Below are 72,089 nucleotides of genomic sequence, written 5' to 3'. Positions count from 1 at the left end.
AAAACAAGTATTCATTTCCAAATCGTAAAATGTTGTGATTGTCTCCATTTTTTATTTCGAAAAGGAACTTGTTGATAACTGTCGCTTGAAAAGTAATTCAAATTTGTGCATCAACTTTCTTTTTATCATTTACATACTAAGAAAGTCGAAAACAAATACATGCATGTACATTTGCATTTAGACAGTCTGATTGGTTTGCTTTAGGAAAGTGCATTTAGAGTGTGCTCTTTGCTCTTTGTGAAAGAATTTTGTCTTTCTTTCCTTAGTAGCTAGGATTTTCATTGCACAAAGAAGATAAAAAGATTGTTTATCATCTTAGATTGCATTTTAAGAATTATACTATATCTCGCGGTGAACCTGAAAGGCAAACTTCATAAACAAGATCAACTATAAAATAAATTCAATGAATCTAACAACGCTTTGGAACCTAACGCACAACATTTAGAAGTCTAGGCTAGAGACGTATTCCAGTGTCGTAAAGCCTGGTAACTGTTGTTCTCACTGATGGTTGGGTGATTCCTCCACTTTGAGACGATAAGTGCCAGTACGGACTTGTGCTCCCACGTACCGTCGAGTATATTTTGGGAGACCACAATAGGCTTAATCCTTTATCCATAGGAAGCCGTGTCCGCCGCCCTATCGATCGCAATGCACTGAACACAGCATTCGGGAAGATTGACTGCCATACCGTAAAAATTATTTTGCAGTTTTGTGATTGGTTTGGTAATCCCTCTACCTAGATTTCCAGAGTAGTCCCTTTCGTTCCTTTTCAGACTCCTTAACGGAAAAGGTCCATCTGAGCACTTGTCACTTCAGGCTCATTAAAAATCGAAGGCGACTAGAGTCATCTTTTGTTTTTTCTCGACTCTTTAAAAGTGAAAAAACAAGTTGTGTCAAAGCGTCTAAAATTTATTTTAAACGAAATAATCATCACCTTTTCCTAATTTGATCTTAGGTTGAGAAAATGGAACCCACCAACCAAGGAATTCCCCTTGGAGGAAATCCTAGTCCCTTCTGCTCTTGGGGAGATGTTGGTGCACCCCATATGGCCACATTGTTGCTTCCAGGATTGACAATCGGCTTGCCCGTATGGCTCTTCTCAACCTCTGTCGTTCAGAACACCGCAATTCCTGAACAATCGAGTCAGCAACTAGATGAGTCCAGAGTTACCCACCAACCTTCTACTTCCTCCAATTCTTCCTCTCCTCCTTCTTCTTCGCTTGATGGGGTTGGTAAAGCCAAAAATCAAGTACCTGAGAAGAAGAAGGAAAAGAAGAAGAAAGAGAAGAAGAAGAAGGAGCCAAAAGCGAAAGGGGGCAACCAAGCGTCGTCTAGCGAAAATCCACACACTGCACCGACCAAGCCTAAATCGCCATGTGTCATTTGCAAAGGAGACCACTATCATAGAGATTGTCCTTGCATCCCTCGGATCTTAAGGGACTGGTCTCCTCGTTTGCACAACCCGGTGTCGTCAACCTCTGATGATCATGTTGAAAACACACCGTCGACTAGTGAAAGTGAAGCCCCAAGACAAAAAGGAAAATATAGATTTCCTTGTAAGCTGTGCGAAGGCGACCATGCCGTCCACCATTGTCCCTTCTTAGACGAGGCTAAAATAGTTTTGGACGATCGTCCGGTTTCACCGTTACGACTTCCTCCTGGATATAAAAAACTCTTGCCAAGTCCGTCACTAGTTGAAAAACCGGCTGACCCGCCCAGATGGTTGGCTGAAGCATCTATCATTAAAGACAAATCATCTGAACCCATACCAGATGAAAGTCAAAAGGTCGAGGCGCAGTTGACCTGGTCTTGCCTTTAGAGGTTCCATCTTCAGATGATACAGTCGCTGAAGAGAACAAGGATGACCGTCCAAATTCTTTTCGTAAGCACAGACTCCGATGAACATGGGGGAAATTTACCCATTCCTTTACCGCAGGAAGGAAGTTCGTCAGAGTCATACCCGGCCGTCTATTCGGTCCCACCTCCAAGCAACCTAGTTGTCTCCTTTGACTGGAACCAACTAGGTAGACCCCGCTTACCGGCTAGTGTACCATTCCGAATCATCGTTCAAATATATAGAATGGTTATGGTCGGTACCATCATAGATGAAGGGGCTTCTGTGAGTATCCTTTCCTCGACTACTTGGAAAGCGCTTGGTTCGCTATCGCTTTTGCCTGAAATGAGAAATCTAATAGGCTTTGACAAAGGAACCAGTCGACTATTAGGGATCCTTCCCAATGTGCCCATAACATTGAGGGGGAAAACTGTTCAAATGAACGTAATGGTAGTTCAAGGACCCTTGGATTATAATCTACTCCTTGGACGAGACTATATTTATTGCATGGGAGCGATTGTCTCCTCACTCTTTAGAGTAATGTGTTTTCCACACGAAGGAAGAGTGGTCAAGCTCGTAGACCAGCTTTCATTTCCCGGATCACATAGAGCAAATAGTCATATGCCATCCCTGAATGGTCTTTTCACACAAGGAATGTCTCATCAATCTCCAGTCCGTCCGCCTGATGAGCGTGAGTGATTCGAGGGACATGACTGAAACCCAGGGGGCATGCACCCTGGTCTGCCTCGGCAGGAAAACTTTGGGTATAGGGTAGGTTTCCGCGAGAGAATATGACTAGTCTATACTCCCGTCTGTGACTGGAAGAGGGGGTTATTCCGGAATAAGATTCTCTTGTCAAAGTTATGTGGGTTGGCAGGCATTGCCACTCACCTTTGTTTATTTTCGATAAACATCGCCGAAGAAGTGTTTTGTTTATGCCGTGAATATAACAATCTTTGGTAACCTGTAAGAGGTAGACCTCTCTCGGAAAAACAAATGTTTTGACGAAAGGAAGAAGGGGTAACCTTGAAATTCTGTTTTATACCTGGGGGCATGCAAGCGAAGAGCGACTATTTATTTTTTAAATTTGTAGGTCCTCTAACCCTTTAAACTCGTAGGATTGGTCGTTTCCTAACTTGCATAAAGAAAGGATGTGGGGAAAAACTCTAAAAGTTGCCGTTTTTATATATGAGACATTCTTATTATACGACTGGATTAATCGAATAGTTTTAGCGCATAGTTCAAGCTCGTTAAAAAATAAACATAAGCCATGAGCAAATGTTTCTCCCCACGTTTAAGCTCATTAAAAAATGAACTATTTCCCGGTAAATAACCATCGTGAATGTAGTATTTCAGCCTTTAAAAGCCTTGGTCGTGTTCTCATCATCACCTCCACTCTGTATTGGCCGATCATTCACCTCCATTTGATTGTTTACCCCTTTTTGAGGAACAGCTGCGAAGAGTGATCTCACTAGCCATCCTTGTAACACTGCCGTGATTGGAAAATTCCAAACCTTACCTGGAATCAGCTGCTACCCATTTTTATCACTCGTTCCTCAAAAGACGAGTCTCCTTTAAGCTGTTTTCAACTAACTCGTAAAATATGAAAAGATTGCCGAGCCATTGGCCTCTCCAACTCATTAAAGGGACTGGAAGTGCTATCCCTCCTCTAAATTTTAATCTTTTTGGACCCGAGGGATTATTACACAAAAATATTGAGTGCTTGTTTTGTTCGGCTCATTAAAAGGATCGAAAATTCATCCCTTCTGTATTGTTTTATACTTTTTTCAGACTTAAGGGATTAGATGACAAAAAAGGAATTTTGGAGTTTTCTTTACGTTCCTTTTTAGACTCTCTAAAATTGAAAAGGATCGAGTTATCTTTATTGTTAAACTCTTTAAAATTTAATAGCGACAAACTTGTCTATAGACGAGAACGAGTTTCACTATCGCTAGGCTCGTTAAAACATAACGATGGGTTTGCCCGAAGGGAAAATTATAGAACAAGCATATGTTATCCTCCTCAAGCTTGACAAAAATAAAGAGGTACTGGTCAGCAATGACTGGGGAAAAATTGGGAAGAAAACTTGAAGAAACTTTGTTGGTAGCAAATCGCTCTTGAACATAACACTTTCACTCCGCATCCAAGTCGGGTTGGGTTGTTTCATTCACCGGCCACATCACCATGGTCCCATCACACCATCCACATTTGGGGTTAATGCTACCAATCCATCACGTCAGTGTCGCTGATATGTTCAAGAGAAGTCATTCAGAGAATTCACCTGTGTCTCACCCGCTACAATACATTTATACTCCATTCTTTCATGACCGCCACCCTGAACCTTATATCACCAGATCGTTTTCACCTCCATTAAAATAATTTGCTCCGTTCCGTGTCATTGATGTGGGATTCATTAAGGCCCTCCTATGATGGATCGCTTCTTGTCGACATCAACTCATTATCCAAGAAGTTGATCTAGGAACAGCCCATTCAGTACTTTGGAGCTTGCATGCCTCAATGGCAAGTTTCTCCCTTCCGGCGACAGGTTTACATCAATGACCTTCGACCGAAAGATTTTGCGTGGTGTTCGACGCCAAGTCCTTTATTCACACCACGTGAATTGTACTGCAGTACCTTGAGGGTCATTATCATTATCGGTGATTCCTCTCGCGCCTGTTAATAGCTTACATCATTGGCTGGTAATCAGGCGATGTCTTTCCATGTTCGACTCTAGAACATCTCTCACATGGATTGACTTGTACTTCGAGTGAAGATTGAAGACCCCGGATCTAGTTTCATCCATCCGGGCTGCGATATATATTCAAGGAAATAAAGACATCAAATGTACATCATTGCTGCACAAATAATCATCCAATCAAAGGGATGATGGCTCTATCAAAATCATCAGTCTACACTCAGACGATTGTCTGTTGTACATGAAAATGAATTTATAAAGCTGAGCATGGGAATGCCTGCCTCAGCTAGATCATGAAAATATTATGAAGATAATGTATTGTATTGTATCTTATTACAGGTCTCCTCCTAGCTTGAAAGAACTTCGGATCCTCGTAATAAAGCATTTCACCCGACATCAAAAGATTAACGACCTCATGCTTTAGGGGGAAACTGTTATAGACATTTTTGGGCACTACAACCCCAATCATGAAATGTCCATAAACCAAGGGCTCCTAAGTCCCTAAAAGTGTTGTTCTAACCCCTAAAGGAACAAGGTCAACTGATTACAGCTTCTCCCAGAAGTTCTCCATGAAAAACTGCTCAGAATTGGTCAAAACAGGATCATTTCAGCTGCTCCATAGGAAAAGTGCATTGCATCTCACCTAAATACACTGTGTGGGTGCATTACATTTCAAAAATCCCTTCTATGGCGTGCGATGGGCGAGAAGTGACAAATGGCAGTGTCATTTCGTGAGGTGGAGAGGCATGGGAACTTCCAGAAACTTCTCCTGTGGCACTTGCCTCTCTGAATTCGATCAAAGATGAGTAAGAGATCATCAATCTCCAAGTGGAAGCAAGAACTATCAGAGGGAAGACACTAATCAAATCACAAGCTGACTCATCTCCCTTACAGATATCTATATATGGATCCCTCATCCCAGAGATCCGGAGGCTAGAATTTTGCATATTGTAAGGAATTGTTGTTGGTTTCTTGAGACAAACATAAGATTGTTGGGTGATCTAAGCTTTGTATGAGGTGAAGAGGGGCTTCCTTGCTGAGAGGATGATGCTGGGTCTGAACAACTGGTTGCAACTCCCCTTGGCTCTTTCTTGTTTATCAATAAAAGCTATTCAAGTTTTCCTCCATACTCTTGTGTAATTTATGCTTGCTGCATTTGTATGGTCAATTTACATTTGATCCTAGATTGTTTATGATTATAGATCCATGTTCTTGTATAGTGCTATGCTATTGTGATCTTACAGGTACTATGTGAAGCCGGGCGTGCAAGGGAACAAGTAGCGAAAGGTATCAAGAAATAGAGGAATCGAACTAGGAGATTAGCGCAAGACAGAGGTTGGTCTTATTTGTTCTTCTCTCATCTATACTTCATAAAGGAAAAATGAAAGTAGCTTTACTTTGTTTGTTTCTAAGGCAGCTATCACACCTTAGTGAGATAAGCAGTTCTGAGTAGACACTTTTCCTTGTAACAGTATGCAAGTCACTAAAGGATGCCACAACACTCTAGAAAAGAGAACTACAATAAAATTTTAATCTCTTTATGTGTCTCATGGGTTATGTCATGCATTTTTGTGAGATCAACCTCCTCTTGTGTTACCTCGTTGAAACTTTCCACTCCTCAAAGTGTCATCCTCGTAACTCTCTTACTACATCCCATCCCTTCTCCTTCCTACACATAGTTCTGGCCCCAATGTTAGCATCCACTGCATTCTTCTACCTCTTCTCCTTCCCTTTTCCTCATTCCATCACCTAGTTCTCCCCACTTCCCCTTGTGCACAAACGACTTAGCTGCTCATGTTATCAAATTCCAAGGGTTGAACTAAATGGTCATATAACAACATATTAATAAGTAATGATATTGACCTTATGAACATGCCTCTCAGTCCCTTAAAAAATTTCTGCTCCATTATAGTATATGACATTGTCGCTTCCATTGCAAATTCAACAATGTATCCTTCCAACACACTTTCAAACTAGAAATAAACAACATGAGAGGTTTTATTTCCCACCACTTGGATTTGGCATAAGTCCTTTGGTGTCCACTTCCTTGGCCCATCATGGAGATATGTTGGGTTATTTTCCATTAACTATTGGATTGAATATGTTAGAATATCTGGGAACTCCACAAAGAAAACATCATGGAAATTAGTATACATGTATTTGTGTAACCATTTCTCCATGCTCTACTTCCTATTATCAATTTCGTTTGTTCCAAACTCGTGCTCCTTCCTTTTAAGCCACATGGTAATCTCCTTTTGGGTTGGATTCCATGGCTTCCACATTCCTACAAGACAAACCTGTCACACAACCATCCTAGTCTCGACAACATAACCATTTGTTGGCACACAGGATTCTGAAAAATGTCGGATTTATTATGCAGTCGCCAAGAAAACCCGCTCAACATCGGCCCTTTCGGAAACACCCATGAAGTGGTTGAAGTCTCACTTGAGATGTTAATGGGTGATTGTCGGAACCAGGTTTTTGTGGTTTGACAAGACTGTCTATGACCTATGACACTAGACTCCCACTGAAAGGAACTTTACCATCACTCTAATACTGCACAATGTGCACTATTTTAAGCCCCTCGACTCACCAAGAAGAACACCAATCACAACCGACAAATCGCAGGAGGTCACAAGAAGTTACAATTCCAACCATCAAATGTTATATTAACACTTATCCAAAATTAATTCCTTTTATAGACAACCAACATTATTTATTAACCTTAACCCCATTATAAACATCTAGACCATTAAACATAGTCATGAGTATTCAAAAATATTGTAAACCCCTTTAACATAAATTCATCTAGTATGCATAAACAACATTATACAATCAAACATCAATATGAAACATAGGGGGAAACTCATCCATCCATTGGGTTATATTAGCATAAATGAAAAAGCTTATATGTGTTGAGTTACATTCATCGAAAAAACAGGCTCACCAACCTTTCAATTATATTCCATGCAGAAACATGAATAAAACTCATAATGTAAAACCCATACATGGAGATATGCATGAATATTACAATCAGTTTGTTCAATAGCTACAAACTCTGACATACACACCTATGAATAAAGACATACAAACTCAGACATCACATAACCAAGAACAGATTCCACACTTATACTTTCTCCTTCATTTTCTCACCCATCTCGCATTCTATCTTCAACACCTCGTATTATCCTTGCCTGAAATCCCTTCAAATCTTCTCTCTGATGGATTTCTCCAGCTGTCTTGCGAACCATTGGGATATTTCCTAATCCCATCCATGAGCTGACACATGTGTAATAATGGTCCTTCAAAATATCTTCCCTCCAAACTACTCCACTCCACCCTTTCTCCTTCTCCTACAAAATATATCTAACCCCCTACCTGCCACGAAATCCTTTGTCGGCTTCATCCTACTACAAAATCCAAATTGTCAATATTTCCTTGTATGCACCTTCATCAGGCACCATTATCTCCTTCCTACGCAACGTCCACTTACACCACACCTTACCTCCTACACCATCCCTATCCTGCATGCGATCGATATTTTATGTGCTCCTTAATCCCCATATGTAGCTCCATAGTTAACAAAATTAAACATAAAAAAAAAATGGACTCCAACAGAGTGATACTAGGTTAATTTGAAATATACAAAAATGTTTTTCATAGGAATTTGAAATGAACAATCTTGGAGAATTTCATTACTATTTAGGCCTTAAATTTTGGAGAGATAATGGTCACACAAAGTAAATACAAACATGAATTAATGAGGAGATTCAACATGAATGTATGTAAAGCAATATCTACAACACTAGAACATAATGTTAAACTTGTGAATGATGAAGAAACAAAAGAAGTGAATAACACATTGTATAGAGACTTGGTGGGGAGTTTGAATTAATTAACTACAACTATGCCACATATTGCATATTCAGTTAGCATAATTAGCAAGTTCATGGCTAAGCCACATGAAAGCCACTAGAAAGCAATCAAGAGAGTCTTTGATATTTGAAGGAGACTGAAAATTTTGGTATTGAGTATATTAATGATTTGAATGTTGATTTGACGTGTTATTCATATTCTGATTGGGTAAGAAATCTAAATGACTATCATGGAGAAATAAGAAACAACCCATTGCTTCTTTGTCTTCCACTAAAGTTGAGTACAAGGTGTTATACAATGCAACTTGTGAAGGGATTTGGCTAAGAAGAATTCTTGAAGACATGGGAGAAAAATATGAAGGAGTAACAATCATCAAGTGTGACAACCAGAGCTCTATCAAAGTGTCAAACAACTGAGTCTGTCATTCAACATCAAAGAACATTGACACACAACATCATTTTGCATGTAGTCAAAAGAAATAAATTTGATATATTGTAATAAAAATGATAATGTGGCACACATATTTACTAAAGTTTTAGAAAAACATAATTTTATGCTATATAGAGACAAGTTGGGTGTGGTAAATATTGGAGACTTGGAGATAATAAAGAAATTAATGTTCTAGATTTGTGTGAGTTTGTAGCTGAGTTAGAGTATCTCTAGGTTTTTATGTCTATGTAATGCTTATTTGTTTAAGTCAGTACCTCACATTGAACCTAAAAAAGTTCGTAGCTAAGTTAGAATATCTCTATATTTTTATGTCTATGTAATGCTTATTTGTTTAAGTCAGTACCTCACGTTCAACCTGAAAAACTGAAGGCAACAAAATGTTTAGTGTAAACTATAGAAGCAGAAATGAGAACATAAAAGTGAAGAGACATATTTAGCCACTTCACTAAAAATTTCATATTGCACCAAAATAACTATATATTGCAGTAAAATAACTAATATAAAAAATTTATTACACCAAAATAACTATATATTACACCCACATAAGTGGCATAAAAATATATATGCTATACCAAGATAAGTAGCATAATAAAATATATGTAACATATGATTTGATAATTACCATATCCAATAGACATAACATGCATATCACTAAAAATAACTCCATATGCGGCTAAGGTAATTCTATATGTATGTAAGGTAATTCCCATACTAAAGTTTAGCACGTCACTTGATGGGGATATTAGGCATATTCAATATAGGGATTTAGTAGAATATGCTAATTACCAAAGTGATATACTATTTATCTCAATGGAACATGAAAAATATAAACATGATCTGCAAATTATCTCTATCAAAATTTGGGAATTGTCTCCCATCAACCATGAAAATTACCTTGGTTAGCAACCATGGTTGCTTAGGTACTCAAAGCGTTACCATGGTTGCTTAGGTACTCAAAGCACTTCAAGGCATCACTTTTTGTTCTCAAAGCACATTGATATTATAATCATTGATATTAAGTTTTGTTGGCCATCAATGTTTACATTGCTATTTTTATGTTTGATTTCAGGTTTAGCTTTATGAGTATATTATTAGATTATTGTACCAAAAGGTGTTATGTGGGCTCTATTTAAAAATTAATCTAATTATTAGTAAGTATAAACACAATATAAATTTAAAATATAAACACTCAAAAAAGATGTATGGTAAATAAATATAAATATAAATAAACTAGAGGTATAGTAAATAAATAAATATAAACGTTGGGTTAGCATGCGAACCAACCATTAACATCTCTCCTAGGCAGCAATGATGTTGTAAGAACTAACAATCTAGATACTGCACGTGTGCAGAGAAGCTTTAGTGTGGAAACGAAGCCTGTACAATACAGACAATTCGCTTATTTCTTTTTAATTTTAATTTAATTCTAATAAAGACTAGCATTTGCACCAAATGTTGCAAAAGAAATGTCGTAAGGCATAAATTGAGGAACAATAGCAAAATGTGAATGGTCATTGAAAGTAAGGATTTATAGAAAAGATTGAAAGCAAGGGTGGAAGATTGAGTTACATTTGCAGCTATATCCTTAAGTTACTTGTGAGTATTCCGAATATGGATATTTTGTAAATAAAAATAGTCTCATGTATCCATTATCCATGTAGTTGCTATGGTTTATGTGAACATGTTATGGTCTATTATTTTAAGGTTTATTGTTTTTAATTTTAAAACAAGTTTGAGGGATACAAGATTGCAAAACATATGATATTTTTCTTCATTTATGCTATTTTTCCATATGCTACCTATTTATAGTGTTGCTTTTGCTTTTTGACATCTGGGGAAATTGAGGAATAATCATGACATGTGGAAGGTTATTGAAAATAATAATTAATAAACAAGATTGCATGTAAAGGTGGAATATAAAGTTAAATGATTTACATTAGGTGAAATTTACAGAGAGTATAATGTTTGTAACAAAGATTGCCTCTTGATCATCAAAGATGCTTTTTAAGTTTAAATAAAAAATTACAAGTAGTAGATTGTAATGGAAGAGGTGAAAAGAAAATATAACATTGTGAATAAAATCATGGTTGTCATTCCATATTTGAAATTTCATCAAAACTTGTTGGAGACATCAGAGACTTGAAGAAGTAATGAACCTGCAAATGTATATTTCATTCAAATTATGTAGAAGTATTATTAGTATTTCAAATATGTAAATTAGTTTATGGAAAAGGAAAAAATAAACAAATTTGTATGAATTCTTGAGGAATTTTAATAGTAGAATAGTTTCTGCATCTTCACCCTCTTCCATGTCTCAACCCACATCTAATGTAGTGTACAATCCACTATCAAATATGTAAATATGTAGGGAAAAAGAAATAATAAACGAAATTTTATGAGTCCTTGAGGAAATTAAAATAGTAGAAGAGTTTATGCATCTTCAACCTTAGCCACCCCTTCCATGATGATGGCACTATGTCTCAACTCACATCTGATGTAGTGTACAATCCACTAACCATAATACATGCAACTGATTCAAGATTTGAATTCGCATTCTAAACCAAATAAAAATATTTCACGACTAAATCTACCAAGCAAGGAGGTGGTAGAGCCAAACCATTTGGTATAGGAAAATACTTGGTGATGAAAAAGGATAAAAACATCTTGGTGCTTGGAAGTAACCATTGCATTGGGGAACCAAAAGACGAGGAGAAAAGGCAACTAAGAGAATCTAAAAGTAATGCACTTTTACGCATGTAAGGTCTTACGGTGCAAGTACCATGGTCTTTTGTCTACTTTGCGTTGTCACTAGATGCAATGTAAACATAGTAAACACAAACCATTTGGTTATTATCATTTCAACCGTTCATCTTATGACTTTGTTTCCTTTTAGTGGGTAAATATGCATTCGAGCAAAATCCTGATAAGTTAGTAACCCTCAGTGGAGACGCTCGGTTTGATGGGCTTATATGCATTATGATTATTATCACAAACCCTTCACTGATGAAGGGAAAGAAATAGTTGAAGAAAACTAATGACAAACATACAACTTTATTTTTGCTTATATGCATGTATATATTTTTGAACAGTGACTATATGATGTTACATATTTTTTGATAGGCCATGGGCTTCACTGTGACCAGTTATAACTTATATATATATATATATATATATATATGCACTTGGTGAGGATGGTCTGCGCCCTTAGAGCAAGGAACAATTTTTGGCTACTACAATATGTAATTTTCATCATCTTTTTTTCCTTTTTGGAAAAATATATATAAACCACCTGTAAATTTTCATTGTTTAAGTTTCATTTTCATCTTTATATAAAATGGATTCAACGTGTTCAAAATTTACTTTTTTTAAACTATTTTATTTATATATAAGTTAATATAAGATTATGTTATTTCATATTTCCTATGGACATCTAAATTTTTACCACTTCTCCTTAGTATGAACACTATTATTGATATTTTATAATACTTTTAATTAAACAAACCAAACACACATATCTCAAATACCCAATTTCAACAGTCAACGATTTGATTTTGACAAAAAAATCAAAGTATACAAGATATACAAAAACTGGGAGTTTCAGTCGATTGAAAACTGTAATCTTTTTTTTTAAAAGCTTCGAACCTTCACAACCTAGTGTGGAAGATGATTGCATGATACTCAAACTTTTATCCTCTGCGATTAATCACTTCGATAATCTCAAATACCCAGTTTCAAAATCCAGCTATTTGCTTTTCACACAAAATCAAGATACTCAACCAAGAAAAAAAATAATTGTTGATGATGGTTTTTTTCTAAAGTTGTTTATTTAACTTATAGTGGTCCTTTTGTTAAGCCACTGCACTATGAGAGAGATCGATATGCCATTAAAAGCATCCCAAATTTTCATATGGATTCATTCACACCCTCTCGGGAATTTTAAAGATTTTATGATTGGGGAGCAAAGCTGTGAACCCCTGAATAAACCCTTCAACAATGCACAGGAGACTAGCATCCAATTAAACTCACATGCTCCACCCCACTCACTTATTGTACCCTGATTTCAACCTTGCTCTGTCAATTAGACAACACACAATACATAGAACTACACAAGCAACAAAAGCAATAAAATTAGACCATGGCTGCACCGAAGCTTGAAGATATCAGCGATCGTCCAAAACAACAACTACATGGGCTGGATTACTGCATCGACTCCAATCCACCGTGGCGTTTATCTCTTCTACTTTGTTTTCTCCTCTTTCTACCTAAAGAAATGTTTAGGTAAGTCGAGAGTATTTTTCTGTGCTCTGTTTTTGGGATAGGCCTCTCAGTTTCTAGCAGTGCAAGAATCAATGCTTTTTTTATAGTCAGTATGCTTGCTTCCAATGGCTTAAAATAGACTTGGGAAAATAGTTATCTGTTGAAGACCATAAAGAGTTCATAAATATCATTAAAAACACAATTAAAAAACAACTAATTAAATAGTAATTGAATATAAATTATTACTGGAAAAAATTACAAAACTGACTTTTACCATATCTAAACCAAAAATACTAATAATAGTGGTTTACATGGAGTTGAACTTCCCTGAACTATAAATAAAATAGGTTAACACATTATTACAAATATGGTTAAACTAGAAAACACATTATTACAAATATAGTAAAACGATAATAAATAACAATACCAATAGCAAACTGTCCAATGTAAAACATCTTCGAGGAGAGGCTCCACTATCATGCTCTTTAACACAAATAAAATCAATATCGTTCATGAGATTCAAATTTCTGGAAAGTCTTGTCACCTCCCAATTTCAACAACACGGTTTCCTTCAATGACACGTATTTCTGCTCTAGATTCTGCTCCTTTCAAACCCTCCAGTTTTGCTAAAAACTTCTTCTACTTTTCTTCCTCCCCCACCCTGCACTGTGGTATTTGGATTTCCATGGTTTGGATGGCAAGAGCTGTCTCAGGTAGCCAGTATATCACAGCCATTTCTCTATCATTTAAATAATGTAGAAACACATTTAATGTCCAAACATTGAACAGAGGGAAATCTTGACATGATGGGTTGGGAGCTCCCACAAACTAAAACCAGTCACAGAGTTTTAGAGGATGGAAAGCCCTTCAATCTCTTTCCTCTTTTTTCCTTTTTACACAGATTTCAATCTGATGGTTTCTCCACTGAATTAACTGAGAGCGTGTAAATAATTGGACCATGATGAACTTGACATAATACTACACAGATTTCAATCTGATGGTTTCTCCACTGACAAAGAAACATTTCTCCATGTTAAATTTCCAAATAGGAATCAAGTGCTACACTATGGTAGTGAACAAATCTCCCACTAATTGTTTTAGGCCGCACGACCATTTCTCACTTTAATACAAAATAAATTTAGTAGAAAAACTCTTGGATGGGGTCTATTAAGAAACCCTAATCGTACATGGGTCGGAACCCCAATTCAGACCTAGAGAAAGACAATCAAAGCTTCAAGGACAGGAACCTGACAACCATAAGATAATGGGACCGCATACCCAAAATTTCGTGCCTAGAGTTGTAAGCGGTCAAACCTAACAATCCATAGAAGAAAAAACAAAGATTAGCAGAATTCATGGCTGGGTAGGGCAGCATAAAGCCCTAAATAAATAACAAAAGTGAAAGGAACAAGTTGGGAAATTCAATTTGCTAGCCAATGGATTTTCCCAATCTGCAAAAGGAGAATTCATGTTCTTGGAATCAACTTACTGTAAAGAAGTATAGTAACCCTCACAAGGAAGTAGCGTATTATCCTTGTGCAACTGTACATAAGTCTGTAAATAAAACCTTTGCATTACTGTAGTTCAAAATAAAATAACCTATATCAACCAAATACCTAAATGAATAAGGGACATAGAAACAAATTACCTTTGCTATTAGCTGGTTTTACAAAACTAAATGACACATCTCTCATAGCTGCAGAGTAAAGCCACCTCTGGAAGATGGGAGAAGCTACATGGCAGAAGACAGAGGTAGTTATAACCCCACTAATGGCAATCTGTAATTAAGAGAAACGAATCTCTGTGTAAATTCTATTATAACCCCACTAACGGCAATCTGTAATTTTGTACTAAGTAAACATCGACATATGACAAATTTTTACATAAATACAGCTCTTGTTCAACAAGATCACTGGGTTTAGCTGATATTTCTATGTTGTGTATTTCTATGTTGTGTTCAATGGGATCTTTGAGATTGTTGGGAATCTTTTCCGTGGGTTATGGAAGTAGAGGCACTCAGCCAAGTGCGTGGTTTCACAGACTGTTGCGAGTCAATTTTTGATGTTGTGTTACCAATAGCAAACTGTCCAATGTAAAACATCTTCGAGGAGAGGCTCCACTATCATGCACTTTAATGCAAATAAAATCAATACCATTCATGAGATTCCAATTTCTGGAAAGTCTTGTCACCTCCCAATTTCAACAACAGAGTTTCCTTCAATGACGCATATTTCTTCTCTAGATTCTGCTCCTTTCAAACCCTCCAGTTCTGCTAAAAGTTGCTTGTACTTTTCTTCCCCCCACCCCGCACTGTGGTATTTGGATTTCCATGGTTTGGAGGGCAAGAGCTTTCTCAAGCAACCAGTATATCACAGCCATTTCTCTATCATTTAATTAATGTAGAAACACATTTACTGTCCAAACATTGAACAGAGGGAAATCTTGACATGATGGGTTGGGAGCTCCCACAAACTAAAACCAGTCATAGAGTTTTAGAGGATGGAAAGCCCTTCAATCTCTTTCCTCTTTTTTCTTTTTTACACAGATTTCAATCTCATGGTTTCTCCACTGAATTAATTGAAAGCGTGTAAATAATTGGACCATGATGAACTTGATAGAATACTACACAGATTTCAATCTGATGGTTTCTCCACTGGCAAAGAAACATTTCTCCATGTTAAATTTCCAAATAGGAATCAAGTGCTACACTATGGTAGTGAACAAATCTCCCACTAAGTGTTTCAGGCTTCTCATTTTAATACAAAATAAATTTAGTAGAAAGACTCTTGGCTGGGGTCTATTAAGAAACCCTAATGCTACATGGGTTGGAACCCCAATTCAGACCTAGAGAAAGAAAATCAAAGCGTCAAAGGACAGGAACCTGGCAGCCATAAGATAATGGGACCGCATACCCAAAATTCCGTGCCTAGAGTTTTAAGCGGTCAAACTTAACAATCCATAGAAAAAAAAACAAAGATTAGCAGAATTCATGGCTGGGTACGGCAACATAAAGCCCTAAATAAATAACAAAAGTTAAAGTAATGAGTTGGGAAATTCAATTCGCTGGCCAATGGATTTTCCCAATCTGCAAAAGGAGAATTCGTGTTCTGGGAAGGGCAGCATAAAGCCCTAAATAAATAACAAAAGTTAAAGTAACGAGTTGGGAAATTCAATTCGCTGGCCAATGGATTTTCCCAATCTGCAAAAGGAGAATTCGTGTTCTTGGAATCAACTTACTGTAAGGAAATACTGTTGAAAATGTAATTTCAACGCAGCCGTACTGCGCTCTCCAAAACCGCCAGATTGAAAACCACAAAACCGCCCAGAGCACATCGCACCACCTTCCCATGAAAAGTTGTTTCCGTATATTGGCCTCCGATGCGTTTTGGTGCAGGCACGTGGCTCTCGCCTGACGTCAGCATCTCTGACATATCGGGAGGTAAAGCTCAGCAACAAGGTGGCTTCCGATATCATTCTCCACCGTTGGATTTGCTTCTTCATCCTCCACCGTCGATCTCCGAAGCTGCATACGACCCGCATCAAATCAATAGTTTGCGTGGCGTGTGAGGATTCCCGTTGACCGCCGTAGAAGAGAATTAATGGAGCTGGTGGTTGTTCGTATTTTTTTTTGGTGGAGGCTCTTTAATAAGGTGATGGGCTCATACGTGGTATACCTTTTTGTTTTGGTGTACACGTTATGTTTTTTATGGCATTCATATTAAAAAAATGGGTTAACGTTTTGGAGCGTGAAATGAGCTCGCAGCAGAGGAGCAAGATATTTTTTTGTGTTGGCCATCGAAAAAAAAGGGAAGGAGCAGCGAATGCACAGTTGTGCATAAAGAAAAATGGTGGAGCTCATGCATTTTTTTTGAGTTGACATTGTATTGTGTGAGAGTGAAAATGTATGCACAGCAGTGCATAAAAATCAGTTGCTCATTGTAATGAAGAGCGCGTAGTGTGAGGATAATGCACAACAGTGCTATCCGTAAAGAAAAACAGTGAGCACATGTGTTTTAAGTAAGTTTTTTTTATGTATTGGATTTGCATGGAAATGCAAAAGAAAAGAGCGCTCAAGTATTTCTGAAATAGTAAATGTAATGTAAAGTTTACTGCATATGTAGATTTATTTTACAGCAGTAAGTGTAAAAATGGTTTTTCACAGCAGTGAATGTAAAAATGGGTTTTACAGCAGTAAACCCAGCACAGTGAACTCTCAGGTGGAGAGAAAAGACAGAGTTTTGTTTTTGATGGGTGAAAGTAATTTTTGTAAATCCCTCTGAGTGAAAGAGGATGAAGTTTGTATGAGGCTTTATATTTTAATTAATAGAAATGTTTTATGGCTGTGTAATACTCTGTTCTGAGTAATTTTATTTAAAAGCTTCCCTGTGCATAAAGATCCTGAGACAGAGGAAACAGAGCATTGTCTCTGTGTTGGTTGTTTAGTTGGTTTTGGTATTTCCCATTGAAAAATATCCAACAGTGGTATCAGAGCTAGTCCAGGCTCTTTGAAGACTCAAAGAAGCTGAAGGAAGGTGTTGTTGTAGCAGTCAAGCTTCTCCAGCAGTGTGAAGCCACAGCCAAAAGAGTTAAGGTATTCTTCAAAGCTTTCCTTTATGTTACTGTTAAAGGAACAGTCAGTGATTTAAAAAAAACACACAGTCAAGTAATTTGGAGTATAGTTAAGAATGGCAAGGTCAAAGAAGAAAGCCTCCAGGCCTGTTAAAAATGTGTCTCCCTCCTCTACTAAAATAGAAGGCAATCCATTAGAATACATTCTATTTGGAGTTCCAAAGTTTGATGGAAACTTTGATGTATGGGAAATAAAGATGAGGGATTTTCTAATGTTTGAGGGGATTGAAGTCTGGGAGTCAGTGATTGATGACAGCAATATGGATAAAGAATCCATGGAGTATGATGCACAAGCAGCAAAGACTATCTTGAATGGACTCCCTGATTCTGTGAAGAGGAATCTAGGGAAATATTCATCAGCAAAGGATATTTGGGACAGACTGCATGACCTTCATGCAAAGGGAGCACTGACCATGACAATGAGTCAAGAAGAACCCATCATAGAAGCTGAGAATGAAAAGCTTGACCTCATCAAGCTTCAAGTAAAAGAAAGGGATGAAGAGCTTGCCAAGCTCAAGAAGGAGCTTGATCAATGCAAGAGGAAACATCATGAAGAAGTCATATCCATGACAAATCAGCTGAATGAAGCAAAGAAGCAAGCAGATGTCTTGACAAGTGAACTTGAACAAAGACACAAGAGAGTGAACAAACTTGTAGAAGAGATTGGACAGTACAAGGTAGAGGTCTCCTCCCTTAAGTCTGAACTACAAGAAGCCAGGAAGCAGGCACAAGGAGCTGAAAAGAAAATGAAGAGCAGTCAAGCAAAAGATGAAGAAATCTCCAAAATGAAGACAGATATTATCTCCTTCAAAATAGTAGCAGCTGAAGCTACTCGTAGCAAGGAAGAAACTGAGGGACAACTAGCAAAGAAAAGTAATGAATGTGAAAAGTTAGAAGAAGAGATTGTCCTCCTCAGGAAGAAGGTTGAAGGGATGAACAAGATCATGAAGAGCTCTCAAGCTTTGGATGACATGCTCAGCTATCACAGATCTCCATTTGATAAATCAGGACTTGGGTATGTAGGTGAACCCTCAAACAAGGATGAGGATGCTTTAAGCAAAGGAGATGTGAAGAAGCCAGAAAGAGATGGTGATGCTCCTAGTTCCAGCAAAGGCAAGGAGAAAAATGAAGGGTGCAATAGAAGAAATCCTGCTCCAAGCAGAAAACCAGCTCCAAGAAGAAATGTAGTTGATGTCAAAGAGGCAAGAGGCAATGGTGATCATCAAAGGATCTCAAGGCAGCAAGGCTTCAGAAGTACATCAAGGAAACCTCCATCTCCCAGGTACCAAAGTTCATTTTATGGTTATTGTTATGCTTGCTCAAACTTTGGTCATATGGCAAAAGATTGTAGAGCATTTCATGGAGATAAATGTAGTGGGCTTCGACAACCTCCAAGAAACAATTTTAGAAGAAATCATGAAATGTCATTCATGAAAAATGTAGAATGTTTCAAGTGTCATAACATTGGGCATATGGCACGAGATTGTAACTTAACATGGGATCTTACACAAGCTAGACCCATGCAAAAGAAGAAAGTTACACAAGTATGGAGAAGAAAAGAAATACAGTGTGAAAGCGCCTTAAGCAATGCAGCTGATCTAAGTTTGTTTTGAGAAAACTTGCCAAAAGAAGACAAGCATACATTAAAGGGGAGCCTGTAACTTTTTGTTTGCTGAACTGTATTAACAGTCATTTGTTGATGGAGGATGTATTGCAGCGCAGCAGTTGCAAATGAAATCTTTGTTAATCCCTCTAAAGGGTAATATGCAGCAGTGATGAAATCAGCAATGTTTTTGCTTTGTGTTTATGCAATATGCACAGAAATGCATAAAGAAGAAAAGATGGTAGCGCTGAAATGTAAAGAGCAGCAGCGAGATAAGAGAAAAATGCAAAGCATGGAGACCCTCATAGCAGTGGGAAGACAGAACATAAAACAGCAGTTTGGAAATTTTTTTTGGAGCACATGGATTAGAATGAACAGCAGTTTTGAAGTTTTGCATGGCAATGGAAGGTAGTTTCCTTCTATGTAATGTGAGAGAATATACTCACAGCAGAATGAGTGTAATGCACAGCAGATGAAATGTTTTGTATTGGGAATGAAAATGAAAAGCAGTGAGAAGAAAATGAGAAGAAGGCAAAACGCAGCAGAGTGTAAATGCCCAGTGGCTGAGAATGCAATGAAATTTTTGTTACACAGCAGTAAAAAAAATGTAATGTTTTTTTTGCAATGCAGCATGCAAAGAAATGCATAAAGAAAAACAGGGACAACAGATTTTTAATGCACACTGGATGTATAAGAATGTGTGTGGCAGCAGAAAGCCAAAGGAATTGCACAGTAGTGCATTGTGTAAAAAAAATGAAGACTAAGATTGTGTGAAGCAAGAGTGCATGAGAAAAGGCAGCAGCCTATGTTATTTTGTGGAGAATGAAGTGCCAAGAGTATGGGCACACAGCAGTATGATGAAACAAAAGGCAGCGACAGTGCAAATTGCAGAGGCAATGCAACAGCAAGAAGTTATGGACAGCAGCATGATGGCAAGAAGGAGAAGCACACAGCAATGCAAATGTGAAAAATGCAACAGCAAGAAGTTTTGAACAGCAGCACATGCAAAAGAAATTTTCCTTACAGCAATAAAGGTAAATGTAATGAATTTGTTGTTCATTGAATTAATATGCAATATATGCAACAACAGTGAGTGTAAGAAATGTTTACACACAGCAGTGTAAATTTGTAAATTGGGACAGTGTAATTGTTCCAAGAAAGACAGAGTATTTTGTCTTTGAAAAGTACAGAAGCAGTGCAAGTGTAGACACAGCAGTGTGGGATAGACACAGTAAAGAAGATGGCACAACGGTGCAGCAAAGAATATGCATCAGCATAAGAGAACATTGTAATGAGTTTGCACACACAGCAGTGCAATGATTGTTTGTTTTTGAAACTGCATGTAAAGCAGTGTCTGTTTGTAATCCCTCTATTAAAGAGGAAGGTGCTTTTCAGCACAGTGTCATGGTGAATCCCTCAGTCAAGAGGAAGATGCTTTTTAGCATAGTGTGGTAAATCCCTCTATCAAGAGGATGATGCTTTTCAGCATAGTCACAGGTGAATCCCTCTGTCATGAGGAAGGTGCTCTTAAGCACAGTTTCAAGTTAATCCCTCTATTAAGAGGAAGACAACTTTGTTGTTTGTGGAACTGCATCAGAAGCAGTTGGTGAATCCCTCTATGTGAGGAAGATGTCTTTGTAACAGCAGTGTTGGTGAATCCCTCGATGTGAGGAAGTGTTTGGGTATGTTTGAACGCCCAGCAGTTGAAATTAAAGGGGAGTGTTGAAAATGTAATTTCAACGCAGCCGTACTGCGCTCTCCAAAACCGCCAGATTGAAAACCACAAAACCGCCCAGAGCACATCGCACCGCCTTCCCATGAAAAGTTGTTTCCGTATATTGGCCTCCGATGCGTTTTGGTGCAGGCACGTGGCTCTCGCCTGACGTCAGCATCTCTGACATATCGGGAGGTAAAGCTCAGCAACAAGGTGGCTTCCGATATCATTCTCCACCGTTGGATTTGCTTCTTCATCCTCCACCGTCGATCTCCGAAGCTGCATACGACCCGCATCAAATCAATAGTTTGCGTGGCGTGTGAGGATTCCCGTTGACCGCCGTAGAAGAGAATTAATGGAGCTGGTGGTTGTTCGTATTTTTTTGGTGGAGGCTCTTTAATAAGGTGATGGGCTCATACGTGGTATACCTTTTTGTTTTGGTGTACACGTTATGTTTTTTATGGCATTCATATTAAAAAAATGGGTTAACGTTTTGGAGCGTGAAATGAGCTCGCGGCAGGGGAGCAAGATATTTTTTTTTATGTGTTGGCCATCGAAAAAAAAGGGAAGGAGCAGCGAATGCACAGTTGTGCATAAAGAAAAATGGTGGAGCTCATGCATTTTTTTTGAGTTGACATTGTATTGTGTGAGAGTGAAAATGTATGCACAGCAGTGCATAAAAATCAGTTGCTCATTGTAATGAAGAGCGCGTAGTGTGAGGATAATGCACAGCAGTGCTATCCGTAAAGAAAAACAGTGAGCACATGTGTTTTAAGTAAGTTTTTTTATGTATTGGATTTGCATGGAAATGCAAAAGAAAAGAGCGCTCAAGTATTTCTGAAATAGTAAATGTAATGTAAAGTTTACTGCATATGTAGATTTATTTTACAGCAGTAAGTGTAAAAATGGTTTTTCACAGCAGTGAATGTAAAAATGGGTTTTACAGCAGTAAACCCAGCACAGTGAACTCTCAGGTGGAGAGAAAAGACAGAGTTTTGTTTTTTATGGGTGAAAGTAATTTTTGTAAATCCCTCTGAGTGAAAGAGGATGAAGTTTGTATGAGGCTTTATATTTTAATTAATAGAAATGTTTTATGGCTGTGTAATACTCTGTTCTGAGTAATTTTATTTAAAAGCTTCCCTGTGCATAAAGATCTTGAGACAGAGGAAACAGAGCATTGTCTCTATGTTGGTTATTTAGTTGGTTTTGGTATTTCCCATTGAAAAATATCCAACAAATACAGTAACCCTCACACAGTAACCCTCACCAGGATGTAACCCTCACCAGGATGTAGGGTATTATCCTTGTGTGTCTGTAAACAAAACCTTTGCGTTACTTTAGTTCGAAATAAAATAAACTATATCAACCAAATACCTAAATGAATAAGGGACATATAAACAAATTACCTCTGCTATTAGTTGGTTTTATATAACTAAATAACACATCTCTCATAGCTGCAGAGTAAAACCACCTTGGAAGATGGGAGACGCTGCATGGCAGAAGGAAGAGGTAGTTATAACCCCACTAAAGGCAATCTGTAATTAAGAGAAACGAATCTCTATGTAAATTCTATTATAAACCCACTAATGGCAATCTGTAATTTTGTAGTGAGTAAACATCGACATATGACAAATTTTTACATAAATACAGCTCTTGTTCAAGAGGATCACTGGGTTTAGCTGATATTTCTATGTTGTGTTCAATGGGATCTCTGAGATTGTTGGAAATCTTTTCGGTGGGTTATGGAAGTAGAGGCGCTCAGCCAGGTGCGTGGTTTCAGAGAGATTGTTGCCACTCAATTTCTGACGTTGTGGTACCAATAGCAAACTGTCCAATGTAAAACATCTTCGAGGAGAGGCTCCACTATCATGCTCTTTAACGCAAATAAAATCAATACCGTTCATGAGATTCGAATTTGTGGAAAGTCTTGTCACCTCCCAATTTCAACAACACGGTTTCCTTCAATGACGCGTATTTCTGCTCTAGATTCTGCTCCTTTCAAACCCTCCAGTTCTGCTAAAAACTGCTTGTACAGAGAATCTTTAGTGTGGAAACGAAACCTGTACAATACAGACAGTTCGCTTATTTCTTTAATTTTAATTTAATTCTAATAAAGATAATAAACGGATATCAGAAGTTGTAAAAATTTGTTTCAGAGATTTGTTCAATTCACCTGACTCTTGGGCTCTTTCGTTGGTTCACATGATATTATATATGAAGACATGGCTACAGTCGGGAGGAGAAATTGATCCGAGTGGAAAGACCCTTACGTTTCCAAATTATTTGAATGATGGTTCTCACTAAACGTGCTGAGAGTCACAGCGAAAGCCACTGAACTATACAGTTCCATAATTCATGTAGGTTTTGAGTGTTACATCAAAGATGTGGATGCATTAACCTGATCAACTTGAGAGAAAAATTGTCTTCTTAAATATCTAAAGATTATAGAAGTAGCTAAATTGGATCATAATCAAGATATGGCTGAGCAGGACTTTTGGCAAAGTATTCTCGAGTATTGTAGTGATGTGCAGGTTGCAACCCCTTGGCCGGAATTTGAGCCCAGGTTAGTTGTTGCAATCAGAACAATTAATTTATTAGTATTACTAAATTTTTATCGCTTAGAACTCATAGACAAATAGATGCTTTAAACCATACAGGATCTATATTATCACAATATAAACTTGTAAATAAAATTAATTATAAAAATTGTCTTCGGGATCTATCACATTAATATGTTAATTGAGTAAGCTGCATCGTCGTCATCGTCTATATTATTTTCTTTTGCAGGAACTCGCAGCTGAGTGATATTTCCCAATTCTCAGAAGATCTAAACAATGTAGACGATATCTTCGAAACAAAAGATCGTCTGGATCCCTCTGACTCTATTCCAAGCGTTTGTGAGTCTCCAGACAAAACAGATCCTGCTTCGTGCACCCTTTCCAAACCGTTGTCGCTCCAATCAAATGGTCCCGAATGGGATATCTCTAACTGCACCACAATTCCGATGGCTTCAATGGTTAGCCACATAATGAACCCAACTAACGTAAAATTTCCTCCAGAAGATAAAAAGATGGCTTCAGATGTCAAGCAAAATACCGAGCTTTCTTGGAATGACAAGCTTCCAGAGATAGAGATCTCAAGCCCTCGTCGTTTGCCAGGGAGTTTCGTTAGTGTCAGTTCGCTTCAGATCCATGATCCTGATCATCTCACAGGTTCGCTCCTGTATATATTTAATGGTGAATGCAACTTGCTAAGCTCCAATGGTGTCCAAACAGTATTATTGAATATCTTAAATATTTAAATCTGCTACTGATAACAGTGGATTCTACGGGTGTTAGTTGTGGTTCACATTAGTTCTTGTGAAATGCTTTCTGCAAAATTTGGTACAATCTTACGTTGTTATTTTCCCATTGGTAACCATATTTATGAAATATAAATGTTATTAAAATAGGCAGGTGCATTTTTTTTATAATTTACTGTTTAATAATGTCATATGCATTTTATAGTTTAACGAGAGATGAATAAGATGACAAAAATAAGTCTTATAAAAAAAATGGTGACATCGTTGGTGAAAAACAAATTTAAACCAATTTAAGAGAAAGCACCAAAAATTAATATATACACACTTTTATTTATTTATTTATTTTGTAAATTCGGGTATAGGATGTATCTTTCCAGATATACAATACCCATAATTTTATTTCTATTTCTCTAGCACCCGTGCGAAGGAAGGCTAGGGTTTCTACTTTTTTATTAGGGTTTTCTTTCTGCACGTTCGGTCTTGAAGAAGGAAGAGAAAAAGGGTCAGTAAAGGTCACATTGAGTCATCCTCAAGCAGTGGAATAAGGATAAAATCCAAGAGAAAGTCTTAGGAAGTCTTGGTAGACAAGAACAAGCTCACACATGTGGCAACAACAACTACTGGGGGCGAAACTTTCATACGTGCAGTAGAGGCCAAAATTCTGAAGCTAGAGGTTGTTGTGCTGTTGGAAGAGATTTGAATGGGTTTGAATTGATCTAGGGAAGAATATCATCCAGAAGGGTTGGAATTGGTATTGTAGGGTATTGATCTTGGTATAGATATCGTGGACTTTGTCAATTGAAGAATTTATAAGAAGAGAAGAGATTTACAGGTTTTCTCTCAAGTGGAGAGGTTTTGGCCTTGAATTAAAACCTACATTCTATGTTCTTGTGTACTATTTTTCTTCTTGTTTTGGTAGTTGTTTGATGATACACAAACATAATAATAAGTGAAAAAGCTAATAAGTAAGAAAAAGTAAAAATACATCACAAGCAGTTATCAAGAAAAGAGAAATCACTCTAATCATTGGCCTATAGATTTCTTAACCAGAAGTCTTATCTACCTCACCAATACCAAAATAGATATTTAATTTTCTCTTGGAATTCTTTCTACGTTTATTCAAAAGCCTTGTGAGGGATATTGGTTTATTGGAAAAATATTTCTAAAGTACTTGAAAGGAACTCAAGACTTTGGACTCAAATATTCATAGGTGGATCCCTTCAACTTGATTCAATATTCTGATTTAGACTTTGTTGGAGATAAGGAAAATGGAGTGTCTACTTCAAGCCATGTTATGAGTCTTGGATTATTAGTTGTCTCTTGGAGGTCACATAAAGAGTTAGTGTCAACAGATTCCACAATAGAGGCAAAATATGTGAGAATTGTAGAAGTAACCAAGGAGATTGTATGGCTTAAGAAAATTCTTGAAAATTTGTAAGAGAAACATTCCAATTAAATTGGCCAAGAATCCCAAATTCCATGATCAAACCAAACATATCAAAACAAAGTATCATTTGATTCGACATGATGTAAAGGCCAAGAATATTCACCTACAACATTATTCCTCAAATGATAAAATTGTAAACATCTTCACCAAATCACTTGGAAGAGAAAATTTTGAAAGATTCAGAATGATGCTTGGACTCACAAACACCTCCCCAAATTAAGGGGGGAAATGCTCGACACCTTATCCTCAAAGATTAGGTGAAATATGTAAAAATGTAAATAGAGTAAATGGAGTAATTTGAAAAAACCTTGGAATTGGAATCCTAATGGTCACAACTCTGATGCATATAATGATTATCATATTAGTGTAAATTCAGATTGGAAGGCTTGTTTGTGATTACTTGGCCTAACATATAGCCATAATGAACCTTCAAAATTATAGTTCTTGTCTTTCATCATGAACCCACGATATATGGAGTACTCATTAGTTGAACCAAAAATGAATGGAAGAGATTTTAGAATCATAGCTAAGGTGGGTTGGGAAAAATCATAGAAGAATATAGGTGCTTTTCAAGGAATTATATCCATTCTAGTAGTGGAAGGAAAAAGTTTCGGAATCTTATTGAGGCATTTAGCTTCTTCGATAATGGTGTTTCCAAAAAGAAAAATGTTTTCAATGAAAAAAATATGGGATATGTATTGTAATGCACCCAAACACCAATATGAGACACATTATGGCAATTTGACCTCTACCCACTCTAAAATTTCTAAATTCGTTAAATTGGCTCCCTAATGTTCTGTAACCACACAAATAACATGCTTTGCATATGATCCAATATGCAAACAAATGACATGCAACTTATGCATTTCCTATAATAAAATACATAATTATATATGCAATTCATTCATATATAGCAATGAGTTAAACTTCTAAATATGAATAATTTACAACACATTTACACACATACTCATAGCACTTATATTTTAAGAAAGGTCGCAAAATGGGATACTAATGTGGGACATTCCTTCTAGCCATAGGAACTTGTTGTCGCCGCTTCAAGGATCGTCCAAATTTTTTTCCTATGTCAATTTTGGAGCCTACATCAACTTTTATTTCAATCCCCTTTGTGTCATCATGTTGTTTAATTTTCTATTTGTGTGTTTTCTCCTAGTGTCACATCCTCCTAAGCCAATGTTCCCTAGGCGTCATCACTTAACCATTATAAGTGCTTGAGTTAGTTAGTTCATGGTTTGGGTGAACTCATCATTTATCTTGAATTATAAAATTTCCTTCTCGCTATGCACACACTCAAAATCACAAAAAAAGAAAAACAAAATTGAGAAAATCACTCAGAAAAGAAAAAGCATACTCCAAGTTGGTTAATACATGTGCTCAACTTGAGTGCACTCCTTCGGGCTGAAGAAATGTAACCTCCTTGAGTGCACTCCTTCATGTTGAGAAAGTGTGCCTGCCTTGAGCACACTCCTTCATGCCAAAGACATGCTCTCTTCCTGGACATATGCATGAGCTATCTAGTTGCATGTGGGAACACTCCTAGAAAATAGGATCCCACTTAACTTTTCTTAACTAACCCTTTCATGCGAAGACAAATGGGGATGATGCATGAATCCATTTTGCATGTAAAATTCATTAAATCCACCCAGTTAATCATTCATTCACATAATCATTCCATCTAAGTGGGGTGCACAACTGTGGATCAGGATACTCTTCATCAATCAACGCTAAAAGTAAGTTTTGCATGTCGAATATTTTCATTGCCTTTCATTATTTCACTATCATTCTTGCTTTTCTTGCTGTTGTTTCTTCATTTTTCAGTTTGTTTGTTGGAATTTATGTTCAATATTCATGTTGTAGGGGTTAATATACTATCACACGTAGAAAATCTTCATGTTCTTCAACCTTTCATATTCTGCCATGAATGTGACAACATCTACATAACCTTGCAAATCTTTCTTATTCTCAATATGATCATCAAATCTTGCTATTAAAACTTGTTTTTGAGCTTGCACTAGGGATAACACACTTCTGGAACTTGAATCTTGATCAACCTTATAAAATGCGCCTAGAATGACCAAGTTTTCCTCTTGAGAATACTTCTTCACCACAAAGAACTGCGCCCTCCCTTAAGCCCACAAGCGCACGACAAAGACTCGAATCATATTCCTTCATCTCTTTGGCATGCGCTAGTATCCCATCCTTTCTTTTGAGCACATGAGTGCATTGTGAAGGCTTGAAGGTTGGTCAACCCATTCATCCCTTTGGAGTGTGGTAGTGCACCCTCTCTCTCCTTGAGTGCATGAGTGCATGAGTGCATGAGCGTATGTAAATCCTTGAATGAACCTTTACACTCTGTGATTTGAAAGTCCTCCTAGTTTGCATGCCCATTTTCTCATGCATGCAAGTTATTTTGTGCTTTCGTTCATATATTTTCATGACTAGTTACATTTTATGGCTCTTTATATATGATTTACAAGTATTGTTGCATAGTAGGTTGCTTTAAGCTAACCTTGTCATTATGAGTGTGCTAACACAAAAAACTATTTGTGCTACAAGTATTGTCACCCTGTCTTCATATGTTGGAACCATGTCGCTTCATAAAGTGGCCTCCAAAGAACTCTCAGAAGAAAGCACTGAGGAACCTGTTGAAGTTACAAAGCCAAACATTCCCATATATGCATACAAAAAATGATTCATTGATAAAAGTACTGAGGTCACATTTGGCAAGATCAAGGACACATTCATGCAGGACAAAGTTTCTGAGAACTTAGAATATGTGCACGCATACAATAATACCAAGAGGTATAGGATTTATAGGATTGAATGAAGATTCCCGGTCATGCCATGTGTAGAGGTGATTGAATGGATCATTACAAATATGGATGACTCTCACCTTTTTCTTTGCAGGGAGAGTGGTGTTCAACTTGCCATCTATTATGGTGAAGGTATGTTGACATATTACAATATGATAAAGCTCGTAGAATATGCAAATGATAACTTTTACATGAGATGGGTCGACCTCGACACAAGTGATGTAATCAAATCACAATGTTGAGAGCCTGCCAAGTTTCACCATTGCCCATCTGTAGTCTATCCCACAAAGATTCCTACAGTTGTATATCAGTATTTGATAGCCATGTGTTTTCGGTTGCATGGGCGCAAGAAAGATGAGGCGTTCAAGGAGAATTAGATATATATTCTCAACATGGTGGTAACCACAACAAAGTTTTCAATTGGGCAGATATCAAGGAAAATTTTAAGGAATGAATTTCTTCTTAATGTTTAGAAACTGTGGCGAATATTTATAGTCATTAGTATGCAAAGCGTAAAATGTTTGGATATATTTTTCTAAAAATATTCAAATTTCTAATGATTTCATATCATTCTCTATAAAATTTTAGTGATTTTTAAGGTAAAATAATTTTACAATATAAAATTTGGGCGAATAAATTTGAGAGAAAATGGAAATTTGGCGAATCTATTTTTTTGAAAATTAGCCTATCAATGAATATTAGCCCCTAAAATTTTCCATGGAAGGTATATTGTCATACGAGTTGCAACGACGTGTGGGGCAGGAAAAATAATCTTTGAGGGCGAACCAGGCACCCATATTCTACATGTTTTCATTTCTCTTAGATGGAATTTGTGCACAATATGCATTCCTAGGAATGAATTGGAACTAGACCCCTAAGGAGAATCTCTTGGTTTCCTTCCACTTTAGATTATTTTTCAAGATCAAGCTTCAAAGGAGTATATGAAAAAATGGTTGAGCACTTCTTTGCAGTTATCTTTCAGGTGATATTTGAGATCAATTCTGCTTGCATGATTGATCAGGTGAAGGAGTCACTAGGAGATATCACGAACTGGTTTGCAACTCCTAAGGGTACATACATAAGATTTTTTGGTTGTTAGATATCCCGTCATCTCATGTTGCAATATGTTACCAATAAAGTGGTCATGCAAGAAGAAACAAATCAGCCAGACAAGGGGTTATGAGGAATTCTTCACTTGAGGAAGAAAGCCCATCAACCCACCTTCCAGTTGAGGATTGTATTATATGAGTTAAAGAGACAAAATGTGAAAACAACAGAGATACAAGAGCTAGATTTCTTGCACTTTGCCACTAAAGACTTCCATGGATATGATCCCAGGAGAGTGTACATGAAACATTGTGAAAGGATTGGTCACAAGACAGGGTACTCATCAATATACATAACAAAAAATGAGAAGATAAAGAATTGGTGCAATGTAAACATGAAGGCACATCCAAGGATGGAAACCATTTCACCCCAAGATCCACTAACTCAAGACTTTCATATGCATGAGGCAAAAGATATAACCCCTCAAGTGAGGAAAGTGTCTCCTAAGAAGAGGATCAGGTATGAGTCGACATGCAAGAGTAGCAAGAAATGGAAATATTATCCTTTAAACTTGGGACATATTCAAGTAAAGTAGGAGAGGAGAGTAATAAAAGAATAAGAGGAGAAGAGGAAGCAAGATGAGTTTCTCCAAAAGCAACAAGAAGAAGAAGAGGAGAGGAGAATAATAAAGGAAGATAGTCTTGGGAGGAGGAAGCAGTGCAGATACTAGAAAAAGAACAACTAACTCAGGGGATTGAAGAAGATGAGTTAGAGGAAGAGGATACCATCCAACCCATAGATGATGAACTAGGAACTCTAGAGGAACCTCCCCTTACAAGTGGTAATATTCCATTCGGGGAAATGGAGATCACATCTCCACTAGCCGACAGAGTCATGGATGTATGTAGTGTAATGTTTGATCAACTTAAGAAGAGGATCATACAAAAAAGGCATATATACTTCCCCAATGATCCTCAAAATATAGTCTCAGTTTCTACAAAGAAGGTGATAGCCTCCAAGACCAGAAGGAATCCCATAACTATTATGGAGGAAAATGTTGCATTCGCTATAGTGGCACAGGATAATTCTGAGTACTTGTTGAATGAGAATGCCAGGATGAGAAGAGAACTTGTTGTGGTGAAGAAACAAGAGGAACATCTTGCAGTAGATAATCAATGGTTGTCATCACAAAGCCTCAACACTGCAAAATGGTAGTTAACCATGCAGGAAGAATTGGGGCCAATGGAGGATACCATGGCGCGATTATACATTGAGATGATTATTCTACAACAAGTGGCGTATCCTCTTGTTGACATTCATAAGAAGGAACATGAAATGATGAAACTCCTGAAGGTAGAAAACAGAGTAGTCAATCATCTTCAGGAGTGGGCTGTCAAGTATCCATATGCTCTGCAAAATTTGGAGAAGAAAAACATGATTTCTGTAGAGATGGGTAGAGTTCAATTGAGACTCCACCACCAAAACCACATGCATCTTGGAGAACATTCAATTTGTACTATTGGTGCATATAATATATTGCACAATGGTTTTGATTCTATGACACAGAAGGATGGGATTCCTTCGATAGGTGCACTTGAAGCAATTAGAGGTAGGAAGACCATCTTCCAAAAGATATGGAAATACATTTGAGCAAATCAAGCAAGAAATAGAACGCGAAGGATTGGAGGTAACCAAAGACATTATTCTATAGTACACCATTGCACTAGTCAAAGCTCATATGAAACTTTCATGGTTATGGAATAATGTACAGTCAAACTCCAAGAACATATTAACTGAGGCACTGGAGTTGAAGATGTGCTACATTGGGGACTTGCTAGTTCAGGTCAAAGGCATCTCCATGTAGTTCATAGATTGACAGAATTACATTACAATTGAGCTCCATGAGGAAGAAAATGACTTATCAATTTGATGAGTCTTTGTCCCATTATCAATTTTTTCTTATATAGTCATTGTCTCATTTGTAATTTGTCTTATGTAATAAATGATATGTAATGAAGTCCAAGGGACACATGTGGAATGTGAATAGCCACACATTGGAATGTAATGACTCATGTATATAATATGAACAATCATAGAAGTCAAAGAGTCATGAGGAATCTCAAAGGTCATTGTTACTTGTTATAAATAGCTCCTCATAACTCAAGCAAAGGGCTTGGATTCTAGAGGTCTTGCCTTGGATTCTCTTGTAATACATAGGAGATAGATCATTCTTTGGAGAAGCAAGTTGTGGCTTCGTGTTCCACTATTGGATACAATGTTTCATCTATGTAACAATGTACTTAGGATCTTTCATTCTTAATAAGAAGCCTAATGAGTCAACACTTCTTCATACATGTATCATAGATATAGTTGGACTATTCTGGTTATGTTTATGGTATATGTTGCTTTAATTACATACTAAGTTAATGAAATAATTTGTTGCTTAGATATGATTATTATTAAATGAGTGTTGTTATGATTTAATGATTTTTTATTTTATTATGTGAACTAATTTTTAGGTATCCAACAAGCCTTTCTCTTTCTTCCTAGATCCCCCTTTAGGATAGTACTATTACTTTTCTAACTGGTGGCTCATTTTCCCTACCAACCATGGAAGTCTCCCTCGTACACCTTACATTGGGTGTCTCAAAAATCTCACATTGTTTCTTCCCCAAAGAGATGTTGTGTTCTCGTGCTTAATAGTGACCAAGGCATATCTTTAAAACCTTTCCAACGGTGACTAGACCGTAAGACCGGATGGGACTACTACACCAAATAGTGTGAGGTCTATTGAGACTTCACATTGGGGAGATACCCTTACAATGTTGGTGGCCTCTAGCACCATCAATATTTTTGGTGCTAGAAGGAGGGACATATGACAAGATGATCGCGTGAATTCTGTTCGAATATCTTACCTGTATTGGCTTCATTCGAGATCATAATCCCGAGGTGTTTTTTTGAACCTTTAGATCTTTCAATCCCCATAATTTTTTTACATAACTTGTCACATATTAAACTCGATGGCAAGCGTACAAAAACCATACTTGATTACACAATTAAATTTGTTCAATTTTTTTTTTCAAGTGGTGTTTATTCTGAATAAATCCTTACACATTTGTTTACCCTTACATTGGATGGTCGTGCGAAGCAATGGTGCTATTCTCTACCCACTGCTTCTATCTCATATTTTAATCATTTGATTAACGAGATTTGATGCGTCTTCTACAAATATGAATATAAATATGTCCTAAATGAAATAAATCAACTTAGAATGGAACTGAATGAATCTCTTGAAAATTTTGTTGATTGAGTCCTTCATCTTTGTTGTGAATTTCCAAATGAGAATATGGACTGGAAATTATTGGATGACAATTTTGGTTTCTTAGCCTGGATGTCAAGAAAATATTTTGAATATGTTTCATTATGTCCTCCCGATCCAAAAGAGTTTCAACATCCTGAGGAAGAATCAGACCTGCCTTTTGTTCCATTTCCTCCTCCTTTTGATGTTTAGTGTTTCTAACCTCAATCGATCATTCAACCAGAAGATCAGTTCGTTGATGAAGAATTGATTTTTCTTTCACATATTTCCCCTAATGGTGATTCATTTGACCTTATCAATCAACCATATTCCAATCTTGATATTCCACCAGTTGACCTTTTACCTGTTGATAAAATTGAACACTTGGATTATCATGACCCTGATGATTTCCTTTACTCTAAATTATACGCCAATGATTGTTCAAGTAATATGGATGAATCTATGCTCTTACATGAAGATTTATATTTGTAGAAATTTCAAATGGAGTCTACTGCAATTATCAAATATTTTATTTTAGGTATATCTCCTTTTGATCAAGAAAATGACATGCTTATCATTGAATATTTTTGCAGTAATCTTGAAAATCTATCTTTTGTTGAATCTCATAATGGATCTTGTTTTGATAAGTTGTTGACCGTATTTTCCAATATTGTTAATCAATATTGTTAGGATTGAAAGTTAAGTCAGATGAGTAGGACACTTCATCCCACGCTGATGGTTATGTTAGGTTCCTATCACCATGGTGACATTTGTGATTTCAATCAGTTCATGTTTATTTTGCACAATTTTATCATTCATATCATCACATGGGATGTTGAATCTCTCCTGAGGGATGCTTATTTTCTTCACGTAAAATTTTTCAACCCCCAGGGGAGGAAATTTAATTTGACTATTGAACTTCCACCGCTACATCCCATCTCAAGCAAATCTCTAATCTGTAATGTAGAAAAATGGAAGAATCTTAACGAATATTTTTCATCATCCATCAAAGAATCTCACACATATGATAATATTATTTATGACATAGATTTATCTTTGTTCAGTATTTCTTGTTTAAGTTTCTCTAAAGGTTGTTTCCATGATCCTATTGCAGACTCATTAGAATATTATTTTCAGTCCAGACCCATGTCTCGTGGCCTGCACTTGCATGCACTTTATCAAGTTTTGTATGGTCACAAGCCTGGTAGTTATTGTTGTTGTGAAGTTTTTCATTTGGTAGAGAAGTTGAGTGTAATACACTGTTGTGGTTGCACTTCCTATTTCCATTGGTCAGTGCAGATGTTTGCATGGTTTCTCTTGTTCACTGCACTATTTTTTGTTTTGGTTCTACACGATCATATCTTCTAGTCCAAAGGTTAGAAGTAACTTATATGGATGCATTGGAAATTCCACTTTACATGATTCGAACCTATATTTTTTAGGTTAGGATAGGATATGTTTCATGTAGTTAGATGAACTGAATTCTTGTTGTGTGTTTACATCTTCCAGGTGTCGCTTTTATTCTTTTGGTTTTATTTGTCCTTGAATAAAGTTGGTTTTTATCTTTGAGATGATGTGACTAATATTTTGTGCATGAAAAGTTGTATTTTTTTTTTTCCGAAGAAAAAATCTAACTTTTTATTAAGAAAAATAAAAAGTTACATTCTGTATGCTACTTGCAATCCTGATGATTCAGTAGATTGCTAGTTTGACATTCTGTAAAAAACACAAAAAACTCAGTCTTTTTTGACTGATTGAGGATGATAAGTTTTTCTGATACTGCTGTAATAAGGTCTGGTAATTAACTGTCTGCTCTTCCTCCCTTACGGAGACTCGGAACATTTGACAAAAAGATATTTTGAGGTCTCCTTCAGAGAAGGAAAACAACCCCTTACATGAATGTAGCTTCACTTAAAACAAACTGATATGTACAAAATAATATAGAGTTCTGTTTTGTAATAATCGGACAGTAACAAGAAAAAGCGGAATATGATATAATAGTGATGCCCATGAACCTGTAGCAAAAAGAAAGTAGTGCCGCGATCACTGTGGCTGAGCAAAGGGAGGCCGCACCGATGTATAAGACTGCCCCTGCCTTTTTTCTTCTATTGACCAGCTTCCCAAATCTTGCTGTAAACCAGCCTTAGAAAGCTGGTCTGCTTCCTCGTTTTTATCCATGTAGACATGGCAGATGATAAAATTGATAAATGATGATTTTAAAAGCGATATTTCTTCTAAAATAATCTTCAGAATTTGGTTTTGACATATAGCACTCCCATTTACCCAGTTTATGACGTTCAAAGAGTCATCGAAAATTTGAATTGTAAAAATGTTCCTTTGAAGAAGCCAGCAAAGAAGGAGGCGCAAAGCAGTCAGCTCAGCAAAATTGTTTGTGCCAGAGCCTAGGCCTACAGAAGCTTTTAGAGAATGATCGTGATTTAGATGAATGCACAATCCTGCACCGGCCTTGTTTTTCTGGGATGCTCTGTCAAAAAAAGCCCAAGGAATTCCCTCCTGAATAGTAACAGACTTGATGTGAATATGAGGAATTTTAGATTCAGGGACAGGGATGGCGGAGAAAATGGCTGCACAATTTATCGCTGTGACAGAAACGGGAGTGTTTTTATCTTGAAAAAGGCTCTTATTCCTCGCAATCCACACCCCCCAGAAGAAAATAAGAGGAAGAAGTCTCAAATTCCCTTCCGGGAAATTTTGCCACCATCTACTCCAAGCTTCTTCCAAAGGTTCATTGCCCCACTGAGCCTTAATGTTGAGCAATCTGGTTAGCTCCCCCCAGATCTTTTTTGATTCTGCATAGGTTATAAAAAGGTGATTAATTGATTCCTCTTCTGATTTGCATAAAGGGCACCACCCTGGTCCAACTAGGTATCTAGCTCGCAAAATGTCCCAGGTTGGTACTTTCCTTTTTAACATACACCCGAGGAAGATCTTAGCCTTTGCTGGCCCTTTTAACTTCCAAATATATTTCGACCACCATTCTGGGAATCCCCAACCTTTCTTTTGCATTAGGAATTTGTATCCATCTTTTGGGGAATATTCACCTGATTCCCCCTGCGCCCATATCAGCAAGTCTGGTTCATTTTTGAGCCTGACATTGGATCGTTGGAGTTCTTGGATGAAGGAGCACCATTCGTTCTTCCATATGATGTTTATTCCCAGATCTTCAACACTTTTCCAGGCCTGTCCCCAAAAAGTGGAATGGCCTGTTTTCTCCACCTGGTTTAAAGTAAAAATACCCTTATTGTCTAGATGCCTGAGTAAGCCAGGGGATAAAGCAAAGGCGTCATTACAACCTACCCAGGGATCCCTTCCAATTTTTAAATGTCTTCCGTCTCCTATATTCCACGCTAGCCCTTGTTCAATTACTGAGAAAGCCTCCACCGTGGCTTTCCAAATTACTGAGACATTCTTCTTTTTCTTTTCCTGGCTCCTTATCCAAGCTTCCAGAGGGATTGGGTCTATGTATTTTCTTCTGACCACCCTTGTCTATAGATTCTCCATCGAAATTAATCTCCAGCCAGATTTAGCTGCCAGAGAAAGACTAAACTCAGGAAGCCTTTTTAATCCCCAGCCTCCCCATTCTTTTGGCCTTGCCAACTTATCCCAAGCCACCCAGGGGAGAAATGAACTTTCTTTAGAGCCTGCCCATAAGAATTTACTGCAAATCCTTCTGATTTTCTCCAACACTCCTTTAGGAACCCAGGTTAAAGCTGCCCAGTAGACTGGAATGGCTAACAGTACAGATTTGATGAGGGTCAGTCTGCCTGCTCTGGATAGCCACTTGAGACTCCAGTGAGAAATTCTGGCTTCTATCTTAGCTATGAGCCAGTTCCAATCCTCTTTCTTGTATGCTGTCGGATTTAACCAAAATCCCAGATATTTGAAGGGGGATTCCAGCGGTTGTTGGTGGAAGGGAAAAAGATTTAGCACCAAGGATCTTTCCCTTCTGTCAACATCCGCCATAGATACCTGAGATTTCCTAGAATTAATCTGCATGCCAGTAGCTTTCAGAAACAGATCAATTAAGATTTTTATCTCCTTAAGTTCATTGAGTGATCCATTAGAGAAAATCAAAATATCATCGACAAAAAGAAGATGGGTGATGAAAAGATTGATTGCTACCTCTATACCTTTTACCTTCTCCTCTCTTCTAGCTTTATGAATCAGCCTGCTTAGGCCTTCTGCCACTAGAAGAAACAGAAGTGGAGATAAAGGGCAGCCTTGCCTTAAGCCTCTTTGACTTTTGAAAAAAGGGGAGGCAGCTCCATTAATAAGGACAACATAACTGACATTGGAAATACAACCCATTATCCAACTGATGAAAGAATAATTGATGCCCAAGTGAGTTAGCAGCATCCGAAGATAAATCCAGTTGATTCGGTCATAGGCTTTGGAGAGATCTATTTTAAGAACCACACCCTTCTTTTTCTATTGTCTAACACTGTGAATTACCTCCTGGGCTACTCCAATGGCTTCGTGAATTTGTCTCCCATCCAAAAACCCAAATTGTTCCATAGATATGTTTCTTGACAGAATGGGAAGTATTCTAATAGCTATCACCTTTGCAATAATCTTATATATGCAATTGCATAAGGAGATCGGCCTGAAATCTTCAAAATTCTCCGGATCATCCTTTTTAGGGATGAGAGCTAGAAAAGTTGAATTGAAAGGGCTGTATACTTCTCCTTTCTGTCTTGATTCTTCAACTACATCAGTGATTTCAGAACCAATTAAATCAAAGAAAAAGAGGAAGAGTTCAATAGTCCACCCGTCAGGCCCGGGGCTTTTATCTTTGTCCATGAGTTTCATAGCTTCTTCAACTTCCTCCTTAGATACAGGGATTGATAACTCTTCTGTTTCTTCCTCTTCGAAAAATCTTGGGAAGCATTGAGCAGTTCTAATGACCTCTGCTATGGTGGCCTCTCCCGAATCTGAGAATAACCTCTGGAAATGTCTCTGACCTAGACTAGAGAGGCCTGAAAAGGTACTAACCTCCCTTCCTTCTTCATCTTTAAGGCTCCAGATGGTGTTTACAAATTTTCTTCCTTTAGTAAAGTTATGAAAAAAACTAGTATTTTCATCCCCTGATTTCAGCCATATAGCCCTACTCTTGAGCCTCCATTCTTCTTCCTTGTCCAAGAGAATTTGGTTCTGAAGTTTCTCCAGATGTAGGATTCTCTCCTTGGAAGCCTGCGAGATATATCCATCCTCCTCAGTACTCTCCAGTTTTTCAGCTCCTCCCTGATCCTGATCAGCTCTTCATTCAGTTTGTTCTTCCTATCCTTTGCCCAGGAGATGGTCGCCTTCTTCAATCTCTTAAGATTTTCCATAAACAAAAAACTTTTGTCCTCTCTTGCATTTCTGTCCGGATGAATCCATGTTTCCTTAAAAAATTTATTGAAAGAGGGGTCTTGAAGCCAAGAGGAATTGAATTTGAAAGGGGCAGGAGGCTTTGGGGGGCGGGAAGGATAGATCCAAAAAAATATGGAAGTGGTCAGAGTTACCTGTTTCCTCAACCCATTGCCTGAAAATAGGAACCTTTGAAATTAATTCTTTAGAGCATGAAAAGTTGTATTAACATGAAAACCTTGGCTTATATGTCACCCTCTTCCTTGAGTTGGTTTATCACTTTCAATTCAATGATTTTTCGATGGAAAATACGATCCTTCAATTGTAGGAAAACCATGATTCCCACATTTTTTTTAGAATTCTCTTTCCTATACTCAGTCTTGTTGATGAATAATGTATTCTTTCTTATCTATATGTGTAGAGTAAGATAAGGGGAAATATTTTAGCGAAAAAAGAATCAGAGGTCTAAAACCTATCTCTAAAGGAGCAACTTCCTCTGCTCTCAATAAGTTAGGATACCTCTTTTGCCTATTGAAAAATATTAAGTGTCTATGTATAGTCCTATGAAAAGAAAAAGAAAAATAAAGGGTGAAAGAAGAGAAAGGATTCCTATGTAGGGAGGTGAAGTAAGCGAATTCGCCTGGGTATTTTCTAGGCTCATTGGTAGTGAAGCAACATTTGTGTTCTTGAAACGACTCTGCCGGGGTACTATCCAGGCCTGCTAGTAGCTGAGAAACCCTAGAGATGTAAAAATCACACTTTGATTATTCTTAATTCACCATGCCATATTATCCTTACATTGATAAGACACTGATATGGCTTGTTATATGCCATGTTATGCCAAGTAATGTAACAAGGAAGACTATATATCTAACCAAGTACAAATTGGGAGCTAAGGTAACCCACTGATTGAATCAATACTTCCTGGAGAAATGAGACTTCGTGCTTAAATGAAACAATTTCAGAGACGCTGGGGTTATCATGTGTGTTACCAAGTGTTGTCGCTGCAACAACGACCCTCCAATTTTTTTTCCCTATGTCAATTTTGGCACCTACATAACCTTTCATTTCAAGCCCCTTTGTGTCATCATGTTGCTTTATTTGCTATTTGTGTGTTTTCTCCTAGTGTCACATCCTCCTAATTCAATGTTCCCTATGCATCGTCACTTCACCATTAGAAGTGCTTGAGTTAGTTAGTCTATGGTTGGGTGAACTAATCATTTATCTTTAATTAGAAAATTTCCTTCTTTCCATGCACATACTAAAAAAAAACTCAAAATCACAAAGGAAAAACAAAAGCAAGAAAAATCACTCAGAAAAGAAAAAGTGCACTCCAAGTTGGTGAAGACATGCACTCAACTTGAGTGCACTCCTTCAAGCTGAAGAAGTGTGCACTCATTGGGTGCACTCCTTCATGCCAAGAAATTTCACTTTCCTTGAGCGCAATCCTTCGTGTCGAAGACATGCACTCTTCCTAGGCACATGCATGAGCCATCTTCTTGTATGTGGGTGCACTCCTAGAAAGTAGGAACCCACATAACTTCCCTTAACTAACCCTTTCACATGATAACAAGTGGAGATCACGCATGAATGAATTTTACATGTAAATTTCTTTAAATCAACCCAACTAATCATTCATTCACATAATCATTCCATCCGAGTTGGGTGCACAACTGTGGATCAGGAAACTCTTCATCAACCAACACTACAAGTAAGTTTTTCATGTCGAATATTTTCATTGCCTTTCGTGATTTCATTGTCATCCTTTATTTTCTTGCTGTTGTTTCTTCATTTCCTTAGTTTGTTTGCTAGCGTTTATGTTCAATCTTCATGCTGCAAGTGTTAATATGCTATCAAACATATAAAATCTGTACATTCTTTAACCTTTCATATTCCACTTTGAATGCAACAACATCTATATAACCTTGTAGATATTTCTTTTTCTCAATATTATAATCAAATCTTATTGTTAAAATTTGTTTCTGAGCTTCCAACAAGTAGAGCACACTTCTGGAACCTGAAGCCCAATCAACCCTTAAAACTGCGCCGATAATGACCAAGTTTTCATCTTGAGCACACTTCTTCACCACAAAGAACTACACCCTTCCTTGAGCGCATGAGAACACCACAAAGAACCAAAGCATATTCCTTCGTTTCTTTGGCATACAACATTGCACCCTTATTTTCTTTGAGCACATCAGTGCATTGTGAAGACCTGAAGGTTGGTCAACCCATTCCTTTATCCCTTTGGAGTGCGCCAGTGTGCCCTCTCTCACTCCATGAGAACATGAGTGCATTGTGAAGGCATGAAGGTCCAAAAATTCACCCCTTCAACCCTTTGGAGTGCACCAATGTGCCCCTGATGGTTTTCTCCACTTGCATGAGTGCATGAGCACACTGCAAAGCCCCGAATGACCCTTTACACTCCTTTGTGCTTTGAAAGTGTGCCCTCATATTTTGAATGGTTATTTTCTCATGCATGCAAGTTATTTTGTGTTTTCGTTCATAGATTTTTGTGACCAGTGACATGTGATGGTTCTTTGTATATGATTTACAAGTATCGTTGCATAGTATGTTGCTTTAAGCTAACCTCTTAACTATGAGTGTGCTGCCACATACATGTGTTCGTGCTACAAGTATTGTCACCTTGTCTTCATCTATTGGAACCATCCCACCTCATAAAGTGGCCTCTAAATAAATCTTAGAAGAAAGTACTGAGGAACCTATTGAAGTTACAAAGCCAAACATTCCCATATATGTAGACACACAATGCTTCATTGATAAAACTACTGAGGTCACATGGGGAAAGATCAAGGACACATTCATGCAGGACAAGTTTTTTGAGAACTTAGAAGATGTGCATGCATACATTAATATCAAGAAGTCCAGGATGCATAGGATCACATGCAGATTCCCGGTCATGCCATGTGCAGAGGTGATTGAATGGATCATTACACATATGGATGAATCTCACCTTGTGCTTCGTAGTGAGAGTGGTTGTCAACTCATGACCTAATATGGTGAAGATATACATACATATTACAACATTCTCAATCTCGTAGAATATGTAAATGATAAATTTTACATGAGATGAACTCACCTCGACATAAGTGACATAATCAAATCATTATATTAAGAGCCTGCCAAGTTTTTCTATTGCCCATCTGCAGTCTATCCAACAAAGATTCTTAGAGATGTATATTGGTATTTGATAGTTATGTTTTTTCAGTTGCATGGGCAAAAGAACACTGAGATGTTCACGATGAATTGGATATATATTCTCAACATGGCAGTAGACCATGACAAAGTTTTCAATTGGGAAAATATATTTTGATACAAGTTTCAACATCATGTGGGGCAAGAAAAAGCATCTTTGAGGTTGAACTAGGCACCAAAATTCTACATGTCTACATTTCTCTTAGATGGAATATGTGCACAATATGCATTCTTGGGAATGAACTATAATTGAACCCCTAAGGAGAAGCTCCTAGTTTACTTCCATTGCAAAATGTTATCAGAATCAAGTTTCAGAGGTGCATATTACAAATTGTATGAGCACTTCTTTGAATTTATCTTTCATATGATATTCGAGATCGATCCTCCTTGCATGATCGATTTGTTAATCTAGGTTGTCATTAATGTCAATATGGCAATAAGTGAGATGGAAAATATTGCTGATATGCCTAGTTCCAAATGATGATGTCATAACTCTTGTTTCATAAGAATGTCATCAATTAATATGTCGAATCACTAATGAAGAAGTCTTAACAAGTGCCAAGTATTTAGAAGCCCTTGATGACATATGGAGGACTACATTTGATAATGTCATATTATTGATGAATGACCACAATTGATGATGGCACTTGATAAGGTCTTGATAACATGGTTGGAGATCATTTGATGGTTGGAAGATTATTTCGGAGTTATCCTAATGATGCTGCACTATGACTACACTAGTATATGATGACATTGTTCATGCATCATGCTACATGGATTTTTCACTCCTACATAATGACTCTATGATCCTATGATGACATTGATAGCAATGAAGAAGCCACGCTATCTCAAACATTCCTCATGCTGTCCCAAAATTTTTGTGCATAAAATTTAAGGATAGTCACAAAGAAAAAATATTTTGGACACCTTGGAGGCATCCTTTGAAAATGGATCCTAGACCATCTTAAAGAGGATTTTTTCCTCTTTCTAACAAGCCTTTATTTGCCCTGAAACTCCCAATAGTTTGTGAGATATTGAATTTATAAGTTAAGGAAATTATTCCTAGTAGTAGGTTGACCTACACTCAATCATAGAAGTCGGCCTCACTTCAAATAGATGTGTCCCTTCAATTATAAATGAAATATCTATAAATAGACATCTAAACACTTCATTTTGATCAATAATTCATGCAATAATTCAGAGATACAAAGTACAAGAGAAGAAAAAAGACCGACGAGCACAAGGAGATTATTGTTTAGGAGAAAAAAAGGATAATTATGTTTGGGCATAAAATCTTGGTTGAAGTTGCCGTATTTTCCATGTTTGAAGATGCCGTAGTTGCTGTGGTTGAAGCTTCTGTAGTTGCTGTGGTCGAAACTGTCGTAGTTGTCGTGGTCAAAGTTGTTGTAGTTGCTGTGGTCGAAGCTGCCGTAGTTGCCATGGTTGAAGCTGTCGTAGTTTCCGTGGTCAAACCTACTGTAGTTGCCGTGGTTGAAGCTGCCATAGTTTTCATGGTTGAAACTATCATGGTCGAAGTTGTCATAGTTGTTGTGGTCGAAGTGTTGCTTTATTGGGATTGGAAAAATAGAGCTTGTTGAAGTCTTCTCTTGAGAACATAATAGGAAAGAGTTGGAGAACTTTGTGAAGCAGCATATTGAAGATTTGTGGAGATCATCGAAGACCATGATGCATTGAATCCATTAGGTGACCTTGAAGAATTTTTGTTTGGGTAAGATGAAGAGTAGTGGTGACACCTTCATGTGAAGAACAAGGTTTTCATTGATGATGTGACGTGGAGACTAAGTGAAGGCATAGTTGAATATTGATAGGGATTGTTGAAGAAATCATTGGGAGCCGCGAAGTATAACCAAACATACCTTGACAAAGTGAAGCTATAGATTTGGAGGCCTTGGGGTTGGTGTCTCAAAATTGACAAGGTTGGTGCCTTAGAAAGTCCAAGTTGGTGCTTGGAAAATATAGGATTTGTGTCCTTGGAGTTGGTGCTCCTAAACTCAAGGTTGGTGCCTTGGATAAGATAGGGTTGAAGCCCTAGAGGTTGGAGCCTCGCTAAAGTCCAAGTAGGTGCTTGGCACATTCCAGGTTGGAGCTTGGGTGTCTTCATCTAAGGTCGGAGCCCTACCTATATTGTACTTGATTCATTATAAATATTATATTAATAAAAACATTTATTTCTATTGTTCATATTTTGTGTTCTAAATATAAGTTATCTAATTGGTAACAGTAAAAATTGAAAAGAAATATTGATTCACCCCCCCCTTTCAGTATTTCCAACACGATTAGGTGAAGGAGTAACTTTGAGATATCACAGACTGGTTTGTAGCTCCCAAGGGTACATAATAAGATGTTTTGGTTGTTAGATATACCCTCATCTCATGCCATGATATGTGACCAATAAGGTGGTCATTTAGGAAGCAAAAAATTAGAAAGACAAGGGATTGCGAGGAATTCTTCACAGGAGGAAGAAATCCCCTGGCCCACCTTCCCATTGAGGATTAGATTATATGAGTTAAAGAGCCACAATAAGATAACAACAAAGATACATGAGTTGGACCACCTTCACTTCACCACTAAATTCTTTCATGGATATGATCTCCGGAGAGTGTGTAGACAACATTGTGAAAGAATCAATCACAATACGAGGTACTCATCAATGTCCACAATAGGAGATGAGAAGATAAATAGCTAGTACAATGTAAACATGAAGGCACATCCAGGGATGGAAACTAGTTCACCCCAAGATCCACCAGCTCAAGACTTGTAGGTGCAGGAGGCAGAAGAGATAACCCCTCAAGCAAGGAAAGTAGCTCCTAAGAAGAGGATCAGGTATGACTCGACATTCGAGAGTAGCAAGAAATGGAAAGCCGGCCCTTTAAACATAGGATCCATTCAAGCATAATAGGAGAGGAGAGTAGCAAAAGAAGAAGAGGATAAGAGGAAGTAGGATGAGTTTCTCCAAAAGAAAAAATAAGAAGAAGAGGAGAGAAGAAGAATAGAGGAAGAATAACTGAGGCAATCTGAGGAGGAGGAAGCAGTGTAGAGACTAGAAGAAGAATAGTTGACTCAAGATATTGAAGAAGAAGGTTTTGAGGAAGAGGATACCATACAAACCACGAATGATGAAAAAAACACTCCATAGGAACCCTTACAGGTGATCATCTTCCATTTAGTGAAATGGGGATCACACATCCACTCGTTGACAGATTCATGGATGTATGTAGTGTAATGTTTGATCAACTTAAGAAGAGGATCGTACAATAGAGGCATAGATACTTCCCCAAGGATCCTCAAAATCCAGTCTCAGTTTCTACAAAGAAGGTGATAACCTCCAACACTAGAAGGAATCCCAAAGCTATTATGGTGGAAAATGTTGCATTCGCTACAGTGGCATAGGATAATTTTGAGTACTTGTTGAATGAGAATGCCAGGATGAGAAGTTTCTGCGGTGAAGCAACAAGTGGAACATCTTGTGGCAGAGAATCAATGACTGTCATCACAAAGCCTCAACACTACAAAATGGGAGTCAACCATGCATGAAGAGTTGGGGCCAATGGAGGAAGCCATGGCACGATTATACGATGATATTATTCTTCTACAACAAGTGGTGTCTCCTCTTGTTGGAATTCAAAATAAGGTGACAAGAAGTGTTGAAACTCCTGAAGGTACTAAAAAAAGTAGTCAATCATCTTCTAGAGTGGGCTTCCAAGTATCTAGATGCTCTGCAACATTTGGAGAAGAAAGACAAGATTTCCACAGAGATGGATAGAGTTCAATTGAGACTCCACCACCAAAAATACATGCATCTTAGAGAACATTCAATTAGTACTATTGTTTCATATAATCAAATGCACAATGGTTTTGAGTATTTGACATAGAATCTTGGGATGCCTTTGATAGGTACACTTGAAGCAATAAGAGGGATAGAGATCATCTTCCCAGAGATTAGGAAATACATTGAGCAGATCAAGTAGGCAACATAACGATAAGGCTTGGAGGTAACCAAAGAAATTATGCTACATTACATTATTGCATGAGTCAAAGCTAATATAAAACTTTCATGGATATGGAATAATGTATGTCAAACTACAAGAAAATATTAACTGAGTCATTGAAACTGAAGATGCGCTTCATCAGGGACTTTCTAGTCCGAGTCAAATCCATCTCCATGAAGTTCAGAGCTTTGCACACTTACATTACAACTGAGCTCCACGAGAAAGCAAATGAATTATAGATGATTCTTTATCCCATTAACAATTTTGTCCTATATAGTCATTGTCTCATTTGTAATTTGTCTCATGTAATAATTATATGTAATGAAGTCCAAGGGACACATGTGGAGTGTGAATAGCCACACATTGGAATGTAATGAGTCATGTATAGAATATGAATAGTCATAGAATTTGAAGAGTCACAAGGAAGCTCAAAGGCAATTGTTATTTGTTATAAATAGATCCTCATAACTCAAGAAAATGGCTTGGATTCTAGAGGCCTTGCCTTGGCTTCTCTTGTAATACATAGGAGATAGATAATTGTTTGAAGAAGAAAGTTATGGCTTCGTGTTCCACTATTAGATACAGTTTTTCATCTACGTAATAGTTTACATGGGATCTTGCCCTCTTAATTATAAGCTCAATGAGCCGACACTTCTTCATACATGTATCGTAGATATAGTTGGACTATTCTTGTTATGTTTATGGTATATGTTGCATTAATTACAATTACATGCTAAGTTAATGAACTAATTCATTGCTTAGCTATGGCTATTATTTAATGAGTGATTTTATGCTTTAACGGTTGTTGTTTATTATGTGGACTAATTTGCAGGTATCCAACAAGCCTTTCTCTTTCTTCCCAGGTCCCCCTTTAGGATAATAATATTAATTTTCTAACTAGTGATTCATTTTCCCTACCAGTCGTGGAAGTATCCCTCATACACCTTACATTGGGTGTCTCACAAATATCACATTCTTGCTACCCCAAAGAGGTGTTGTGTTCTCTTGTGTTTGATCGTGACCAAGGCATATCTTTAAAACCTTTCCAACGATGTTTGAACTGTATGACCAGCTCACAAAAAGATAGAAAAGATAGATCAACACCTTAGAATTCAGCCTCTTCGAGGGGGAAACCTCCTTTACATTACACAAATGTACAATTCTTGGATGATACAAATGGCTAAACCTCCCTTCTATATATAGGAGTCTAAGGGGTCACAATATAATCAAGCCGACATAACAGTAATAACATAAGGGCACAGAAATAACAATAGTGGGTTTCTATGGGGCATACTAATAACAATATGGGGACAATAGGGGCACAATCATAACAATAAGGGCTACAATGACAATAGTAATGGGGGAATCACTATTATTATAGGAGCCTAACATTCTAGTTATGTTTATGGTGTATGTTGCATTAATTACATACTAAGTTAATGAACTAATTCGTTGCTTAACTATGGCTATTATTTAATGAGTGATTTTATTATTTAACGATTGTTGTTTATTATGTGGACTAATTTGCAGGTATCCAACAAGCCTTTCTCTTTCTTCCAAGGTCCCCCTTTAGGATAGTAATATTAATTTTCTAACTAGTGGCTCATTTTCCGTACCAGTCGTGGAAGTCTCCCTTGTACACCTTACATTGGGTCTCTCAGAAATCTCACATTCTCACTGCCCCAAAGAGGTGTTGTGTTCTCTTGTGTTTGATCGTGACCAAGGCATATCTTTAAAACCTTTCCAACGATATTCGGACCGTATGACCGGATGGGACTCCTACACCAAACAGTGTGAGGTCTAATTGGTAATTCACATCGGGGAGATCCCCTTAGAATGTTAGCGACATCAAACACCGTCAACACAAATACCACACTAAGTAATTTTACAATAGGAAACCTTTGTCTTGGGGATTTGAGTGCACCAAGATGAACATGATCTGTTTCAACTTAAATACCCATTATTTCTCATAACTTGTTCACTTATGAAGCCATCCCAGTAAACATCTCTCTTGTTTCAGTTTACATGACCCATGATGGGATCCTCTTCTTTGAAATGTTATCCTTTAGGCTATTTCACCTCTTTTCAAGCTCTAACACATGTTGTCCAGGGAGATCTCAATGCTAGGATCTATGCAGATTTCAAAATGGAAATTCTACAATAGAATTACATTATTTAGCAAATCCTGCAGGTATGGCTTCCTTCCTCTTGAAATTTGTTTCATGCTCAATTCATGATGCAATGGTGGTGTAATCCTAGAGATAATGGTAGAAAAAATGAGGTAAGAGTGACCCTAAACTTCCAAAAACCAAAAATTATGTATGCATTCTTCAAACTTGCTAGTTGGCACTCGATGGACCACTTTTAGAACCTTTTCCCAAAATTAGGCTAAATGCCCATGTGAATTTTACTTCGGAATAAATATTATATTTTATAGTGTTGGCCCCCTTATCTCCCTTTTTTATTCCTCTGCCATAGAATCATAGCTCCCCATCATTTTTATTCCCCCCATCACACAATTAGGGATGTATTTTATATTAATAACTTTTATGCACTTCATTTACATTACTTGGCCATTGGCCATATAGTTTGACTCTTAATATAATTCTCACACACACACACACACATATATTACATTATATTTTTGGGGACAAAGCTAGGGTGTTACATTCCCCTCCCTCTTATTTTTTCATCGTCCTTAGTGCACATCACCATACATATGTACATTGTTTTTTTTTTTTTTTAACCTCAAATTTTGTTTACTTCAGAATTTGTAACCAAATGTGGCTATACTTTCCACATTACATCTTCTAGATTTGTTGGTCCTTTATTTGTCCCTCATATTTAGTATTTAGAACCATTTCCTTTTGATTATAGTTGGTATTTCATTCCTCCCTTTGGATCCCTTTGGAATACACCATCAATTGTTGTTCTTTTTAGGTACTCAATCAATGTCTTCATTCTTCATATGTTCTTGTAACAACTATCAAGAAAAGTATAAATTCCATATTCATTTTCATAAAAAGGTTATATTATCTACAATTGTTCTCAACTTCCCAATGCAAACATTTATTCATAAATATGCATGCAATCTTGATTTGATACTTATATATATGGCCAATGTTTGCTTCATTTATCTACCAAGGGTGAGATTCCACTATTCTTTGGGATATGAACTTGTCTTTATCCATCCTTACCACATGCATTTTTCTACAATGATTTAATTTATGGAAGCTATCTCTTACTAGTGACACTCACCCTTTTAGAGTTAGCCATCCCCTTCACTTCTAAATAGGCCCTAAGATGATCCATATGGCCAAGGTTTTCATGTGCAAGGTGAAAACCAACTTACTTCCAAGAATCCATTTCTAATATCTAATTAGGAATTTTTTGGAAGCAATAAGGTTCCAACAACCTTCTTTCCAAGATTTCTTTCTTTTAGCCATCAATATTTCCCCTAACTCCATTCCCATGAAAAAAATTTCATGTTGTCCATCAACATGGGACTACTTTTGAATGCAATTCTCTCACTTCATCCAGAACAACTCTTGAAATGATTTCAAATTCATGATTAGTCGAAACTCCGACATTGTAGGTGTTAACATATTAATGCCAAAGAAATTTAATAAAAGCATGTATTCACACAATGCATTCAACAAATACAATTAAACTCATATACTAGCATGAATATGTGCATATTCACCACTTGTACATTTTTATAGTTGTTCATGCATATCTACTCAATGCATCCTTGCATTGATTTCAAAATACCATACTCTAGTATAATGTATTCCACCATAATGGGTTGGAAGGTTTAGCCAACACCTTGAAACATCATCCAACCACCTCCTAAATATTTGATTAACCATTTGGAGACCTTACTTTTTGAATGAAAACAACACCTTGCGCTCTAGTGTTGGCAAGAAAGTTGTATTCCAAACAAAAATACAAGTAGGGAGGCTATGTGACATTTGTGTGGTTCTATAGCCTTTCCATATCCATCCAAATTATAACCTCATGCATGTATAATTTTAATGGCATTCAATTTTATAATAGGATTATATCTCCTAATATTTCTTTATTATTACCAATCCACACCACATTATAAGGCATTTATTTCATATGAATGCAATCATAAGATAAACAACTTTGATATAACAACAGTGTTCCACTATTGGAAAATGTAGGAAGAAATTCTCAATTTGATTTTGCCTTGATTAAATTGAGAAAATTTGAATTTCCACATCCGCAGACAACTTGAATGATGTTAATTTGTGTGACATGGCTTGTGTCACCCAGTTTACTCAGTAAATTCGAGTTAGCAGATTTCAGTTAAGCATGTGTGATTCCTAATTTATAGAAATCAAGGTCAGTTATTTAAGCTTGTTTTCAATTAAACCAATTCCAACTTTTGGGGGAACTAGTGGAAGGTTAGTTAAGAAGTGGGACATCGGTCAAACTTAGTGATCATCTAGTTAACTGATCAATAAAACCAAAATAGTAGTGCATGTAGAGAAATCGAGTTACCTAGTTAAGGTGGAGATTCCAAGGGAGTGTAACATCAATTGTTGACTAGTCTTTTGTGTAAATGTGGTGCATGCAGTTAGATGATCAACCTAAGGAATTGCGAAATTTAATTTGAGGAATTTCCTAAATAATAGGGGCCTAATTCCTCAAAGAATAACACAATGAAATAAGAGCTCAAGTTGAGGCATAATTTGACTAAGTCTGGGTCAGAGGCCTAACTTGAGTAGAGAGATAGGTTGGGCACTTGCAGGTTGTGGTTAGTTGAGCAAAGAAATTGTGATACATCTCTATTCATTTGATTAATGCAAGTAGGCATTAGGGGTCTTAGCAGATTTATTTCCCCAGATAAAAATACTTGTTGCATGTTTGTTATTTCTTCTTGCATGTCTGATATTTTTGTTCTAAATTGTGAATTAATGTCCACAAAGCAATAGAGTAGGTTTGTGTCTTGTTATTTTGATTAAAACATCATGAGAAATTGCAGATATACAACCTAATTTCTACATGGTATCAAGGTTGGATTCGCATTAGAGCAGGAAATTCAAAGGTGTTTCTTAGAGGTTTGAATTTGAAGATCGATTTAGCAATATTTCTTCAGAGATGAGAAGATGACCTTCAATGAAGTAAGGATAGAGTATGCATTGGAATGTACCTCTGCTTTTGTTACATGGAAGGATCACATGGAGGTGATATTGGATGACAATGGGTTTCTAGAATACATCAAGTCAGATGTTGCAAAACCACAAGCATATGATGCCCAAAACCTTACTTAGTGGAAGAAATATGTAGCCAAGGAAAGGAGAATATTCTTGGAGGGAGTACGAGATCATATTGTCTTGAATATCCAAGGAAAATAAGCTCCGTTCGCAATGTGGAAAGCACTGACATAATTGTTTGAGAATGGTAGTGACCATAGGAAGCTGGTGCTCAAGGAAAAACTTCGAAGTATCAAGATGTGGAAGAATGACACAATTCTGCAGTATCTGAGCAAGTTTACATAGTATTGTGATGAACTTGGTGGGGTTTGTGTTAATGTCCCTAAATAAGATTTGGTAAGCCTAGCCCTTCTGGGCCTTCCCAAGAGTTGGCATAACTATCAATATTTGGTGAATGGGAGGGAGAAACTATCGAATTGGGAGTGCTTATGGTCCAATTTGGTATAGGAGGAAATAAGGCGAAATACCAAAGATGAGACTTCATCTAAGGGAAAAGATAAAGAAAATTTTGCGTTGACTAGAAAGGAAAAGAAGGGAAAAGGTAAGAAATCCGAATCCAAACCAGAATCCAGTCAAGGGGGCAAGAAGAAAGATTTGTCAAAAATTAAATGCTTCCATTGCCATGAACTTAGGCACTATGGCATGAAGTGTTCGCACGAGAAGGCAAGCAGAAAGAGCTATGGAGCAGTAGAAGGTGAAGCCATGGCTTCACAGTTTGAGTTTGACTTTACCCACATTGCATGCATGGCCAACAAAGTTATCGGGAGTTTTTGGTACTATTGGGTGTGTGTTATATTCTTTCTACGACTGGCCTACCTATGATTTTGTGCCCTATATTAGGTGGGCGAACCTACCTATGGTTTTGTGCATGTTTTTTGCACATGGTTTTGGGCATGATGATTTTCTGCCTATGGTATTTTGTATATCGGTCAAGGGAACTACGATTATGTTCTAATCCAAGGTTAATCGATTGGGGGTTTATGGATGCTTCGACATGTATATATATGTATTGTAACATTGAAAGGAACATAATGAAAAATCAATCTAGTAGTCCTTGTTTTGGGATCGAGGGGAAAATTTCTGTGTATATCTGTTTTATGTTTTATGCTCTCACCATTGTTTATTTTCTGTTTATAGAATTCGTATGCAGGTAATTTCTGTATGAGTTTAAGACCTACATTTTGTATCAGATCCATTTTGGCTTCAAGGGGACACCTTTACTACTGAGTGGTTTTTCTCGAGCCTGTGGTAGACCCTGTTCAGTGGGAGATCTGCGGGATTAATTCTTGTGGTGAAAGAATATGGTGAGTAGTGGAAAGATAGAGATCAAGAAATTTAATGGTCAATGTTTTGAGTTGTGGAAACTTAAGATGGAGGATATGCTGGTGGATAAAGATCAGTGGATCACGGTAGATCCAGGTAGTAGACCAATGACAATGTTAGCTGAAAACTCGGTGAAGTTGGATCATAAGGCAAAGAGAACAATACGATTGTGTATCTTAGATTCAGTATTGTTGAATGTATCAGGGGAAGCTTCGACGAAGGCTTTCTGGGACAAGTTAGGGAATTTGTACCAATCTAAATCTCTCATGAATAAATTGTTCCTATGATGAAGGATGTATAACCTAAGGATGAAGGACAGAGACTTAATGACAGAGCATCTGAATGCCTTTAATACTATGGTAAGCCAGTTGTTATTTGTTGATATAAAAATTTCAGATGAAGATAAGTGCATTAATTTTTTGTGTTCTCTACTAGATTCATGGGATAGTCTAGTTGTTGCAATAGGTAGCAATGCGATTGCCTTGCAGCTTGATGAAATAGTCTCATCCTTGCTATTGGGGGAGATGAGACAAAAATATATGGAGGACCAGAATGGTGATGCCTTGTCTATATAAGGACGGTCCTAGAACAGAAACAAAAATAAATGCTCGAGTGGGAGATCTAAATCTAGAGGGAGACCTAAATCTCCAGGAAAACCTATAAAGGTGTGCTGGAAATGCGGAAAGGGAGGGAACTTCAAAAAGGATTGTAGATTTAAGCGCCTAAATAACTCGATCAAGTGCTTAAAATTGCTCGATCGAGCATCCTTTTTTCACCAAAACATGCCCTCGCTTTGCCAAAAAGTGTAACCCAGCTCCATGTGCTCACCCTCTTCTCTGAAACTCATTTTATAGTTGCATCAATTCTTATCAAAAGAAGACTCATTCATCATACTTGCAGAGACAATTCTCAGATCTATATCATCAAGAGATAACTTGGATTAAATCTTCAAATGAGCTTTGCAGTGAATAACCCTTCTTTATTTTAAAGGGGACTAAAATTTATTCTTCAAAACACAAATTTTATATGTGCTAAACTTAGAGACCTTTCATACTTTGTACTTGTATCAACCAACTTTAGATCTCTGTTAAGAGGAAAAATCACCTTCTTTCTTAAAGAGATTGACATAGAATCTTGCATTTGTTTAAGAGATATTTCAATGGAGGAACTATGCCAACATGAGTGATCTTCAACCAACCTATTTGATTCCTTAGCCCTCATACCATGTGGAAAATCATATAAGTGTAGATTAGAATTGATTTTCTTTACATAATAATTACTTGTGATATTTAGTTGGCCTTTTATTTCCTTTGTTGTTTCTTTTTCATGAGGTAATTACCAAACATGAAGATCACAAAAACAAAAGGAACACAAGATATAGGCTCTAAGGCAGGGAAAAACCCCTTTAAGGGGAAAACCCAAAAAAATCTATTCTCTTCTTATAGAATGAAATCAAATGAGAAATCCAAGACCCAAATACCAAAGCCAAGACCTCGTCTAAACACCAAGTCAACCCTCCATCAAATCCTTCCTTAAGCAAGTCGAAGCCTTCAAAGTCAACGAAATTCAAACCTTCAAAATTCTACTCCGGCCAAAGTTTTCAGCTCTCTACCTTAGGTTAGATTTTCAGACCTACAATTTTTTGTCTACTAGCAGCTACAAAAACCCTAGTTTCACACGTGTGAGAGAGAACAAGCACAAAAATGAGTTCTACTCTTCTTTTGTGACTTTCTTCTTGTTTTCTTGTTCTTCGATCTTCTTGCTTCCTTCTTCTTGTTGTAGATCGAAGTATGAAGTGTATTCAAATGAGTCGAATCCTCCTCCTTTATATACCCTTATCAAGAGGTTGAATATGCCTCTTCTAGCCTGACTTATCATTGGCAGGGCCAACTTGATCTTGGAGGTCATTTTGACTTTCTAGATTCAAAAATAATTTCTCTTTCTTGATACAAATTTCCCAAATGGGTCTTATACATATGACAAGGGCTCTTTTGACTTAATAAACCCTAGGAGTATGAAGAACATGCTTGACCTAGTGACAAATGAATTTGAATATGAAACCCACACTTAAAATAATAATTATTTCCCTCTTTTTACAAATATATACAATGTCATAAGTACAAAGGAAATTATGAATACTGAGTCTAGTTACATTCTCCAACACTTCCTAATCAATTTTATTTGAAATTCGATAGAGATTTCTTAAAATCATAAGTTTGAATTTTGCAATGTGTAAAATTTGAGTGTCCCAAGTATTTTTTAGGATATTGAACCCATTTATGCATTCAAAAACACATTTAAAAAAAAATAACAATCTCACCCAAAATTATAAGAAAAAAGATAACTATACCATTTTGTACATAAATAAAACAAGTTCACTAAATAAATTTATAATATTAATCCTTAATATTATTTTAGTGCAAACCATTCACATGTGAGATGTGTTATCCATAATTTTAATGCAAACTATTCACATGTGAGATGTGTTATCCATAAAAAAAAAAATTATGGGATATTTTATTTGAAAGAGTGTTGCATCGTAGAGGAGTCCCCGCCAAGGTAATTCCCATTGTCCTGCTTTTCTTTAGAGCTTTGCTTTACTTATAGTGACCAAACAGTATTAGTGATCAGTATTTAGAGCTTTCCTTCACTTATGCTGACCAAACAATATTAGTGATCATTATAAATAATGCGTGGTTGTCAATGTGTCGATTGTGGAATGCTATTATGCCGTGAGAACTAAAAGCTTCAAGACTACGGTATAATGAGTTTCAACCAACTTAATCTCTTAGCATGAAGGGATTACGTGTAGTCTTGATACACTACTTGTCATTATTGAAGAAAACAAGCATTGAAGAAAACAAGGTTTCTCAATGTAAGTTATAGTTGCAATGGGATAACAAAGCTTACGTAGGATAGAACATCGTCTGCTTTAGAATGGATATGAAATGACAATTGCTCTAGATTTTATGGATAAGGTTGGTACCGTTGATGCAAACTGAGTAGAATGACTCAGAGGTGATATCCTCTCGTTGTTGATACAGTGACATTAGTAAGGTGTGACGCCCAATACAGTAAAGATAAAAACAATGAGCAGGGCACTCACTTCACTTTGGTCATATTGAAAAGGATGTGAGTTTGGAAACAAGGAACTCAGGTTGCTTGATTGGTGGGGAGAGGAATGTAAGTCAACGCTTAGTCTAAATGGGTTAGGTTGTTTTTTTCCGTAGATTTTCGGTAAATTTTGGTTGGAATTTAAAAAAAATCAGGTTAATGTTGTCAAGTTGTGGAATTTGAGATGTTTAGAAGTTTTTGAGGATGTTAAATCTATTTTTAGTTTTAAAATCGTGATTAAAACATTAAAGTTTTTAGTTTTTACAATCCATAAATTGTCAAATTTGATATATATATTATTGCCCTAAATTGACTAAGTTTGTAAAGAAATGCTTTTGTATCCAATTCACCAATGCTGCTTCTTTTTCGGGATGATAATATCTGCAATCACAATTTAGATTCTAACATTGTAGATAATCATATACCTTGCGTCCATGCAATTTAAGAAATTAAAAACATGTCACATTATCTCGCCGCATGGAATGGAACATAATAAAAACAGAGTAATTTTTAAGTGCGATTTTTTGGAAAGTTTGCAGGGTTATTTTCCAATCTATTTGTCCAGAATCTGATAGGAATTCATTGAAATCACAAGTTGGATCAGTGAAATCTTCACAATCGAAGTATAACATGAGTTTTTGAAGGTGTTGAATCCATGTATGTAGTCAAAAAACTAATTTAAAAAACACAAATCAAAATTTAGCCACAATTTTTTTCATCATATTCCAACCAAAAATCTACCAAAAACTTAAAAAAATCACACTTAAAAACTACTCCCGCAACAAAACCATAATTAATTACATGCCATTTGCAACTTGAAGTCACAACTCACTTACAAAGAAAGGCATACAACTTTCAGGTGAATGATTTGTTTTCATTGTGAAATGCATGAATGCTTCCCATATATTAATGATGCATAGGAAAACGTGAACAACAGTTAGTAAAATATAGCTAGTGTTTTGGAATGAATGACTTTTGCCCTGCACTTTAATCAAGTAAATTCCATTGTAGTTTTGTCACATTGTTTTGCAAAAGGGATGCCACATGGAAATTTAAGTGAAGTTGAGGTAGAACAATTGTTCTTTGGGAAGCTCGACATCATTTGACAACCTCTCGTTAGGTTGTGGTAAGGGAAAAACCCTTTTCCTTTTCCTTTTGTTTCTATTAAACTATGGATATCATGTTTTTTAAGATTGGGTTTAAAAGTATATGTGTTTTTCTTTAGTTAATGTTATGATTTAGATGCAGGTAAGAATATGCATAGTTGGGTTTGTTTTTTAACTCATTTTTAGTGAATTCCAAATACATTTGATTTATTCCATCGTTTATCTATTATTAGATTTTGTTCTTCATTCTTCTACTTGGGTTAGAATTTTTGGGTCTTCTCATTGCATCGGGAAAGAAAGTGCAATAAAATGAAACACTCTATGTTATTAATTTTTTAAAAGGTGGTTTTGTGTTTTATTTTTCACTTGATTTTTATACATTTTTCAAAGAGAAGATACAATGTAGCTCTTTGCAAATTTGAAGTAGAATTATTTTTTCTAGGAAGTTCGATTTCGTTAAATGCGAATTTAGACAATTTCAGGTTATGTTGTGGCAAGGGGGAAATACTTTTTCTTTTCCTTTCTACTAAACTATGGTTATAATGTTTTCTATGATTGGGTTTAATCATATGCGTTTCTATTTAGTCAATGTTATGGATTCGATGTGTGTAGTAGTTTGTACAACTGGTTCTAGTTTTAAATTTGTTTTTAGCAAATTTTAGAATAAGCTTGATTTATTCATATCATTTTCCCTTTTCTATATTTTTCCTTCATTATTCTAATCAGGTCCCATAAAATTTTGGGCCTTCGGATTGCATCTGACAAGAAGGTGGAATAAAATGAAGCACTTCGTGTTATTTTTTTTTAATGGGGGTTCTACATCTTAATCTTCACTAGTCAAAGGTTGGTTCTTCTACATTCTTCAAGGAGAATATACATTGTATCTCTCTCTTCTACTACCCTCTCAAGCTCATCAATGATGAAGGAAGTGATCCTCAGAGGTAAATAAGTCTTCCAACCAAATGAAGTAAGGTAGGAGCTAATAAAAACTTATTTTAAACTCATGGTCTTAATACATTTTTGAGTCAGACAACCCACTTTAGACCATTTGGATTATCTTTATTTGGAATGTGGGAATCCCTTTTTATGGGATACAATCTTGGGGCCATTTAAACTTAGAGGGTTAATACTAGATAAAATGCACTAGGGTCTAGAATGAATTGTAATAGCCATTGTAAAACATCCATTATAAGGATTAGATAAAGTTCTAGAAGGGGCATTTGGTACATGGGAAATATTTCTTTTTCGTGGGAGAAAATCTTAGGGTCAATTGACCTTAGAGGATTGATACTAGAGAAAATGTATAGGGGTCCATAATGACTAATCATGGCCATTGAAAAGCATGCATTCTAAGGGTTGTATAAAGTGCTAGATAGATTCTCTTCGAATGACTCTTTATGGTAGATTCTACATACACTACCATGTTTGATTAAACATATATGATAGTATATGAGTCTTTCTTGTTGATTCAATTTCTCATTAAGCACTCAAATGATGCATGATTTGCACGTTTGTTGGTTGCTTAACACTCATATATATTACCATTGTACATGTTATTCAATTAAATAGGATAGGGATAGATTTGTCATTTTTCAAACACATGGATGATGTACCTAAAAAATATGAGATAAATCCATAAGATATGGTATGGATATCACTTTCTAGGCATAATTCAAAGTTTTATATATGATTATATTTTAGCAAATGTTCATTGACCAATTAATTTCTAGGCTTGTTGTAGAAGCTTTAGAGAGTGTTTATCGTATATAATGTTAATAGGACCATTTTTAACACAGAATAAAGAGATATATTTTTTTGTTATAGAGTAAAGTTTTTTACTTTTGTTATAGAGTAAAGAGAGAGAAAGAATGACCTTCACTGGGAGGAACTTTACTTTTAGTAACAAGAGACGCAGGAATGTGAACATGATGGAATGGATGGTTGCAAGAACTCTCTGATCCATTCCCGTAGCCAAAATTACTACTTCCAAAAGCAAGAGGGGTTAAAGAAGAGAGGATGCAACAAAAACACCAGATTAAGAACCTACAAATCTGGGAGCATGGGCATTAAAAGGAAAGTAATAAGCTTCAACCAAATAGTATTGGAATGATCAACATTCAAATCACTCATAACCCTCTTTCTCATTCATGTGGAAGTGTCTTATAGAAATTTCCATATCCTATACCACACCCCAATTACATGCATATCTTCACATGCTACTTGTGATGCTGAAGAAGGTCATAGATGATGGGAATTTTGTATGGGTGAAAGAAACGATGAAGGTGGTGGGTTGAAATCTTTGTAGGGGCAACACATTCAATTATTTGATGCCAGAGAAATATGCCATACTTTGATATTTGGGTCCATTTATGATAACAATAACTTAAGGATATATATATGCATGATAGTGGCAGTGCATCACAATGTAATTAAACTTAGGATAACCTAATTTTCATTGTAAATATTACACCACGGGAAAGAAGCTCATAATAAGACATCAAACTTATTACCCAATGAAAATTGAGAAAATAATTTTGTCTATTATTATTTATTTATGTTTCCTATGTCTAACATTATAGATAGGGAAAAAATATATAGTCAGGTGTAAAGTAATAATCAATGTTTGATCAATCGCTATAGTCCAACCTAAGGTCCAGACTATAAGTGAGAATAGATGCACCAAGTTGACGAGCTAGATACAAATTAGTGAGGTTAGATTATGTGAGTTTTGAATGTATGGAATGGTGATAAATGTTGAGTATTATGAATTATGTAAATTTTTTACTACATAAATATACGGTGATGATTATTTTGTTAATGTGAACTATTGTTATAGCACCATTTATCACCCTTGGTATTTGTGATGCTTGGTTTATGGCTTAGGGCAACCCCTCCTTCCAGACTTGGTCCAAATATATTAAAAACAATGTTTTATTCCTTGTACGCTACTTTTCCCTTAGATAAAAGCGTGTATACGTGGGTTAGTCAATACTAAACCCATGTATATGTGTTAAAACACTTAAAAAATTAAAATTCCTTAATTATGGGTGGAGTTCGCAGGTTTTACCTTTTGATTACCTCCTATTGCACATGGCCCAACTGTTTCCCAACTAAAAAACTAATTGGGAGAAGTATAAATAGACTCCTATGGGAAGGCCTTAAGGAGGAGAAGAGATAAAGTTATTATACTGAGATTATCCCTGACTCAGTCTGATGAATCCCTGTGCCTCATGCACTTCCCCAAGCTTCAGGAAACCCTTATTTCATTGATTATAGATATTCTCCCTCTTGCTTGAGATATCATGGTGTTGGTTATGGAAGAAGATTGTTGAAGGCTGGGATAGGACAAATCTGGAGGACGGTTCCGCTTGGAGCTAGAAGAAGAAGACTCAGGTGAATTCTCTCCATGTTATTTATAGCTTACTGCAGTAAAAGAAATGTTGTCTTGTTTCCGAAAACAACTTTGTTTATGCATCAAATTATGTTGTAATTCATGTATGAATGTTATTTTGATGTATAACTAATCATTAGCTTATATGATATAAAGTCAAATTTCGTGAATATGCTTTACTTCTATATTGCTATGTATGTTCGAATTGAATGATTTTCAGATCTGAAGAACATCGGGAGTTGCAGAGGGTCTGAACCCTACAGGACCTACTCGAACGAAGGAAATCCGGGTACGGTCACTCTTACGTAGTTTTTTTATATAAGCATTTTGCCTGAGTTGTATGATTGTTTCTTGTTGTAGTCTTCTTCTTCTCTGTTGGGGTTTTAACCCAAAGCCCTAGGGTACTTATTCTCGTAACCTAATTAGCGACTCTGCTGGGGATAACAATCTTGTTATTCCTTGTTTGGGTTGTTCAGTGTCAATCAGGGCTTAGTCTTTGGTTTGCTTGCTATTACAGTATTATTTGGTCTACTAGAGTCTCAGACCTTAAGTCTGATCTTTTTTATCTGGCTTTGTTTTTTACTTTTCTTGCAAATCTTTGTATACGCTTTTTACTCTGTTTACAGTAGCGTACACATGCTTGTTTCTACGAAGTGAACCTGCATATACTCGATTTTCCTTTATCAGAAGCTCATGTACACGCCTCTGTGCTTGAACACGGTCACATATACCATTTTTTGCATTGCTTTTTCAAATTTCTCCCCTAGAAAGATTTGTTGCCTTGTCTGATTAGTCTCTGAGTGGTCAATTTTTGTTTGAAGAATTTCATTATTCTGCAAGCTTACTGTTTCGAAGTCTCTTCCTCATTGAAAATATTTGGCCTAGGTTTGCTTTTTGAGCGAGTTTGTAATTGGTGTTTTGGCACACAAGACTTCATTTAGAAGTTCTTGATTGTTCTAGACCTCCAGAATAGGAGATTGTTTTCAATCTCAGTGTCAAGCTTGGTTTTTGGTCTACTTGCTTTGCTTTCCTTCATTTTGTGGCCTTATAGCTTTTATTGCTTTTTGAAAGTCTTTTTGACAAATTTGAAAGTATTTCTTTCCTAGCTTCTTGGTCAGTTTGTCAAGATCTTTGCTACTGTTTGGGTCATTTTGTACAAGTTGAAGCATTCTTGCTCAAGTTTTCGTTCATTTTGTAACTTGCAAGGACTCCTTATGCTCTTCTTTTGATCTTTGAGTTTTAGTGGCATTTAGAGTGATTTCAAGAAGTTTTTTTGGTTGTTTCTTGAAAAAGAAAAGATCTCAAAAAACATTGTTTTATATTAGATATCATTTTGGGATTCAACTGCGTTACGTAAGTCATTCACGTATGACCATTTCCATGAGAGGTAGTTGTAACTGACTAATTTCTCATGATTTTTGAATAGTTCACTTAGCACTCATTGCATCGGGTGATGCTCACAGGGGTGAAGAAGTGGGATTGAAACTAGTGAAATGAATCACATAGCATCAATCATCACTTCCAGGGCTTGCACCCGGTAACCAGGACTTCCCAGGAGGTCACCCATCCCAGAACTCCTTTGGCTCAAGCACGCTTAAATATGGAGTTTTCCCCACAATCAAGCCCACTTAGCTTGCTACCCCATTTGCAAAACCTTAGAAAGTATTGTGCCTCATGAACCATTCAAGTAGAGATCCCTTGACTCTTTTTGAATTTAAGTATGGGGGTTTACAAAGTGCATTATATTAGATATCATTTTGGGATTCAAATGCGTTAAGTAAGTCATTCACGTATGACCATTTCCATGAGAGGTAGTCGTAACTGACTAATTTCTCATGATTTTTGAATAGTTCACTTAGCACTCATTGCATCGGGTGATGCTCACAGGGGTGAAGAAGTGGGATTGAAACTAGTGAAATGAATCACATAGCATCAATCATCACTTCCGGGGCTTGCACCCGGTAACCAGGACTTCCCAGGAGGTCACCCATCCCAGAACTCCTCTGGCTCAAGCATGCTTAACTGTGGAGTTTTCCCCACAATCAAGCCCACTTAGCTTGCTACCCCATTTGCAAAACCTTAGCAAGTATTGTGCCTCATGAACCATTCAAGTAGAGATCCCTTGACTCTTTTTGAATTTAAGTATGGGAGTTTACGCAGTGCATTATATTAGATATCATTTTGGGATTCAACTGCGTTAAGTAAGCCATTCACGTATGACCATTTCCATGAGAGGTAGTCGTAACTGACTAATTTCTCATGATTTTTGAATAGTTCACTTAGCACTCATTGCATCAGGTGATGCTCACAAGGGTGAAGAAGTGGGATTGAAACTAGTGAAATGAATCACATAGCATCAATCATCACTTCCGGGGCTTGCACCCGGTAACCAGGACTTCCCAGGAGGTCACCCATCCCAGAACTCCTCTGGCTCAAGCACGCTTAACTGTGGAGTTTTCCCCACAATCAAGCCCACTTAGCTTGCTACCCCATTTGCAAAACCTTAGCAAGTATTGTGCCTCATGAACCATTCAAGTAGAGATCCCTTGACTCTTTTTGAATTTAAGTATGGGGGTTTACGCAGTGCATTATATTAGATATCATTTTGGGATTCAACTGCGTTAAGTAAGTCATTCACGTATGACCATTTCCATGAGAGGTAGTCGTAACTGACTAATTTCTCATGATTTTTGAATAGTTCACTTAGCACTCATTGCATCGGGTGATGCTCACAGGGGTGAAGAAGTGGGATTGAAACTAGTGAAATGAATTACATAGCATCAATCATCAATTTCGGGGCTTGCACCCGGTAACCACGACTTCCCAGGAGGTCACCCATCCCGCTACTCCTCTTTCTCAAGCGCGCTTAACTGTGGAGTTTTCCCCACAATCAAGCCCACTTAGCTTGCTACCCCATTTTCAAAACCTTAGCAAGTATTGTGCCTCATGAACCATTCAAGTAGAGATCCCTTGACTCTTTTTGAATTTAAGTATGGGGGTTTACGCAGTGCATTATATTAGATATCATTTTGGGATTCAACTGCGTTAAGTAAGTCATTCACGTATGACCATTTCCATGAGAGGTAGTCGTAACTGACTAATTTCTCATGATTTTTGAATAGTTCACTTAGCACTCATTGCATCGGGTGATGCTCACAGGGGTGAAGAAGTGGGATTCAAACTAGTGAAATGAATCACATAGCATCAATCATCATTTCCGGGGCTTGCACCCGGTAACCAGGACTTCCCAGTAGGTCACCTATCCCAGAACTCCTCTGGCTCAAGCGCGCTTAACTGTGGAGTTTTCCCCACAATCAAGCCCACTTAGCTTGCTACCCCATTTGCAAAACCTTAGCAAGTATTGTGCCTCATGAACCATTCAAGTAGAGATCCCTTGACTCTTTTTGAATTTAAGTATGGGGGTTTACGCAGTGCATTATACCCAGGAGATCACCCATCCCAGAACCCCTCTGGCTCAAGCGCGCTTAACTGTGGAGTTTTCCCCACAATCAAGCCCACTTAGCTTGCTACCCCATTTGCAAAACCTTAGCAAGTATTGTGCCTCATGAACCATTCAAGTAGAGATCCCTTGACTCTTTTTGAATTTAAGTATGGGGGTTTACGCAGTGCATTATATTAGAGTCAAGGGATCTCTACTTGAATGGTTCATGAGGCACAATACTTGCTAAGGTTTTGCAAATGGGGTAGCAAGCTAAGTGGGCTTGATTGTGGGGAAAACTCCACAGTTAAGCGCGCTTGAGCCAGAGGAGTTTTGGGATGGGTGACCTCCTGGGAAGTCCTGGTTACCGGGGGCAAGCCCCGGAATTGATGATTGATGCTATGTAATTCATTTCACTAGTTTCAATCCCACTTCTTCACCCCTGTGAGCATCACCCGATGCAATGAGTGCTAAGTGAACTATTCAAAAATCATGAGAAATTAGTCACTTACGACTACCTCTCATGGAAATGGTCATACGTGAATGACTTACTTAACGCAGTTGAATCCCAAAATGATATCTAATATAATGCACTGCATAAACCCCCATACTTAAATTCAAAAAGAGTCAAGGGATCTCTACTTGAATGGTTCATGAGGCACAATACTTGGTAACGTTTCGCAAATGGGGTAGCAAGCTAAGTGGGCTTGATTGTGGGGAAAACTCCACAGTTAAGCGCGCTTGAGCCAGAGGAGTTCTGGGATGGGTGACCTCCTGGGAAGTCCTGGTTACCGGGTGCAAGCCCCGGAAGTGATGATTGATGCTATGTGATTCATTTCACTAGTTTCAATCCCACTTCTTCACCCCTGTGAGCATCACCCGAAGCAATGAGTGCTAAGTGAACTATTCAAAAATCATGAGAAATTAGTCAGTTACGACTACCTCTCATGGAAATGGTCATACGTGAATGACTTACTTAACGCAGTTGAATCCCAAAATGATATCTAATATAATGCACTGCGTAAACCCCTATACTTAAATTCAAAAAGAGTCAAGGGATCTCTACTTGAATGGTTCATGAGGCACAATACTTGCTAAGGTTTTGCAAATGGGGTAGCAAGCTAAGTGGGCTTGATTGTGGGGAAAACTCCACAGTTAAGCGCGCTTGAGCCAGAGGAGTTCTGGGATGGGTGACCTCCTGGGAAGTCTTGGTTACCGGGTGCAAGCCCCGGAAGTGATGATTGATGCTATGTGATTCATTTCACTAGTTTCAATCCCACTTCTTCACCCCTGTGAGCATCACCCGATGCAATGAGTGCTAAGTGAACTATTCAAAAATCATGAGAAATTAGTCAGTTACGAATGCCTCTCATGGAAATGGTCATACGTGAATGACTTACTTAACGCAGTTGAATCCCAAAATGATATCTAATATAATGCACTGCGTAAACCCCCATACTTAAACATTGTTTTTGTTTTCTTTTGCCAAGTTTGATTTTGGTTTCTTTTGATTTTTGAAAGTGAATTGCGATCTTTTGCGATTTGTCCTTCTTGTTTGGAGAGAATTTTGTATTCGACATTTGTATCCTCTTCAATACTTAAGTTGGCTCATTAATAGTTATAAACAATTGCTTTCGTTTTTTAGAGTGATTTAGGATCTTGCATCTTCATTACACCTTGCATTACGATAGTTTGCATTGTAAAAGCATTAGTAGTCTTTTGATAGAGGAGGAATGACCTATTATAGAGTTTTGTGAACTCAACGTTTCAGACTACTAAGTGAGTCCGTCATCAGGGGATGCATCAATAGATATTCTTAAGATATTAATGATGTATCCATGAGCTATATTAGTAGTCTTTTAGTTTTTGCATGTGTGAAGTGTGTTTCAAGAAAAGAAAAGAAAAAGTATTTTTCTTTATAGAAGTTTTGTAGAACCCACGTAGAGATCTCTTTTCATCGAAGAACAAATGATTGCATTCATGTAGTTAGTTTTTCATTGATTTCTTTTGCATCATACAAAAACCATTGGTGTCACTTCCATCTATACCCTTCACTTAAAAGAACAACCATTAAAATCAAGCGCTTAATTAAAATAAACTAGAACTTTTGTATTGCCATCAGAATACACCAACAAGTTTAGGTTTATTAGGGCCTTGGATTAGGTGAGAGGAGAGTTAACTCTCCAAGGCCGATCTAAGTTACCAAACATAGAAGTTTGATTAATGAGCGAAATTCAATAGCATTAGGGAGACCGGGAAAGCTCCGTGACTGGGAGTAAAGCACGAGGGTTTGTGAAGATAAGGATGAGAGATACTCCCTCTCTTACTTGTCGGATCCTACCTCACGACTGTTCTGCTCGACTTCAGATATGAGTTGGTGACCATAGTTGCCTATCCTAGGAACCACACAGGTGGCTGCGGAGGGGAATCCCATGGCACCTAAGGTTGACGTTGTATCATGTTCAACAGTACCTCTGGAGGGCACACTTGCGAAGCTTGGGGGCTTGCATCGGAAAAGGTTGAAGGCTGTTGTCTGTAGATCAGCGTTACTACCTCTGATACCTTTGCTAGTATGCTTGGGGCGTAATTACCCCAGTCTATTTTTGGAAGGCCCTTGTTATTAAATTTCTTGAATTTTGGTATAATTTTCAATCTGATGTTGCTATTATTTTTTTCATAATCACATTGAAATAAGAAATATTTTAATATGGGGCTTATTATCTAAAATACATTGAAACCCTGAATTATTGGTCTTTCATTGAAATTCTAATAACTATAGGTATCCATGTGTCAGTTTGTTAGCTAATTTTTTTGCAAACAATCATCAATATCCAATGGAAATTTGACATGCATTTGGCAATAAAAGGGTTCCATGTGTCAATTTAAAAACACCTTTTATTGGCGATGATCAACCAATTTTAAATGTAAGTTTGATGATAAAGGTGGTTCACATATGCTAGTTTGTGAGGGATATTCTTCTAGGAAATTATTGGAATCTTAGGGTTATCATTAAAAACTCAATGTATATTTTGTTAAACTTAAGCTGCTATGACATCATAATGTATCCAATGCTTAATGTAATATCACAATAATGCCACTAAGACATCAAAATAACATATAATAACATAACATATAATAACATAAAAAATTAATTGGATTAAAGCTACTTCATTGATATATAGAAATTGTATCATTAAGGTATATATATATATATGCACACTTAAGATTTTTTAGAATTTTCTTTGGACTAACATTTTTAAAATATGAAACTAGATTCTATAAAAGGTAAACTTCTAAAAAAAATTGTGTTAAATTTGTTTTACAATTTTAAAACTTAGAATAGGAGTATATTAACTTAAAATATGAAACTAGCTTCTTTAATTATTATAATATAAAAATTATTTTAAAAATTGCTTAAAAAATCTTTTGGAATTTTAAAAATTGGAATAAAAATATATTAACTTTTTTTTATTAGCTAATTCATAATATTAGGTTGAATTGATGATTTTTTAAAGCAAAAAATGCCTTTTAATTCAAAATCTCATAAACTAAATATAATAACATATTAACTTAATTTTAGCCACATTTTTTTAACCACGCAAACTTAAACTATAAAAAGACTATTAATTAATATACAACACCCATCTATGATTAAAAAGCGGCAACATTAAAAGTATCAATTTATAAATGACAATTATTTTTGTTAAAAGAAGAGGCTACTTTAAAAAGGACCTCAGAAACTTGTCTTAAAACAACAAAACTTATATAACTCCAGCACCCAAATAATGTCCACCTTATGCAACTATTCGTCTTTTTTATAAATACAAGTAACCACATATAATGACAAGCATACAACGGAAAGTTAATTTTTAATTATATTAATATAAAGTAAAGATATTGTTTTTCTATGTTAAACTTTGGTGAAGAGTTAAACAACATATTAATATGGTGTCAAGAATCCATTCATCATTATAAACCCTTTATAGCCTTAGAGAGGGACTAACGATGTCAAGCTATGAATTGTCACCATTATTTAGATATTTTAGAGCCAAATATTATTTTGAAATGTGAAGCTTTCACATATATTAAGTAGAAGTGATTATTTATTTTATGTTTTTTAGTTGAATATAAAATATATTTTTTTAATAATTTATTTGGGATTTTTATGTTAACTTTTTTTAATGTAATTTTTTTTATTAGTTTAATATAAATTTTTAATAATCATTTTAGATGTATCTGTTTTTATAATAAACTTTATATATTTCAAGAAATATTTTTGCCTTTTAAATTTAAATTTCACGTTTTTTGTTTGAGTTATTTTATTTTAGTCATAAACATATCTTATTTTCTATTTTTAGTAGACATGATTTGTTTATATATATAAATAGGTAGAGGGTTCGATCTAAGAAATCTATTACAAAAATAAGAAAAGAGATTCCTTATGTAGTTGCATTAGTATCAGAGTTATGCAACAAGGGGTAAAAATACTTCATAGGGTTTAACAAAATTTCTCTTATAACTTAAAAAAATACAAGGAAGTGACCATTTTCTATTTATTTTAATTCAATTCTAAAATTCAAAATGACATAACCTACTAACCCACCTACAAATTTTAAAACCTTAAATTAACCAACTCATTGATATAAAAGAAAATTCCTAGAATACGAAAACACCTAACTAAAATCAAAACTAAAGTTATAGAGTATAATTAACATGAAAACAATAAAGTGACAACAAAGTGAGTTAAAGAAAAACTATAAATTATGATGAAATAGAAATCTCAGAATTCAAATTTATAAGACCTCAAAGAGTTATTTGAGATGGAGAAGATGTTATTACAATAAAAAATAAGGGGTTTCAAGCATGCACTAAACTTACATTTCATATCACAACAATTATATTTCAAGGGACAATAATCACCCTCCAATTTCTTAGGCATGATATCACTAAAAATACCTTATAGAGACAAGTTTGGCATTTGTCTTAGGGACTCGAGTCTACATGTTTTATATAATAATGTATTGGAATTAACTTTTTAACATTATTTTACTTGACATCTCATATAACATAAATAAAGCTTTTTGAATGCATTCTCTTTCAAAACTTGCAATATTAGGGGGATTAATAGATATGGAAGGTGTTGGTTGGAAAATGTGGGTGCTTTTAGTGGCATCAACAAAAATATCACTACTCCAATGACCAATGCAAATGTAGCTTTGTAAATAGGTCAATAAATGCATTATAGATTTTTATATTTTGCAACATTTTTCTTTTTTATTTTTCTCATTGTTCTTTTAAACAAAGTTCCTAGATGAAAATTGTGATTTTAAAATGAGAACTGTAATCTTGAATACTCATATTTTAAGGTCAAAGACACCAAAATATATTCTTGAAAAAAAAATGTTGCTCTTGGGATCCCTTTTTTTGGATTATAATTATAACATTTTTCCACGCCTTAAATCCTTGTAAAGCTACACACAACAAACTTAAAATTGAATCTAAAAAACAAAATGTGGTGCTCATAACATCACCACACTTTTCGGGGTTATGATTACAACTTTGCTGAATTCATGGAATCAACAACCTATACTATTCCAAACAAAAACCTTAAAATTAACCCAAAAAACAAAAAATGATGATAGTAGTAACACCCCATTTTCTTTAGGTTTAACATTACAAAAATATTGAAATTGTGGTATTGATAATCAATATCGCTGAGAACCAAAAATATGAAATCAACCTCCGAATATAAACATGGGTGATACAAGTAGCATATTTATTTTCTAAAGGTTAAAATCATAAATATATGTAAACCATGACAAAAAAAAATACATTGTTGCAAACAAAAACAAAATCAAAGAAAAGAAAAGAATAATAAAAAGGAAAAGTAGAGGAAAAAAACTCAAAGAAAAATAGATAAAACATTTTTGAAAATCTAAAGGAAAACACAACTATATGGAATATTTTAAAATAAGAAAATAAAACTAATTTGACAAAAAAAACGAATAATTTGTTTGATTTGAATGTACAAATCAATAGGCAATTAACAATTGAAGGCAAGCATGAGAGATTCAACTCTAAATTTTTTTAAAATAATAGTCCTATTATTAAATCTGAGAGGTTTAGGATTTGACCTAATAAAATATACATAAAGAAGTTGGAAGCTAATAAAATCAATTATCTTCACTAAAAAAATCACTAAATAAACCACTGAAATATACCTAACCAATTATCATCCAAAATAACTGATTGTAGATACATTTAATTAAACACATGGTTATAGATACATATTCATAGGCTATAGAGAAGCAACTAAAAACAAATATAAAAACAACTTTAAGTAAGACTCCATTTTAAAATACAGAGTAATCAAAATCATTCTTACAAAAATTCTAATCATAAGAAAAATGATAAGAAATTCCATGCACATACATCATTAGAATCATAGTTTTTCTCTTAGCTTGGATGACGGTGCCTTCTCCTCGTAAATTCTCTAAAGAAGTTTACAAAATTGCCGCAAGAAGAAACCCCTTATTTCCTTTCAAAATATTACATTTATAGGTTATCTAACACCAAGTAATTCACGAATGTTTCCCTTATTTCCTTTCAAAATATTACATTATAGGTTATCTAACACCAAGTAATTCACGAATGTTTCTTTTGGCCTTTAGTTTCAAAGACACAATTTTTAAAGTTATATCCTGCCTTTAGTTTGGACTTGTATGCACCCTAGATATAATAGGGTAATTGTATGCTAAAGACTCGCAAAAAATTCAACCACACCAATTCCACTTCATACATTATTAATTCTCTCCACATTAGTTTTATACCATTTTGTAATGCATTTAGAAATGAATTAATTATGTTAATGTACACTATAAATATATTCTATCAACATATCCTTGGTGACTTATAGAGTTGTTTCTATAACCACCCTCTCCAATTTTATGATGTTTTCTAGGTTTTCCATATTATTTTGTTGTTCTAGGTGCAATGGACTCTCTAAAATGAATGAATAGAATTTTTGTCATGAAGTTAGTTGCTTCAATGTCTTTCTTACTCATCTTTGGGATGTTTGTAAGAGTTTTTATTTATTTATTTTATTTATTCTTGATTTTTTTGTAGACTTATCCACACTCCCTCTTACTCGACCTTCTTACCTTTCACTTTATTAGAAAAAGCTAAAGATTGTGATAATACATCTTTATATTTTACAACCTTTTGTATAACAGCCTATGGGCCACATTCAACTCGTATTGCGCTTCCATAGCATATGTATTAAACTTAGTGAGTCTTTCTATTTCTACTTTGTAATATTCCACATGATGTTGTACCATTTCTGTCTTTTCCCTGTATTCTTTCAATGTTTTATTCATTTTTAATATGATAGACTTATTTTCTTCTATTCAAGCGACTCTAGTTTTATTTATTACAATGGTACTTGTCATTAGGGGAATTTTGAGGTAAAAAATGGGCCTCAAAACAAAAAATGTCCTAACCAAAATCAACTTTAAAATAAGCAATAAGATGTTGAGAAATTAAAGTGCTTATAAATTATGGTAGATTTCTTTTCCTTGATAATTACTTGTGAATGTTTGTTGGCTTCTTATTAAATTTTATGTTCTTCATCAAGAAATTACCAAAATACAAAATATGAAGATCACAAGAAATAAAGAACACAAGAAATTAGGCTCCAAGCTAGGGACAAACCCCACAAGGGGGAAACCCAAGAAAAATCCTCTTCTTATAGAATTAGATCAAAGTGAGATATTCAAGACCCAAGACAAAGACTAAGACTGCCACAAATATCCAAGTCAATCATCCTTCAATCCATTTCCAACAAATCAAAGCCAACAAAAGTTAATGTTAGTCAACTCTCTCAATTCTGGTCAATCCCTTAAATCCCATCCCCTTGAATTTCAGGCCCTGCAACAGATTTAAAAAATCACAGAAGATACTTACACATGTGAATATATTAGGGCAGAAAAACAAGACTTTCTCTCTCCTTTTACTTCACTCTTTGTTTCCCTTGACTTCGTTGATTTTCTTCTTCTTTCTTGCACAAAAATCAAAGTGGTTAATTGGTGATTCAATGAGGTCGAATTTCTCTCTACATATACACATTTAGGAGGTCAAATAATTGCTTTTATGGGATGATTTGTCCATAAGGGACGACTTGGTATTGTGGAAGACAAATTGACTCTTTTTGACCCAAAATAAATATTTTTTCTATTTTAACAAATAGTCCAAATAGGACTTTGACTCAAGGAAAATTTTATTCTGACTCAATAAACTCTAGAAGCACGAAGAACATGTTTTAACTAATAATAATAATAATAATAATAATTTCTTTTTCTTTTACATGAAATACATATTGATACAAGTACAATGATAATTATGAAGACTTAACCTAGCTACATTTCCAACACTCCCTCTTAACTAGGGAAGTATTCATAATGACACAATAGGATGCCAAGATACTCTCAAATTGAAATATTCTCATAAGAAGAGTTTGGATTGATATGCATCATCAAACATCATCATAACCAACATTGTCAATTACAAAATAGCAAGGCCTTGACTGACAAGCTCTTTCTCTCCACTAGATAAGAGCACAATGCTAGGATGCATACATTTGGAAACCATCACCACTTCTCAAGGCACGTACCCCATTCATATGTTCACCAGTTATGTCCTTACAAGACTATTCTTATCTTGTATATCACCCCATCCTCAAATAATATCGGTCCTCAAGACTACTCTTATCCTAGATTCCCAATCCTCAAAGAGTATCGGTCCTCGAGACTACTCCTATCTTAGATACCATTCCTCAAGGAGTATCAGTTCTATATGCTTATCCAATCCACCATTCTCCCTATCAATGTCTTCACCAGG

General features: G+C 36.3%; 1 protein-coding gene across 1 annotated transcript; it reads right to left on the bottom strand.

Moving 5' to 3' along the window:
• Window positions 1-35,025: 35,025 nt before the first annotated feature.
• Window positions 35,026-37,803, bottom strand: LOC149153567 (uncharacterized). The gene is made up of 5 exons (XM_089443850.1): window positions 37,456-37,803; window positions 36,598-36,993; window positions 36,301-36,489; window positions 36,045-36,219; window positions 35,026-35,792 (listed from the first exon to the last, which is right to left on the bottom strand). Exons 1-5 carry the CDS (start codon window positions 37,801-37,803, stop codon window positions 35,026-35,028), a joined length of 1,875 nt encoding a protein of 624 aa, XP_089299976.1.
• Between the last annotated feature and the right edge of the window lie 34,286 nt (window positions 37,804-72,089).

This window comes from Pinus tabuliformis, chromosome 9 (genome assembly GCF_031772625.1).
Source record: "Pinus tabuliformis cultivar Carrire ecotype Pingquan chromosome 9, CPIR1, whole genome shotgun sequence".
Taxonomy (NCBI): Eukaryota; Viridiplantae; Streptophyta; class Pinopsida; order Pinales; family Pinaceae; genus Pinus; species Pinus tabuliformis.
The sequence above is the reverse complement of the archived record's forward strand: the minus strand, read 5'-3'. Positions and strand labels throughout refer to the sequence as shown.

What these genes read in the sequence shown, in the direction of transcription:
- LOC149153567 (XM_089443850.1), bottom strand. Translation starts at nt 37,803, where the DNA reads ATGGACAAAGATAAAAGCCCCGGGCCTGACGGGTGGACTATTGAACTC. An exon ending in CCATTGGAGTAGCCCAGGAG is followed by an intron (nt 36,994 to 37,455) that starts GTAATTCACAGT and finishes ACTGGCATGCAG; the next exon opens with ATTAATTCTAGGAAATCTCA. An exon ending in ATGGGCGCAGGGGGAATCAG is followed by an intron (nt 35,793 to 36,044) that starts GTGAATATTCCC and finishes TAACCTATGCAG; the next exon opens with AATCAAAAAAGATCTGGGGG.